The sequence below is a fragment of the Rhinoderma darwinii genome, chromosome 6 (genome assembly GCF_050947455.1).
Source record: "Rhinoderma darwinii isolate aRhiDar2 chromosome 6, aRhiDar2.hap1, whole genome shotgun sequence".
Lineage (NCBI taxonomy): Eukaryota > Metazoa > Chordata > Amphibia > Anura > Rhinodermatidae > Rhinoderma > Rhinoderma darwinii.
In genome coordinates this window covers 16,519,466-16,591,554 of record NC_134692.1, presented here as the reverse complement: position 1 = coordinate 16,591,554, position 72,089 = coordinate 16,519,466, and positions in this window count along the sequence as shown.

Genomic DNA, 72,089 nt, shown 5'->3' with positions numbered 1-72,089 from the left:
TTTCAAGACTCTTTAAAGGTAGGAACACACTAGGCGGATACACTGTGTAAAACTTCACAGTGTAACCGCCCTAGATGCCGCAGGGAATTTCAACCGAAAACCGCAGCAAATGGTGCTGTTTTTTGGGCAGAAAACCTGCAGGTGTTAAAAAAAAAAAAAGTTTAGACCTACCCTGGCCATGTCCCTCTCTGCTGAGTAGAGCCTGACCTCCTGGGATGACGCTGTAGTCCATGTGACCGCTGCAGTCACATGGGATGAAACGTCATCCTAGGAGGCCGTGCTGCGCTCAGAAGAGAGGATTGTGTCGCTAGGACTACGGCCGGCGGTAAGTATAAACTTTATTAAAAGGAAACCTGTCACCAGTATTTCACCTATTAAACCATCAATATCTGGTGGTAGTGGGTGAAAAATGATTTTGATGTGACCTATAATTATCTTCTAAGTAGTCTCTGTACCATTAGTATTCAGTTTTTTAGTGTTCCCGTGCCGTATGCTAATGAGCATAAAAGAGTCATATCTTCATTCCTCAAGCCTTTCCGAGTTAACCCCGCGTCCATACTTTTGATTGACAGCTCCTCGCTTCCCCCAGCACACACGCAGTAACTAGATTTGAGGCCCAACCAAAGCAGGGAGGGGTATTGGAACATACATAATGGGCGCATGCGCACTATCACAGATGAGATTTGGGCATTCTGGGTGGGTCAGTTTCCGGCAGTGGGCGGGTATAAAAAGAGGAACGAATGAGACTGCTAGATTATTACCATAAAAGGCATAAAAAGTTTGCAAACCGTTATTTAGAGTTGGAGGAGGAGTTTAGGAGCGGGGATATCGGCAATGAACTTTTCATAGCAGGGATGAGTAGAGTTCAATAGGTGGTGACAGGTTCCCTTTAACTTCAAATAAAAAAATACCTTTTTTTTATTTGCGATTTTTGAGCCGGAATCAATGAGGAATTCATTGGAAAACCCGCAAGAGAAGAGCAGCCATTCTGCAGCATAAATTGACACGCTGCAACTTAAAAAAATTAACCGCATGTCAATTTCTGAAAGTTATTTTTGGCTGATTTTTTCTGCTGTGTGTGGATGAGATTTGTTCAACTCTCACCCACACTGCTGCTATACTGTATTACGCTGCAGACTTTCCGCAATGAAACCAGTTGCGGAAAATCCACAGTGCTTACGCCTAGTAGGTTCCTAGCCGAAAGGGTCAGACATTAACGTACAGGATACGTGATAGTTGCCAAATAAACAACCTTATATGAGCAAAGATACCAAGAAGAAAAGAGAAAACGTCGGAGCATAGAGTCAAAAACCGGTTCTCATTTTTCAAGTACGTACAAGACTGTATACTGTATATTATTGGGCAGAACTAGAGACTGGAGTTACCATTAAAGAGCATACAGTATGTCACTGTTTATAGAGTTATAACCAATGCTATTTTATAATATATTCTCCCGGGGACTTTTAAATAAGTTACGTCTTAAGTTCTTAGTGTCGCGCATTTTTTTCTTAAAGGACAATTTTATTAAGAGAGAAGAAATCTATCTGTGAGCTCTATGGGGTGGGGCTTGTAGACTTGTTTATTGAAGGCCAATCATATTCACTGTTTCTCACCATAGTCCAATCAGCTGTCAGATCATAGAGGAAAGTGGTAAAATGATATCTCAAAAGGGCAGACTGGGGTAGAAATTCTGATGGATATTCATGGGGGGGCACTTTTATTAGGAAACCTAATTTTATATATATATATATATATATATATATATATATATATATATATATATATACACACACACACACACACACACACACATACATATATTTAAATACACATGTATATATATATATATACACACACACACACACACACATATATTTAAATACACATATATATATACACACACACACACACACACACACACACACACACACACACACACACACACACACACACACACACATATATATATATATAGTACAAAAACGTCATATTCTCAATAAGACACTAGCCCACATGCCTAATCTGAATTATAAAATATAACTGGCAAAGCTGCGGTAATGACACTACAGGAGATCCAATTAAGTGTTAATCATTGCAATCTCCCCAATGTAGAAGAATGACAGAAAAGAGGGTGACAAGAGACGATCCACGAGGCGAGAGCAAAATAAAAAATGTTCTGTTTAGTTCTGCTTGAAAACACATACAAGTCAGTTCTTGTAAGTGATTCCTTTACAACTGTGCGGGGGCACTAATATGTATAAACACAACTGAACCAATCTAATCTTTCTCTATTAATTAGTGGTATCACTGAGTGTCTAAATAGTAAATAGATGATAGATCAATAAATATATTAGATGATAATCTAATAAATAGATAGATATGAGATCAATAGATACGAGATAGATAGATACGAGATCGATAGATAGATAGATAGATAGATAGATAGATAGATAGATAGATAGATAGATAGATAGATAGATAGATAGATAGATAGATAGATAGATGAAATATGAATAACTGCATTATCTGGGGAACTCTTCTCTTACTCCACAACCCCCTCCCCTCCCATCATTAATTTTTTTTGTTCTTGCATTATATTGGAGCTACTGTATGACATGGGAGGTCTGCCTGCTCCCATATCCTCTCTGTTGATAAGGATCCAAATTCCATGAAATGAACTGCTAGTTGAACATATTAAAGTTGATTAGAAGAAGCTGTAGATAGAGATTTAGGCTAGGACATTATGATGTTGCTCATGAGCAAGGCTGGTATTAGCACCAGGCAAACCTGGGCAGACTGCCTCCATTTATTTGATCTTGCACTCCTCCCATTCCGCCCTGGGTGATTTTAATTAGTTTAATGCTGGTTCCTACCATCCCCAAGAATACGTAGGTTTAGTCCCAGTTCTGGGTGTATGTGCAGCATAGGTTCCCACATCATATAGGTCGCCTTGTCGTGGCAGGTGGGCTCACACAATTTGATAAAAATGTGCGTTAAGAACCTCCCTATTGTAAATAGATTTAGCAGTGATGGATATTTATTTATATTTAGTGGCTTAGGTGGCATTAGTGTTCGCAGTGTGCTAGATAGATTTGAGATAGATAGATAGATAGATAGATAGATAGATAGATAGATAGATAGATAGATAGATAGATAGATAGATAGATAGATAGATAGATAGATAGATAGATGATAGAGATATTTTTGTCTTCAATATCTGAGAGGCCATATGTATTTTTAACATGAAGCATCCTCTGCATTACGTCCACTGATTCCACCACTCTGCACACAGCTGTAATCCATTGTAATTTCCAAAATAGTTGACCGCTGGGGATCCTGGTGTCTTGAAAAAAAAACTAGACACCACTGGAAATAGGACAATGGGAAGAGAACTTTAGTAATTTCAATTATTAATGGAAAATACTAATTTCTACAATTTTGTCAGGTTTCCCCTTAAGAATATTCTTACCAGGCACAGAATTCCAGCACTACAGAAGATATGCAAAGCCGTCATTTTGTTGCAAAAATGTGACTGCAATGAGTAAAAGCAAAGTCTAGTCCCAAGACAGCGCTGCTTCGTATTAATGGACATGCTGCAGTAAAATGACTCTTCTGACCGACAGTTAGTCAATACCCACATGTCAACACTTTATTAGCTTTCATATATCGAAGGTTAATTACTTTCTTTAAAATAGGAACTGATGTTTAAGTAGCGAGCAGACCTGTCATCCTTAATTGACAAGATCTGGATGAGAGCATGTTAAAACACAGAGCAGGTTTAATTAAAAATTCATAGCTCTTCCCTGAGCTGCAATGACACAAGGAATCTGCACTATTATACCGCTAGATCACCTGTTCAATCTGGCACCTAAAGCTGCTTATACTGACCAATCAGATAAAAGATGGGAATATATAGGCAATATATACAGCACACAAGAACATTTTGACAGCACATGCCGAATACTAATGTCACCTAAGTCACTAAATATAAATAAACATGCATTACTGCTAAATCTACTTACAATAGGGAGGTTCTTAGCGCACATGTTGATCAAATTGTGTGAGCCCACCTGCCACGACAAGGCGTCCTCCATAGGTGGGGACCTACGCTGCACATACACCCAGAACGGGGACTAAACCTACATATATCTGGGGATGGTATGAACCAGCATTAAACTAATTAAAATCACCCAGGGGAGGAGTGCAAGATCAAAAATGGAGGCAGTCCGTAACCCCACATACAGTATATGAATCACATATATGGCAATATATACAGTAAACACAATGATTTGTGTATTATGACGTTCTGCAGCAGCTGACATGTGTAGTATGATATTATAATATAAATTAGTGTGTTGCTTAATAAATTCTATTAATGTTTAGACAAATTTAATTTCATTAAACTACGACCGGCAAAGGTCTAACTAACTATAGCAGCTAGAGCGGAGAATTGCTAACAAGCAGCGGCTCACTTACTGGCCCAGCCTGTCCATTTATTACATTGTAGTACAATAGATCTATCACCTGTGGTTAACTTGTACATTTTCCAGTGATATTGAGATGACTCTGCTCAGTCTATACAGCAAAGCTGACAGATGAACTACCAAAAACACTAATCACACTGGTCACAAGTCAGCCTATTGTGTCTGCTCTAGTGGCCAGTGTGAAAACAAAAATATTTCAATTGTATAAAAAAACAAAACATTTCCATAATCATATTTAGAAAAATAATTAAAAAAAAGGTACCAACAATTTAAAAATATGATTAAAAGATATGATGAAAAAAAAGTTTAGAATAAAAATCTGGATTTCAAAATATTTCATTTTTTCATAGAAAACTGTTCCTAAAAATTTTAACAGACAACAATTACATTACCGTACGAAATGAATATATAAAATAATTAATTGTCAAAAATAAAAATGTAACATATGATTAGTAATATTTGAAGCCTGTCACTGGGATGTTTAGAATTGTCAGTGTGTCGCTTAATTAATGCTGTCAATTTTGACAAACCTCATTAATTTTTATTGTACGAAGGTCTCAGCAGCTATATCACTGCCTCTTTTCAGAATTTCTCGCTCTATAATTTTAAGAAATGTAAGGAATAAAATTATAAGGAAATTAGCTCTACTCAATGTGACAGTACACTAAAGCATATTTCTGTTTACAATGTCTCCCCTATTGCTACCTCTCAGAACACTTATGGCAATTGATTAGAAAAAATGGCTACTTTTGAAACAAAAACAGCACCACTTTTGTCCGTGGTTGCGTCTGGTATTGCAGCCCAGTCCCATTCTAGTAAATACAAGGCAAAGCACAGACTAGAGTGCTGCTGTTTCTAGAAGAAGAAAAAAAGCAGTCCATATTTTCTAATCCCAGATAACCCCTTTAATTTATAATCTTTTATATATCCTGAAGCTACATGGTTTCTTGTGCTTTCATCCTATTTTTTCTATTGTTTCCATGAGAGGGGCCTGAACGGAGCCTGTGTAACATGAAGCGACAGTATATTACACTTATATTGCCTGTGACCACTTTAGCACATGTAGCTTCATGTATTTAAATAGTAATCACCAAGTGGGGAAGACAACTGATTGCTAGGCATCCTGAAATATCACAGCCTGTAAATTATATTGGGGGCTGAAAGAAAAAAAAAAAGTTTGTACAGGTATGTTATACTGATATGCGTGTCCAATTTTTGCAGTGGAGCTTGTCTATGATCAGAACTCCCATTGCTAGTTTTTAGCTAAATATATAGTTCTGGACATTTAATTCTAATTCTCACAGACAACCCCTTTTTGACATTGAAGCATGCCCATTGATCCCCTTTGGAAAACTTTGGCGATCAGCTGTTTTTTAAAAAGTTATAGCTAGTCATACATTTCCCCTACAGCACCATCTGCAGGGGAAATGTAGTATTATATTTCAGCCATTCAAATAACTGAGGACCATAAATTACAAAACTGGGCTAGCTGCCAAAGCCACTCTTGCTTAGCAGTTCTCAGCTTTGGCTCATAAAAGGGGGTCCCATGACAACCGTTGTTTAGGTCAAATGGACATCATAGAGGGGTATAATGTTCATAAGACGACTAGTATTGGAGCTGTAATAGTCTGAATCAGTCTTCCGTGACACTTTTTTTTACTTAAGTCAATGGGGATATGTCTGTGTCACTCACACAGGCACCAGAACTTTTTGTATGATGAAATTCAGTGGACTATTCCACACAGGCTCTTCACAGGGGAGAGGATGACAGGAACTCTCATGGCACACAGTTATAATGGAGAAGATCAAAGCTCAGACTTCCTGTCTCTATACTTATAATCTCTCATTTTATAGCGGAGAAAATTGGGGGAAGGACAAACACATGGTCCTCTCCAGAAGGCACGTATAGTATTGGTTCTAGCTGCTCATGTGGTGCTGTGCTGCGGCATCATTGGATTGGTAGCAAAGCACAGAAGAGGAGAAAGCGGAGGGAAAGTTAAGATTTAAGATGGTGTCTAATTAGAAGCAGAGAGGAGGCTGCACTGCAGGGAAGTGAATATAATATCGTAGGGTGCCCTAAATGAGAAATAAACTGTGCTATTCACATGAGGCGGATTTTTACGCTGCTGAATTAAAAAAAATGCCTCATAAAAAGAAACTTCGTAAAAAGAAGTATCATGTCTCTTCTTGGGGTGTTTTTGGTGCGGATTTTCCATTAACACTATGAAAATCACCTAAAAAAAAAACACGCCAAATAAAGGCTCAAAATAAGCTACAAATGTTAAAAAAAACTTCATTTTCAGCTTCAAAAACGCCTTGAAACCAAAGATTGATTTCCCTTGAAAACAGCCTCGTGATTTTCAGCCTCTTCTTTTTGTATGTGTGAACATACCCTCATAGTGAGCCACAGGCAGCACTGTTATCTATGAGAGGATTTTCTCTGCCTAAAACCCTCAATAGTAGAGATGAGCAAACCAATTTGGAAAAAATCTAATTTAGTCTGAATTTCCAAAAAGTTTCGGATTTGCCAAAATCTGAAACTTTTGGGGTTTGCAGGGCACACAAATTTTCAAAATGGCGGCAGCTGCTGAGCGATCCCTGGCCTTCCATAGCAATGCATCCCTGCTGGTAGGTGAAATGATGTAGCTGTCCCATGTAATTCCTGCAGCGATCACATGGGACAGCTACGTCATCTCAACTGCCGGCAGGAACACGTCGCTACGGAAAAAACGCAGCTTGCCCCGCAAAAAAACAAGATCTCAGACAGCTACGTCTATTTAGTAACAATAAAAAAGTTACAGCTGTTGTGGCTATAAACATGGGAAGGAAAAATGAAACAAATTTCTTCTGGCTATCTGAACAAGTAACGCACCCACAATTTCCTGTAGTAAAAGGATTAAATTCCAAACTTTGTCACATACATCTGCCTCCCTCCGTCTCAGGGTATGTTCACATGTTTGTTTTTGTTTTTTTCTAAGAATAACTGGAAAATATATGAATGTAATTTTTTTTTTTTTTTTTTAAAACACCCAATAAAAAACCCAGCAAAAAACAAGCCAAAAACCTCACTGGCGCCATCATTGTTGTATCGTATACTGGATGGAGCCAGCCCTGATAATATACATAGTAGGTGTACAGAGCTAAAGTAGACAAAGGTGGTGGTGGGGCATCAGTAATGGAAAGTTATATTTCTGCTGGAGGTCTCCTTTAAGTGTCAGGAATAATTACTTATGCTTTAGCATCTTGAACAGCCTACTGGTATTATTGTGTTCAATGTATGCACTCGGAGTTACCCACTGAGTGCGAAAGGTTATTTTACTGATGGCTCATATGCTCATTTGTACGTTTCAACTTGCATTATGCAAATGTCTCCTCGATAGTCGGGCTCCGTAACAATGCGTGAACCCGTGAACAGTCGTGGTACAGACATTATAATTATCTAGATATGCAAGCCTGAGCTTATACAGTAATTGAGGATTCATGTAACTCGTCTTGAACCAATGTCAGCACAAGGTTTATTTATTCTGTCATTATACATCAATTTTGTTTTAGGATGGAAAAATAAATCGAATTCATTTGACTTTAAAAAAAAATGCCCTTCTTTAATTTGACCTTCAGCATCCAATATCAGTAGGTAATCATTCACAGGATGTATCGTTTTATGGGGAGAACGCGTTATTGGAAGCTGTTTTATCCAATGCAATTTGTTCAATGCTTCTGGTCATTAGGAGCAAATGAAATTCTTGCACGACGGTTTGTAAACTAAATTGTGCTGCAAAAGTTTATGAAGAGATTAATTCATTTTGTTACAAGCGGAACACTTGAATTGTCAAAGCGCATTAAAAGGGAGATGGCCACGGTGAGCGATTTACCAAGCTACCGTTAATTACTAGCGTATGCAGATTTCTCCACAATTTCTGCATGTGTATGCTTGAACATGGAAGTACGTTATGTGTATTCATTACAGATGTTAAACAATGGCAGAAAAGGTAAAAATATTCTATATATATAGTAGTAAATCTGCCACATGCTTCATTAAAGGGGTTATCCGGGGACCAAAAATTGCTTTGTATTCATATTTTTCTTTACAAAGAAGTCACTAATGTACTTTAATTAAAAATTCTGTACTAAATGGTGCAGTTCAAACCCGGTGAACTGTTCCCGGAAGTGCTGGAACTTTTCTAATATTGATGACGTACTATTGATGGCGTGTTATCAATGGCATGACTGCAAGGGGCTGTCACATTGCCTATTGCTGGAGTCCCCGAGCAGAGTATCAGCTAGCGCTTTGCTCGGGTACTCCAGCACTTCTCTCGAAATTTGGTCAGTGACTTCCTATAGCTGGAGTTCCCGAGCAGAACATCAACTGATGCTCTGCCGGGGACTCCAGAATTGCTGCCAACATAGCTGTCACTGTCCATATATGGACAGTGATGTCGGCAGCAGTACCGGAGTCCCCAAGCAAAGCATCAGCTCTGGTATACTTTTGATATAATTTTCACTTCCTAATACCACCTCTTGGTTGGCTTAGTTTATGCCACTTGTTTGCACCACATTTTTGGCACAATTTTGGCGTACGTTGTCACTTATTTTTCGACCCCGCTAAGCCCCGTCCCCTTGTCGTGCGTGTAAAAATATGCATACCAGAATTTTGGCTCATTTCTAGGCAGAATTCTGGCGCATTTTGAATAGTAAATCCACCCCATTGTCTTTTCTGTTCATACTTTCAACAAAATTTGTGAGGGCGCCTTTAGTTTTTGTATTTACTGTAAATAATGACAAGTGCAGTTTTTATATTTAAATGAAAATTATTTGCTTTTTGATGCGCTAAATGGTGCTACACAGAAGACAACTTCATTGTCTCTGCTTCTAATGTAGAAAATGTACCTTACCCCTAGAAGGCGCTCTAGAATACTGCACTACACTTGTCTGAATGGAAGTCTTTTGTGCTCCATGTTGCATGTAGATATGTTTCCTTGTAACAGCGCACCTTGTGGCCAGGCATAGTATTACAAATCAGATGTTTCAACAGTTTAATGCAAAATACTAACATGACTTAAAAAGTTATTATGACACTATTCAACGTGACAGAATTCCCAAGCGTTTAGGAGACTTTTCGATAAATGTTACATCTATACATTACATTGTCAGATAATTGCTTCAAAAATATCTCTAAAGTAAATATAAGGAATTTTTCATTTTTACAATCAGCAACATTGTCAAGCACATTGTCAGACTCTCACATATAACTGTAAACACATTTCTAAAATATGAGTAATTCTATTCAATTCCAATGTATGCAATGCTGGAGCTATTAATTATTTTTTTTTCTTTTCATAAAATCAATAAAAATAGGAATAATTGTTGGCTGTACAAATGTATTCACTGACCCTTTGTGGAATATGTTCTGCTTGCAGTTCTGTCATTTCAAGTTTTCTAATGTGAAAGAAGGACCTTGACATCTATGCAAAGTGTACGGTCCAAGATTGTTGTTAATGGCACCAATGCACAATACAGTGAGCGGAGATCCACGTTTTTATTCACATCTCATTGAAGGTTTAATATAACGTTATGGCGCACCGTACACTTATTCTATTCACAAGACCTTTATGCCATAATTTGTGCATTTTGTCTATTGTGAGATTTTTGCTTTTAAAGTGCACCCATAGAAACAGTGCTGAAAACATTTCATACAAACACTTGTAGTGAAACACATTTTAACCATTTCATTAATGAAACAATCTCCTAGGTTGCGGAACATCATCAGAGAAATTACTGTACGCTCCGCTGACCATTCTTAAAACACATTGCTATATCTATTCTCAAAATTATGCTTAGCTGGGATGTGTAAAGCAGCGGCAGATGAGTGTGTTGATTTTGTGGGTACAGGTAAAAATGTCAATCTCTGGTTATAGGAGGACAGGGTGGATAATAATGTGTCATCAAATGGTGGGAGATCACAAGCGTACTGTCACCAGCAATTCACCTATTAAACCAGCAATACCTGGTGGAAGTGGGTAAAAATCATTTATATGTAACCTATAATTATCTTCTAGTAGTCTCTGTACCTTTAGTATTCCGTTTTTTTAGTTTTACCACACAGTATGCTAATGAGCATAAAAGAGTCATATCTTCGTTCGAAAAGAGTTATATCTTCATTCTTCAAGCCTTCCAGAGTTAACCCCGCCTCCTTACTTTTGATTGACAGCTCCTCGCCTCCCCCAGCACACACAAAATTCCGCACTTGCGCATCGATATCCTTTTCTGGAGTGTACGCACAATTGGACACCATAGTGGCGCACACGCCGTATCTAGATTTGAGGGAAGGGTGTCGAACCATACATGACGGGAGCATGCACGTTATCTCAGACGAGATTTCGGCATTCAGGGCGGGCCAGTTTTCGACGGTGGGCGGGCATAAGACAGATTTTTACCATAGAAGGGGCGGAATGTTGATTACGGGTCGGTGGAGGAGTTTAGGAGCAGCGATAACGGCAATGAACTTTAGACAGCAGCGGCCAGCGAGGGGTGAAATGCTGGTGACAGGTTCCCTTTAATATAGAGGCAACCCATGCTATGGAGCCCCTGGAGAGAGGGGGACCATACTAGGTTGGCTGCATTCCTAATGGGCAGCGAGAACCTGTACAAGGATTCCATCTCCACGGGCCTTATTACAAAAGTACCAAACGGGTGTGACAGTGGAGTGGAGAATTACCCAAGGATCATGGAAAAAAAATTTCTATGAAGTCCCCTCACCTCTATGTACTCCCCTTGTAAATATACAATTCCCAATAGCCAATCAGATCATGCCAATGATAAAAACAGCAGAGGAGGAGTGTGCAGATTTTGTGGGAGGCGGTGACCTGTCCACTGATGTGATTATATTAGTTGGTACTGGGCTGAATGTGACTGTGCTATCATGTGAGGAGGGCACTGGAGTTTAAGAAACCTTCCAGAAAGTGAACAGCTTTTCAATATAAACCCTTCAACAGTATTATCGATCAACGATTGTTTGCTATAAACTTCTTGTTTGCATACTAGAGATCTGTGTTGAGAGACTCCAGAGACCCAGAACAATCACTGACATGTTTAGAGGGTTTGCGATAGGTCCCCTACCACAGCGTGTGCAGGCAGCTGCATGAAAAGAGGTCCCACTAGTGGTGGTAAAAAGTAAAAATTACATCGGCAGCTGAAAAATTGCCTTGACCTCCTTCCCGACATGTGCCTTTAGAAAATAGGAGGGTTTGTGTGGGCATTTTATGGGTTTGCTGGGTGGTTTACATCTCTCCACATGATTCCCTCCCATTAAGTGGGTAGCCCTAGGTTCTGCAAAATCATTACAAGAGTTTAAGCAATTATTTGGGAGTGAATGCTCAGGAGCTATTTCCAGCACTGTGACTGCTAATAACAATATGCAGCAAGTACAAGAGGACAACAGGGAAGGCGTAGCTAGAATCTCCAGCACCCGGGGGAAATATTCAGTTTGGCGCCCTCCCCCGAACCTCTTTCCCGACATCTCCTTCCCCCTCGCCATGTTTGTTTTCCCTAACAATCAATGAGGTGTCATTTTTGCCCTATTTTTTTTATGTAACTCCAGCATAAAACCATTTCTACATTTTACAAGCAATATAGTTCTTTATAAAACACCAGAACTAAGCTCATTACATATATACAGCACCAGAACAAAGCTCATTACATATATACAGCACCAGCACCAAGCTCAGTACATATATACAATACCAGAACCAAGCTCATTACATATATGCAACACCAGAACACAGCTCATTACAGAACCAAGCCCAGTACATATATACAGTGCCAGAACAAAGCTCAGTAGATTTATACAGCACCAGAACAAAGCTCAGTACATGTATACAGCTCCAGAATCAAGATCAGTACATATATATACAGCACCAGAACCATGCTCAGTACATACAGTGGAGGAAATAAGTATTTGATCCCTTGCTGATTTTGTAAGTTTGCCCACTGTCAAAGTCATGAACAGTCTAGAATTTTTAGGCTAGGTTAATTTTACCAGTGAGAGATAGATTATATAAAAAAAAATAAAGAAAATCACATAGTCAAAATTATATATATTTATTTGCATTGTGCTCAGAGAAATAAGTATTTGATCCCCTACCAACCATTAAGAGTTCAGCCTCCTCCAGACCAGTTACACGCTCCAAATCAACTCGGTGCCTGCATTAAAGACAGCTGTCTTACATGGTCACCTGTATAAAAGACTCCTGTCCACAGACTCAATTAATCAGTCTGACTCTAACCTCTACAACATGGGCAAGACCAAAGAGCTTTCTAAGGATGTCAGGGACAAGATCATAGACCTGCACAAGGCTGGAATGGGCTACAAAAGCATAAGTAAGACGCTGGGTGAGAAGGAGACAACTCTTGGTGCAATAGTAAGAAAATGGAAGACATACAAAATGACTGTCAATCGACATCGATCTGGGGCTCCATGCAAAATCTCACCTCGTGGGGTATTCTTGATCCTGAGGAAGGTGAGAGCTCAGCCGAAAACTACACGGGGGGAACTTGTTAATGATCTCAAGGCAGCTGGGACCACAGTCCCCAAGAAAACCATTGGTAACACATTACGCCGTAATGGATTAAAATCCTGCAGTGCCCACAAGGTCCCCCTGCTCAAGAAGGCATATGTACAGGCCCGTCTGAAGTTTGCAAATGAACATCTGGATGATTCTGAGAGTGATTGGGAGAAGGTGCTGTGGTCAGATGAGACTAAAATTGGGCTCATTGGCATTAACTCAACTCGCCGTGTTTGGAGGAAGAGAAATGCTGCCTATGACCCAAAGAACACCGTCCCCACTGTCAAGCATGGAGGTGGAAACATTATGTTTTGGGGGTGTTTCTCTGCTAAGGGCACAGGACTACTTCACCGCATCAATGGGAGAATAGATGGAGCCATGTACCGTCAAATCCTGAGTGACAACCTCCTTCCCTCCACCAGGACATTAAAAATGGCTCGTGGCTGGGTCTTCCAGCACGACAATGACCCGAAACATACAGCCAAGGCAACAAAGGAGTGGCTCAAAAAGAAGCACATTAAGGTCATGGAGTGGCCTAGCCAGTCTCCAGACCTTAATCCCATCGAAAACTTATGGAGGGAGCTGAAGATTCGAGTTGCCAAGCGAGAGCCTCGAAATCTTAATGATTTATAGATGATCTGCAAAGAGGAGTGGGCCAAAATTCCATCTAACATGTGTGCAAACCTCATCATTAACTACAAAAAACGTCTGACTGCTGTGCTTGCCAACATGGGTTTTGCCACCAAGTATTAAGTCTTGTTTGCCAAAGGGATCAAATACTTATTTCTCTGTGCACAATGCAAATAAATATATATAATTTTGACAATGTGATTTTCTTTTTTTTTTTTTAAATAATCTATCTCTCACTGGTAAAATTAACCTAGCCTAAAAATTCTAGACTGTTCATGTCTTTGACAGTGGCCAAACGTACAAAATCAGCAAGGGATCAAATACTTATTTCCTTCACTGTATATACAGTGCCAGAACCAAGCTCAGTACATAAATACAACACCAGCAAAAATACAGCTCAATTTAGTGCAACTCCTGCAGTATGGGTTTGCACTAAATTGTATACAGCTCCCAGCATGGCCCAAACAATGATAAGGATATGCTGGGAGTTGCTGTTTCACAAAAAAAAATCATACCACCCATCATCTCAATGCAGATCATACAGTTACTAAAGTGCTGATTAGAGGCAGAATAAACATTTACATTAAGTGACTCACCAGTGACAATCTCAGATTCTAGTTGTTCTTTCTCTCTTTTTTTCTCCATCCGGTCCAGACTCCTATGATGACTTCTCCCGGTCACAGTCCATTTCTGCAGTTTGCAACTCAGATGTCTTCAGCTTCTCACTGTTCAAACATTTCTGCACCTATAAACAAAGATACAGTTATCATGGAGGCAGACACTGCGCACCTAAATATAATAGCACCATACACTGCACCTCTAATCATAATAGCACCATACACTGTGTCGCACACACACACACACACACACACACACACACACCGTGCCCCCTGTAGATAGTGCCCCCCATAGAGCTCCTTGTGGGTAGTGGCCTACATATATCCCCCTGTAGATAGTGACCCCCGAAGATCCCCCGTAAAGCCCCTGTAGATAGTGCCCCACATACAGTCCCCTGTAGATAGTGTCCCACATATAGCCACCCCTGTAGATAGTGCCCACATATAGCCACCCCTGTAGATAGTGCTCCACATATAGCCCACCCCTGTATACAGTGTCCAACATATAGCCCACCACTGTAGATAGTGCCCTGCATATATCTCCCCCTATAATTAGTGCTGCACATATAGCCCACCCCTGTATATAGTGCCTCATATATAGTTCCCCGTATAGTGCTCCACTAAAGCCCACCCCTGTATATAGCCCCCCCTTGTGGATAGTCTATAGCCCCCCCTTGTAGAAGGAGTCAACCTCTGTATATAGCCCCCCATAGATAGAGCCGACCTCTGTAGATAGAGCCCCCCTGTATATAGCCCGCACTGTAGCTAGAGCCTCCCCTGTAGATAATATTACTCACATTTTTATTAGGATACAAAAAAACAAAACTTTACATACTCACCTTAATCCCGTTCCCGCGCCATCCGGTGGCAATGCAGACCTGCTCTCTTCTAAGCAGGGCTGCTGGGGTTAAACGTAGCAAGCTACGCAATGATGTCCTCGCGCCGCTTGCATCATTGAAAGCGCTGATTGACAGGGCAAGTCATTTTGCCCTGCCAATCAGCACCTTTCATAGACGAAGGCGCGATGCCGTCATCGCGCCGCTTGCGCCATTGAAAGGCGCTGATTGGCAGGACACTGTGACTTGCCCTGTCAATCAGCGCCTTTCAATGACGCAAGCGGCGCAAAGAAGTAATCGCGCTGCTTGGGTAGTTGAAAGGCGGTGAATGGTCAGGCATGGAACGTACCCGGCCATGTATCGCCTATAGTGCAGAAGGGGGTGGTGGATTCAGAGCGGCTGCCGTCATGGATGGTGCGGTCCTGGCGCCCCCCCTACCTTCCCTCTTAAACACCAAAAAGATATCCCCATATGCTATAATAAAACAAGATCAAACGTATCTTAGAAAAAATACAAAATGACTTTATTAAGGACAGACAACACAGTTGATCAAGACGATTTTAAAAAAATATAACCACCCATAAAAACAATGTACAACAGTACACAGAAGACAGTGTTGAATATAAGGCAGGGCAAACAATGGTAGTATAACAATATCAACGACTATAAAGTATGTATACTGATAATAATCACCATAACAAGGGCCTATAAAATAGTCACAAAAATTGTAAAGTCACAGTCATGGAGAGGAAGCTCATTGAGACCTCAAGATACGCATACCAAAAGACCCACCATGCGCCATTCCACTGCCACAACACTGTCAGAACACCCCAACGCGCGTTTCGCACCTGGCTTCGTCAGGGGGTGCTGAAAGAGTGTGATCAGAGGATTTAAATAAGGGGTACACAGCTGAACGGTGTACCACACTTACTTGTCCATAGGATGTTCAGCTGGCGCCTGCACGAGGAGAGGCAGCACCTCAATCACGCAGTGCACGGCGTCCGGAAGTGAGCAGTGCGCAACTGCACAGAGCCCAAGTCCATGTTGCGCCGTGAACTACATGATGAACGGCCCCCCGCCCCGCGCATGCGCACAACAACCACAGACCACCGCATCCATCTTGGAATAGGGCAAGGCAACCGCAATTGCCCATATCCAAGAGATGGAGAGCGGTATGAATACATGAGCGCTATTCACAGTTAGAATATATTTATATATGTTTACTACATTACAAAATAGCAAAGGCATTCAAGATGAGAGTATATTTAGACATCCTGAAATGTACGGAAATAACATAAATCACACATTGGTTCCGATAGATCAAATACAGGCAACAGTATATCATGCAATAATATAGATGAACAAAGTGTACAGAGGGGGACCCAATGCATGCCTAGGAGCCCACTGTGCACACCAGTTAAAGATATTAATGTGAAATATCACCATATATACATATATGACCAAACATCATACCTGATTAGTTAGATGGATAAAAATATATGAATGAAAGAAAAAAGTGTAGAAATAAAAATATAAATATATAAATTGTGACATAAGTGGTTTAAATGCATACATGACAAACAAGTAGATGTATGAAAAAATGCACATTTACAGTACATGTATATAAAGACAAAATAATCCTATATATTACAAATTGTAAACGTGCATGAACACTAATGTGAATATATGGCCATATGCATACACATATGACCAAAAATAAAATAAAAATAGATGTATGTGTATGAATGGACCATATAGGTCACAAAGAAATATATATATGTGAGTGTGAAAGAAAATATATAATATATGATAATAAGAGTGCAATTAGAGCACAAAAGTGAAACATCAAGAAAGATAATTCAAATAATAAAGAAAAAGTGAAAAAGACATATGAATAGAAAAAAGCATATGATAATCAAAAACGTGTTAGAGCAAAACATCCATCAATGTGGTAATGCATCCATGAAATTCCAGGATAAAAAAAACAATCCACTCCAAGAATGCCTATATCAGACCATGAACAGAAATGTCGCTACTGATACCTAATGCGATCATCGCATAACCACAGAATCAAAAAGAAGAAAGGTTAAAGAACCAAACATTATATTGCAAATGTAACCTAATAAAGTAAACAACGAAACCACATTAGTATCAAAACATATAAGATGACTTCCATAATGTGCCTTCGATGCACCCATACACCTCAATATAGCCATGCACCTCATGCGCCTCCAATATAACCGATACAGTCCACTCTGAAAAGACAAGCAAGCAAAAGTTAAATAATAAATCCTCCCTACACACAAAATGATAAAACATAACAGAGGTTGGCACCTATTAGAAATTTATAAGAATGGAGCGAAACTAATCATTTCATTAAGCCCCTTAGGAAAAACGGTTTGTAGTTTCACTATCCATTTGCATTCACGTTGGGCAAGGATTCTCTGAATATTACCCCCTCTATTTCCTAGGGAGATCTTATCAATTCCCCTGAAGGTGAGAAGTCTCCAATTACCTTGATGATGGTCACGAAAATGACGAGGTATCGGTTTAAGTTTGCTTAACTTTTCAGGATCGTCAGTTTTCATAGCGCCCTTTATGTCCCTTACATGTTCAAGGATCCTCACACGGAGTTCTCTAGAAGTGAGACCCACATATATCAGTCGACATGGACAAATGGCATAATAAACCACAGCAGTTGAACGACAAGTGATGTTGTGACAGATTTTATATTGTCTTGACCCAGAAGAGTCACTGAAATCTAGAGATCTAGTCATAAGGGAACATGCCCCACAGTCACCACATGGGTATGAACCCCACTTTGGTCCTTTGGAATTGAATATAAAGCCTGAGGTAGGAGCTACATAATGACTCTTAACTAATATATCCCTTAGATTACGTGATCTACGTGAAGTCATAAGGGGATAATCTGATAGCACTACACTCAGATCCATATCAGTATGGAGAATTGGCCAGAACCTCTCAAAAATCGATTTCATTTCTCTCCATTGGGCATGATATCCAGTGATGAACCTTACCTCTTCATTACTGTTCTTGTGAATTACCATCGTACATTCGTGATTCCACTGATGTCTTGAATAGGTTAGAGGGGGTTTACATGGGTCATGATGACTTCTTTGTGACATGCGACGTGGAGTCACTTTATACCTCTATTGAACATAAACATGGTATTGAAGCCGCTAGGTTTTATCTAAATGGGACCAACTTGGAATCCGATCTTATCGATCTTTTGATTGTACTATTGGATTTTGTTTTACATCACAATCTGTTCCTTTTCAAGGATCGATATTTTCTGCAAAAGAGGGGAGTGGCAATGGGGGCCACTTGTGCGCCCTCATATGCCAACCTCTTTCTTGGCCGGTGGGAGCAGAATCTTCAGTTGCCTGATGCGGATGATGGAGGCGTCCTGATATGGATGCGCTTCATCGACGACATACTATTTCTCTGGCATGGTGAAAAAGAGAAGCTTGACAAGTTTCTTGAGGATCTGAATGTCAACCAGCTCAACATCCGTTTGACTTCTAAAATAAGTCGCACTGATGTTGAGTTTCTTGACATTAGACTCACTAGTGACATAGATGGATCAATTGTCACTGATATTTTCAGGAAAAGTACATCAGTCAATTCCTTCCTTTATGCCAAATCATCTCATCCTCCACAGACACTGAGAGCAGTTCCAACGGGACAATTTTTAAGAGCACGTCGGATATGTTCCACAGAATCAGCCTTTGAGAATCAGGCCGCTGACCTCTCAAATAGGTTTCGTGCTAGAGGTTACAAATCTATGGATATTGAGCAAGGATACATGAGAGCCAAAAATACGCAACGAAGTGACCTACTTATACCTAAATTTAAGAAAAAGAACAGTAATGAAGAGGTAAGGTTCATCACTGGATATCATGCCCAATGGAGAGAAATGAAATCGATTTTTGAGAGGTTCTGGCCAATTCTCCATACTGATATGGATCTGAGTGTAGTGCTATCAGATTATCCCCTTATGACTTCACGTAGATCACGTAATCTAAGGGATATATTAGTTAAGAGTCATTATGTAGCTCCTACCTCAGGCTTTATATTCAATTCCAAAGGACCAAAGTGGGGTTCATACCCATGTGGTGACTGTGGGGCATGTTCCCTTATGACTAGATCTCTAGATTTCAGTGACTCTTCTGGGTCAAGACAATATAAAATCTGTCACAACATCACTTGTCGTTCAACTGCTGTGGTTTATTATGCCATTTGTCCATGTCGACTGATATATGTGGGTCTCACTTCTAGAGAACTCCGTGTGAGGATCCTTGAACATGTAAGGGACATAAAGGGCGCTATGAAAACTGACGATCCTGAAAAGTTAAGCAAACTTAAACCGATACCTCGTCATTTTCGTGACCATCATCAAGGTAATTGGAGACTTCTCACCTTCAGGGGAATTGATAAGATCTCCCTAGGAAATAGAGGGGGTAATATTCAGAGAATCCTTGCCCAACGTGAATGCAAATGGATAGTGAAACTACAAACCGTTTTTCCTAAGGGGCTTAATGAAATGATTAGTTTCGCTCCATTCTTATAAATTTCTAATAGGTGCCAACCTCTGTTATGTTTTATCATTTTGTGTGTAGGGAGGATTTATTATTTAACTTTTGCTTGCTTGTCTTTTCAGAGTGGACTGTATCGGTTATATTGGAGGCGCATGAGGTGCATGGCTATATTGAGGTGTATGGGTGCATCGAAGGCACATTATGGAAGTCATCTTATATGTTTTGATACTAATGTGGTTTCGTTGTTTACTTTATTAGGTTACATTTGCAATATAATGTTTGGTTCTTTAACCTTTCTTCTTTTTGATTCTGTGGTTATGCGATGATCGCATTAGGTATCAGTAGCGACATTTCTGTTCATGGTCTGATATAGGCATTCTTGGAGTGGATTGTTTTTTTTATCCTGGAATTTCATGGATGCATTACCACATTGATGGATGTTTTGCTCTAACACGTTTTTGATTATCATATGCTTTTTTCTATTCATATGTCTTTTTCACTTTTTCTTTATTATTTGAATTATCTTTCTTGATGTTTCACTTTTGTGCTCTAATTGCACTCTTATTATCATATATTATATATTTTCTTTCACACTCACATATATATATTTCTTTGTGACCTATATGGTCCATTCATACACATACATCTATTTTTATTTTATTTTTGGTCATATGTGTATGCATATGGCCATATATTCACATTAGTGTTCATGCACGTTTACAATTTGTAATATATAGGATTATTTTGTCTTTATATACATGTACTGTAAATGTGCATTTTTTCATACATCTACTTGTTTGTCATGTATGCATTTAAACCACTTATGTCACAATTTATATATTTATATTTTTATTTCTACACTTTTTTCTTTCATTCATATATTTTTATCCATCTAACTAATCAGGTATGATGTTTGGTCATATATGTATATATGGTGATATTTCACATTAATATCTTTAACTGGTGTGCACAGTGGGCTCCTAGGCATGCATTGGGTCCCCCTCTGTACACTTTGTTCATCTATATTATTGCATGATATACTGTTGCCTGTATTTGATCTATCGGAACCAATGTGTGATTTATGTTATTTCCGTACATTTCAGGATGTCTAAATATACTCTCATCTTGAATGCCTTTGCTATTTTGTAATGTAGTAAACATATATAAATATATTCTAACTGTGAATAGCGCTCATGTATTCATACCGCTCTCCATCTCTTGGATATGGGCAATTGCGGTTGCCTTGCCCTATTCCAAGATGGATGCGGTGGTCTGTGGTTGTTGTGCGCATGCGCGGGGCGGGGGGCCGTTCATCATGTAGTTCACGGCGCAACATGGACTTGGGCTCTGTGCAGTTGCGCACTGCTCACTTCCGGACGCCGTGCACTGCGTGATTGAGGTGCTGCCTCTCCTCGTGCAGGCGCCAGCTGAACATCCTATGGACAAGTAAGTGTGGTACACCGTTCAGCTGTGTACCCCTTATTTAAATCCTCTGATCACACTCTTTCAGCACCCCCTGACGAAGCCAGGTGCGAAACGCGCGTTGGGGTGTTCTGACAGTGTTGTGGCAGTGGAATGGCGCATGGTGGGTCTTTTGGTATGCGTATCTTGAGGTCTCAATGAGCTTCCTCTCCATGACTGTGACTTTACAATTTTTGTGACTATTTTATAGGCCCTTGTTATGGTGATTATTATCAGTATACATACTTTATAGTCGTTGATATTGTTATACTACCATTGTTTGCCCTGCCTTATATTCAACACTGTCTTCTGTGTACTGTTGTACATTGTTTTTATGGGTGGTTATATTTTTTTAAAATCGTCTTGATCAACTGTGTTGTCTGTCCTTAATAAAGTCATTTTGTATTTTTTCTAAGATACGTTTGATCTTGTTTTATTATAGCATATGGGGATATCTTTTTGGTGTTTACTATGCATGGGGTCCCATATATGCAACTTTATTCATTGATATATGACCTTGAATTTATAGGTATTCTTTTTTTGGCTTAATTATTGTCTTTTTGGTGAATACAGGTCCTGGTATGGATTATCGTGGTCGTGACCAAAATTGGGTCACCCAGTTGTCAGATGTTTTTAAAAGTGATATACATTCAGAGGTTGGCACCTATGCACCGTTGAATAGAGATATTCAGTTACGTTTAAAATTCTTATTGGAAAAGCGGACTAGAACATGGTGGAACAAGGCTTCTCTGGAGCATTACCTTAGTAAGGATATCATCCCTAGGGGATTGAGAGTTAAAATTACACCTTCATTTCCAGTTGATGACGACCTATTCAGACAGAGGTGGGAAGATGCATGTAAAGTCTGCTCCAGAACGATGTTAGAGTTATTGATAGGATGTGATAAACAGACCCTTGAAGTACTTGAGAGTGAAATTGAACCACTACAGCAAGATCTGAAGGCAAAGATGACGGCAGATGAGATGGTCACCTTTGAAAGGGAATTAGATAGTGAATTTCTTAAATGGGAAAAAGAGATCCAACAATTTAAAATGAAGAAATTTCAGCGTGATCTCTCCGATTACCAAAATGATCGTGTCTTTAGGTGGAACTGGCAACAATCTATGAGGTCAAGATCAAGATCTAGATCACGATCGGGTTATACATCCTCATCCTCTAATGAAGGACCATCAACTGGTCGTTTTTTAGGCAAACGCCCAAGATGGGAGCAAGACACTGGACATCTAATGGGCAAAAACAAAAGAAACAAGCCTTTAGATGGAGGGATGAACCTCAGGAACAGACAGGCAAAGATCAACTAAAGGTAATTAATTTGTCCAATGAGATATTAACGCAGGCACAGTTGGAAGTGTTGGGAATGGGTTTGACCTTCTCTCCAGTATCTAACTTTGATTTCTTTGAGGCTGTCAAGGATGTACACCTTTTTGCTAGGAAACTGCTTTTCAAAAAGCACTTTTCTAGATATGATGTGCAACTTTTCACAGGAAAGGATGAACAACAGGCCCTCAGGGCTCTTGATGAGCTTTTAAAAGAACAAGAACTAACTGTTGAACCTAAATTCCCGGTGGGAGTCAGGGGGCGCTCTACCACATTTCCTCCTTTGTCCATGTGTCCCGCAGTCGACACCTTTGTGAGACTGGTTACCAATGAATTGAGTAAATTGTCTTCACATCGTACACATGATAATTTGAATAGGGCACAACGGGAGGCCCTTGAACAACTTAAAAGAATGAAATCAGTGGTTATTAAGCCAGCTGACAAAGGTGGAAATGTGGTATTGTGGCCTGTTGACAAATACGAGAGAGAAGCCTTTAGACAGCTCAATGATGTGTCATGTTATCAAAGATTGGATGGATGTCCTCTAGGTAGTTTTAAAACCCAATTAGATCAAATTCTATTGAAGGCTTTTGAATCCAATATTATACCTAAAACCACACTTGATGGTCTCATTGTTGATAAACCCATTTTAGCAACCCTGTATCTGCTCCCTAAGGTCCACAAAAATCTAGTGGACCCTCCAGGAAGACCGATAGTTTCGGGCAATGGAGGTTTATGTGAAACTGTGTGTCGCTTCATTGACCATTATCTTAAACCCCTTGTTTGTGAATTACCATCGTACATTCGTGATTCCACTGATGTCTTGAATAGGTTAGAGGGGGTTTACATGGGTCATGATGACTTCTTTGTGACATGCGACGTGGAGTCACTTTATACCTCTATTGAACATAAACATGGTATTGAAGCCGCTAGGTTTTATCTAAATGGGACCAACTTGGAATCCGATCTTATCGATCTTTTGATTGTACTATTGGATTTTGTTTTACATCACAATCTGTTCCTTTTCAAGGATCGATATTTTCTGCAAAAGAGGGGAGTGGCAATGGGGGCCACTTGTGCGCCCTCATATGCCAACCTCTTTCTTGGCCGGTGGGAGCAGAATCTTCAGTTGCCTGATGCGGATGATGGAGGCGTCCTGATATGGATGCGCTTCATCGACGACATACTATTTCTCTGGCATGGTGAAAAAGAGAAGCTTGACAAGTTTCTTGAGGATCTGAATGTCAACCAGCTCAACATCCGTTTGACTTCTAAAATAAGTCGCACTGATGTTGAGTTTCTTGACATTAGACTCACTAGTGACATAGATGGATCAATTGTCACTGATATTTTCAGGAAAAGTACATCAGTCAATTCCTTCCTTTATGCCAAATCATCTCATCCTCCACAGACACTGAGAGCAGTTCCAACGGGACAATTTTTAAGAGCACGTCGGATATGTTCCACAGAATCAGCCTTTGAGAATCAGGCCGCTGACCTCTCAAATAGGTTTCGTGCTAGAGGTTACAAATCTATGGATATTGAGCAAGGATACATGAGAGCCAAAAATACGCAACGAAGTGACCTACTTATACCTAAATTTAAGAAAAAGAACAGTAATGAAGAGGTAAGGTTCATCACTGGATATCATGCCCAATGGAGAGAAATGAAATCGATTTTTGAGAGGTTCTGGCCAATTCTCCATACTGATATGGATCTGAGTGTAGTGCTATCAGATTATCCCCTTATGACTTCACGTAGATCACGTAATCTAAGGGATATATTAGTTAAGAGTCATTATGTAGCTCCTACCTCAGGCTTTATATTCAATTCCAAAGGACCAAAGTGGGGTTCATACCCATGTGGTGACTGTGGGGCATGTTCCCTTATGACTAGATCTCTAGATTTCAGTGACTCTTCTGGGTCAAGACAATATAAAATCTGTCACAACATCACTTGTCGTTCAACTGCTGTGGTTTATTATGCCATTTGTCCATGTCGACTGATATATGTGGGTCTCACTTCTAGAGAACTCCGTGTGAGGATCCTTGAACATGTAAGGGACATAAAGGGCGCTATGAAAACTGACGATCCTGAAAAGTTAAGCAAACTTAAACCGATACCTCGTCATTTTCGTGACCATCATCAAGGTAATTGGAGACTTCTCACCTTCAGGGGAATTGATAAGATCTCCCTAGGAAATAGAGGGGGTAATATTCAGAGAATCCTTGCCCAACGTGAATGCAAATGGATAGTGAAACTACAAACCGTTTTTCCTAAGGGGCTTAATGAAATGATTAGTTTCGCTCCATTCTTATAAATTTCTAATAGGTGCCAACCTCTGTTATGTTTTATCATTTTGTGTGTAGGGAGGATTTATTATTTAACTTTTGCTTGCTTGTCTTTTCAGAGTGGACTGTATCGGTTATATTGGAGGCGCATGAGGTGCATGGCTATATTGAGGTGTATGGGTGCATCGAAGGCACATTATGGAAGTCATCTTATATGTTTTGATACTAATGTGGTTTCGTTGTTTACTTTATTAGGTTACATTTGCAATATAATGTTTGGTTCTTTAACCTTTCTTCTTTTTGATTCTGTGGTTATGCGATGATCGCATTAGGTATCAGTAGCGACATTTCTGTTCATGGTCTGATATAGGCATTCTTGGAGTGGATTGTTTTTTTTTATCCTGGAATTTCATGGATGCATTACCACATTGATGGATGTTTTGCTCTAACACGTTTTTGATTATCATATGCTTTTTTCTATTCATATGTCTTTTTCACTTTTTCTTTATTATTTGAATTATCTTTCTTGATGTTTCACTTTTGTGCTCTAATTGCACTCTTATTATCATATATTATATATTTTCTTTCACACTCACATATATATATTTCTTTGTGACCTATATGGTCCATTCATACACATACATCTATTTTTATTTTATTTTTGGTCATATGTGTATGCATATGGCCATATATTCACATTAGTGTTCATGCACGTTTACAATTTGTAATATATAGGATTATTTTGTCTTTATATACATGTACTGTAAATGTGCATTTTTTCATACATCTACTTGTTTGTCATGTATGCATTTAAACCACTTATGTCACAATTTATATATTTATATTTTTATTTCTACACTTTTTTCTTTCATTCATATATTTTTATCCATCTAACTAATCAGGTATGATGTTTGGTCATATATGTATATATGGTGATATTTCACATTAATATCTTTAACTGGTGTGCACAGTGGGCTCCTAGGCATGCATTGGGTCCCCCTCTGTACACTTTGTTCATCTATATTATTGCATGATATACTGTTGCCTGTATTTGATCTATCGGAACCAATGTGTGATTTATGTTATTTCCGTACATTTCAGGATGTCTAAATATACTCTCATCTTGAATGCCTTTGCTATTTTGTAATGTAGTAAACATATATAAATATATTCTAACTGTGAATAGCGCTCATGTATTCATACCGCTCTCCATCTCTTGGATATGGGCAATTGCGGTTGCCTTGCCCTATTCCAAGATGGATGCGGTGGTCTGTGGTTGTTGTGCGCATGCGCGGGGCGGGGGGCCGTTCATCATGTAGTTCACGGCGCAACATGGACTTGGGCTCTGTGCAGTTGCGCACTGCTCACTTCCGGACGCCGTGCACTGCGTGATTGAGGTGCTGCCTCTCCTCGTGCAGGCGCCAGCTGAACATCCTATGGACAAGTAAGTGTGGTACACCGTTCAGCTGTGTACCCCTTATTTAAATCCTCTGATCACACTCTTTCAGCACCCCCTGACGAAGCCAGGTGCGAAACGCGCGTTGGGGTGTTCTGACAGTGTTGTGGCAGTGGAATGGCGCATGGTGGGTCTTTTGGTATGCGTATCTTGAGGTCTCAATGAGCTTCCTCTCCATGACTGTGACTTTACAATTTTTGTGACTATTTTATAGGCCCTTGTTATGGTGATTATTATCAGTATACATACTTTATAGTCGTTGATATTGTTATACTACCATTGTTTGCCCTGCCTTATATTCAACACTGTCTTCTGTGTACTGTTGTACATTGTTTTTATGGGTGGTTATATTTTTTTAAAATCGTCTTGATCAACTGTGTTGTCTGTCCTTAATAAAGTCATTTTGTATTTTTTCTAAGATACGTTTGATCTTGTTTTATTATAGCATATGGGGATATCTTTTTGGTGTTTACTATGCATGGGGTCCCATATATGCAACCTTATTCATTGATATATGACCTTGAATTTATAGGTATTCTTTTTTTGGCTTAATTATTGTCTTTTTGGTGAATACAGGTCCTGGTATGGATTATCGTGGTCGTGACCAAAATTGGGTCACCCAGTTGTCAGATGTTTTTAAAAGTGATATACATTCAGAGGTTGGCACCTATGCACCGTTGAATAGAGATATTCAGTTACGTTTAAAATTCTTATTGGAAAAGCGGACTAGAACATGGTGGAACAAGGCTTCTCTGGAGCATTACCTTAGTAAGGATATCATCCCTAGGGGATTGAGAGTTAAAATTACACCTTCATTTCCAGTTGATGACGACCTATTCAGACAGAGGTGGGAAGATGCATGTAAAGTCTGCTCCAGAACGATGTTAGAGTTATTGATAGGATGTGATAAACAGACCCTTGAAGTACTTGAGAGTGAAATTGAACCACTACAGCAAGATCTGAAGGCAAAGATGACGGCAGATGAGATGGTCACCTTTGAAAGGGAATTAGATAGTGAATTTCTTAAATGGGAAAAAGAGATCCAACAATTTAAAATGAAGAAATTTCAGCGTGATCTCTCCGATTACCAAAATGATCGTGTCTTTAGGTGGAACTGGCAACAATCTATGAGGTCAAGATCAAGATCTAGATCACGATCGGGTTATACATCCTCATCCTCTAATGAAGGACCATCAACTGGTCGTTTTTTAGGCAAACGCCCAAGATGGGAGCAAGACACTGGACATCTAATGGGCAAAAACAAAAGAAACAAGCCTTTAGATGGAGGGATGAACCTCAGGAACAGACAGGCAAAGATCAACTAAAGGTAATTAATTTGTCCAATGAGATATTAACGCAGGCACAGTTGGAAGTGTTGGGAATGGGTTTGACCTTCTCTCCAGTATCTAACTTTGATTTCTTTGAGGCTGTCAAGGATGTACACCTTTTTGCTAGGAAACTGCTTTTCAAAAAGCACTTTTCTAGATATGATGTGCAACTTTTCACAGGAAAGGATGAACAACAGGCCCTCAGGGCTCTTGATGAGCTTTTAAAAGAACAAGAACTAACTGTTGAACCTAAATTCCCGGTGGGAGTCAGGGGGCGCTCTACCACATTTCCTCCTTTGTCCATGTGTCCCGCAGTCGACACCTTTGTGAGACTGGTTACCAATGAATTGAGTAAATTGTCTTCACATCGTACACATGATAATTTGAATAGGGCACAACGGGAGGCCCTTGAACAACTTAAAAGAATGAAATCAGTGGTTATTAAGCCAGCTGACAAAGGTGGAAATGTGGTATTGTGGCCTGTTGACAAATACGAGAGAGAAGCCTTTAGACAGCTCAATGATGTGTCATGTTATCAAAGATTGGATGGATGTCCTCTAGGTAGTTTTAAAACCCAATTAGATCAAATTCTATTGAAGGCTTTTGAATCCAATATTATACCTAAAACCACACTTGATGGTCTCATTGTTGATAAACCCATTTTAGCAACCCTGTATCTGCTCCCTAAGGTCCACAAAAATCTAGTGGACCCTCCAGGAAGACCGATAGTTTCGGGCAATGGAGGTTTATGTGAAACTGTGTGTCGCTTCATTGACCATTATCTTAAACCCCTTGTTTGTGAATTACCATCGTACATTCGTGATTCCACTGATGTCTTGAATAGGTTAGAGGGGGTTTACATGGGTCATGATGACTTCTTTGTGACATGCGACGTGGAGTCACTTTATACCTCTATTGAACATAAACATGGTATTGAAGCCGCTAGGTTTTATCTAAATGGGACCAACTTGGAATCCGATCTTATCGATCTTTTGATTGTACTATTGGATTTTGTTTTACATCACAATCTGTTCCTTTTCAAGGATCGATATTTTCTGCAAAAGAGGGGAGTGGCAATGGGGGCCACTTGTGCGCCCTCATATGCCAACCTCTTTCTTGGCCGGTGGGAGCAGAATCTTCAGTTGCCTGATGCGGATGATGGAGGCGTCCTGATATGGATGCGCTTCATCGACGACATACTATTTCTCTGGCATGGTGAAAAAGAGAAGCTTGACAAGTTTCTTGAGGATCTGAATGTCAACCAGCTCAACATCCATTTGACTTCTAAAATAAGTCGCACTGATGTTGAGTTTCTTGACATTAGACTCACTAGTGACATAGATGGATCAATTGTCACTGATATTTTCAGGAAAAGTACATCAGTCAATTCCTTCCTTTATGCCAAATCATCTCATCCTCCACAGACACTGAGAGCAGTTCCAACGGGACAATTTTTAAGAGCACGTCGGATATGTTCCACAGAATCAGCCTTTGAGAATCAGGCCGCTGACCTCTCAAATAGGTTTCGTGCTAGAGGTTACAAATCTATGGATATTGAGCAAGGATACATGAGAGCCAAAAATACGCAACGAAGTGACCTACTTATACCTAAATTTAAGAAAAAGAACAGTAATGAAGAGGTAAGGTTCATCACTGGATATCATGCCCAATGGAGAGAAATGAAATCGATTTTTGAGAGGTTCTGGCCAATTCTCCATACTGATATGGATCTGAGTGTAGTGCTATCAGATTATCCCCTTATGACTTCACGTAGATCACGTAATCTAAGGGATATATTAGTTAAGAGTCATTATGTAGCTCCTACCTCAGGCTTTATATTCAATTCCAAAGGACCAAAGTGGGGTTCATACCCATGTGGTGACTGTGGGGCATGTTCCCTTATGACTAGATCTCTAGATTTCAGTGACTCTTCTGGGTCAAGACAATATAAAATCTGTCACAACATCACTTGTCGTTCAACTGCTGTGGTTTATTATGCCATTTGTCCATGTCGACTGATATATGTGGGTCTCACTTCTAGAGAACTCCGTGTGAGGATCCTTGAACATGTAAGGGACATAAAGGGCGCTATGAAAACTGACGATCCTGAAAAGTTAAGCAAACTTAAACCGATACCTCGTCATTTTCGTGACCATCATCAAGGTAATTGGAGACTTCTCACCTTCAGGGGAATTGATAAGATCTCCCTAGGAAATAGAGGGGGTAATATTCAGAGAATCCTTGCCCAACGTGAATGCAAATGGATAGTGAAACTACAAACCGTTTTTCCTAAGGGGCTTAATGAAATGATTAGTTTCGCTCCATTCTTATAAATTTCTAATAGGTGCCAACCTCTGTTATGTTTTATCATTTTGTGTGTAGGGAGGATTTATTATTTAACTTTTGCTTGCTTGTCTTTTCAGAGTGGACTGTATCGGTTATATTGGAGGCGCATGAGGTGCATGGCTATATTGAGGTGTATGGGTGCATCGAAGGCACATTATGGAAGTCATCTTATATGTTTTGATACTAATGTGGTTTCGTTGTTTACTTTATTAGGTTACATTTGCAATATAATGTTTGGTTCTTTAACCTTTCTTCTTTTTGATTCTGTGGTTATGCGATGATCGCATTAGGTATCAGTAGCGACATTTCTGTTCATGGTCTGATATAGGCATTCTTGGAGTGGATTGTTTTTTTTATCCTGGAATTTCATGGATGCATTACCACATTGATGGATGTTTTGCTCTAACACGTTTTTGATTATCATATGCTTTTTTCTATTCATATGTCTTTTTCACTTTTTCTTTATTATTTGAATTATCTTTCTTGATGTTTCACTTTTGTGCTCTAATTGCACTCTTATTATCATATATTATATATTTTCTTTCACACTCACATATATATATTTCTTTGTGACCTATATGGTCCATTCATACACATACATCTATTTTTATTTTATTTTTGGTCATATGTGTATGCATATGGCCATATATTCACATTAGTGTTCATGCACGTTTACAATTTGTAATATATAGGATTATTTTGTCTTTATATACATGTACTGTAAATGTGCATTTTTTCATACATCTACTTGTTTGTCATGTATGCATTTAAACCACTTATGTCACAATTTATATATTTATATTTTTATTTCTACACTTTTTTCTTTCATTCATATATTTTTATCCATCTAACTAATCAGGTATGATGTTTGGTCATATATGTATATATGGTGATATTTCACATTAATATCTTTAACTGGTGTGCACAGTGGGCTCCTAGGCATGCATTGGGTCCCCCTCTGTACACTTTGTTCATCTATATTATTGCATGATATACTGTTGCCTGTATTTGATCTATCGGAACCAATGTGTGATTTATGTTATTTCCGTACATTTCAGGATGTCTAAATATACTCTCATCTTGAATGCCTTTGCTATTTTGTAATGTAGTAAACATATATAAATATATTCTAACTGTGAATAGCGCTCATGTATTCATACCGCTCTCCATCTCTTGGATATGGGCAATTGCGGTTGCCTTGCCCTATTCCAAGATGGATGCGGTGGTCTGTGGTTGTTGTGCGCATGCGCGGGGCGGGGGGCCGTTCATCATGTAGTTCACGGCGCAACATGGACTTGGGCTCTGTGCAGTTGCGCACTGCTCACTTCCGGACGCCGTGCACTGCGTGATTGAGGTGCTGCCTCTCCTCGTGCAGGCGCCAGCTGAACATCCTATGGACAAGTAAGTGTGGTACACCGTTCAGCTGTGTACCCCTTATTTAAATCCTCTGATCACACTCTTTCAGCACCCCCTGACGAAGCCAGGTGCGAAACGCGCGTTGGGGTGTTCTGACAGTGTTGTGGCAGTGGAATGGCGCATGGTGGGTCTTTTGGTATGCGTATCTTGAGGTCTCAATGAGCTTCCTCTCCATGACTGTGACTTTACAATTTTTGTGACTATTTTATAGGCCCTTGTTATGGTGATTATTATCAGTATACATACTTTATAGTCGTTGATATTGTTATACTACCATTGTTTGCCCTGCCTTATATTCAACACTGTCTTCTGTGTACTGTTGTACATTGTTTTTATGGGTGGTTATATTTTTTTAAAATCGTCTTGATCAACTGTGTTGTCTGTCCTTAATAAAGTCATTTTGTATTTTTTCTAAGATACGTTTGATCTTGTTTTATTATAGCATATGGGGATATCTTTTTGGTGTTTACTATGCATGGGGTCCCATATATGCAACTTTATTCATTGATATATGACCTTGAATTTATAGGTATTCTTTTTTTGGCTTAATTATTGTCTTTTTGGTGAATACAGGTCCTGGTATGGATTATCGTGGTCGTGACCAAAATTGGGTCACCCAGTTGTCAGATGTTTTTAAAAGTGATATACATTCAGAGGTTGGCACCTATGCACCGTTGAATAGAGATATTCAGTTACGTTTAAAATTCTTATTGGAAAAGCGGACTAGAACATGGTGGAACAAGGCTTCTCTGGAGCATTACCTTAGTAAGGATATCATCCCTAGGGGATTGAGAGTTAAAATTACACCTTCATTTCCAGTTGATGACGACCTATTCAGACAGAGGTGGGAAGATGCATGTAAAGTCTGCTCCAGAACGATGTTAGAGTTATTGATAGGATGTGATAAACAGACCCTTGAAGTACTTGAGAGTGAAATTGAACCACTACAGCAAGATCTGAAGGCAAAGATGACGGCAGATGAGATGGTCACCTTTGAAAGGGAATTAGATAGTGAATTTCTTAAATGGGAAAAAGAGATCCAACAATTTAAAATGAAGAAATTTCAGCGTGATCTCTCCGATTACCAAAATGATCGTGTCTTTAGGTGGAACTGGCAACAATCTATGAGGTCAAGATCAAGATCTAGATCACGATCGGGTTATACATCCTCATCCTCTAATGAAGGACCATCAACTGGTCGTTTTTTAGGCAAACGCCCAAGATGGGAGCAAGACACTGGACATCTAATGGGCAAAAACAAAAGAAACAAGCCTTTAGATGGAGGGATGAACCTCAGGAACAGACAGGCAAAGATCAACTAAAGGTAATTAATTTGTCCAATGAGATATTAACGCAGGCACAGTTGGAAGTGTTGGGAATGGGTTTGACCTTCTCTCCAGTATCTAACTTTGATTTCTTTGAGGCTGTCAAGGATGTACACCTTTTTGCTAGGAAACTGCTTTTCAAAAAGCACTTTTCTAGATATGATGTGCAACTTTTCACAGGAAAGGATGAACAACAGGCCCTCAGGGCTCTTGATGAGCTTTTAAAAGAACAAGAACTAACTGTTGAACCTAAATTCCCGGTGGGAGTCAGGGGGCGCTCTACCACATTTCCTCCTTTGTCCATGTGTCCCGCAGTCGACACCTTTGTGAGACTGGTTACCAATGAATTGAGTAAATTGTCTTCACATCGTACACATGATAATTTGAATAGGGCACAACGGGAGGCCCTTGAACAACTTAAAAGAATGAAATCAGTGGTTATTAAGCCAGCTGACAAAGGTGGAAATGTGGTATTGTGGCCTGTTGACAAATACGAGAGAGAAGCCTTTAGACAGCTCAATGATGTGTCATGTTATCAAAGATTGGATGGATGTCCTCTAGGTAGTTTTAAAACCCAATTAGATCAAATTCTATTGAAGGCTTTTGAATCCAATATTATACCTAAAACCACACTTGATGGTCTCATTGTTGATAAACCCATTTTAGCAACCCTGTATCTGCTCCCTAAGGTCCACAAAAATCTAGTGGACCCTCCAGGAAGACCGATAGTTTCGGGCAATGGAGGTTTATGTGAAACTGTGTGTCGCTTCATTGACCATTATCTTAAACCCCTTGTTTGTGAATTACCATCGTACATTCGTGATTCCACTGATGTCTTGAATAGGTTAGAGGGGGTTTACATGGGTCATGATGACTTCTTTGTGACATGCGACGTGGAGTCACTTTATACCTCTATTGAACATAAACATGGTATTGAAGCCGCTAGGTTTTATCTAAATGGGACCAACTTGGAATCCGATCTTATCGATCTTTTGATTGTACTATTGGATTTTGTTTTACATCACAATCTGTTCCTTTTCAAGGATCGATATTTTCTGCAAAAGAGGGGAGTGGCAATGGGGGCCACTTGTGCGCCCTCATATGCCAACCTCTTTCTTGGCCGGTGGGAGCAGAATCTTCAGTTGCCTGATGCGGATGATGGAGGCGTCCTGATATGGATGCGCTTCATCGACGACATACTATTTCTCTGGCATGGTGAAAAAGAGAAGCTTGACAAGTTTCTTGAGGATCTGAATGTCAACCAGCTCAACATCCGTTTGACTTCTAAAATAAGTCGCACTGATGTTGAGTTTCTTGACATTAGACTCACTAGTGACATAGATGGATCAATTGTCACTGATATTTTCAGGAAAAGTACATCAGTCAATTCCTTCCTTTATGCCAAATCATCTCATCCTCCACAGACACTGAGAGCAGTTCCAACGGGACAATTTTTAAGAGCACGTCGGATATGTTCCACAGAATCAGCCTTTGAGAATCAGGCCGCTGACCTCTCAAATAGGTTTCGTGCTAGAGGTTACAAATCTATGGATATTGAGCAAGGATACATGAGAGCCAAAAATACGCAACGAAGTGACCTACTTATACCTAAATTTAAGAAAAAGAACAGTAATGAAGAGGTAAGGTTCATCACTGGATATCATGCCCAATGGAGAGAAATGAAATCGATTTTTGAGAGGTTCTGGCCAATTCTCCATACTGATATGGATCTGAGTGTAGTGCTATCAGATTATCCCCTTATGACTTCACGTAGATCACGTAATCTAAGGGATATATTAGTTAAGAGTCATTATGTAGCTCCTACCTCAGGCTTTATATTCAATTCCAAAGGACCAAAGTGGGGTTCATACCCATGTGGTGACTGTGGGGCATGTTCCCTTATGACTAGATCTCTAGATTTCAGTGACTCTTCTGGGTCAAGACAATATAAAATCTGTCACAACATCACTTGTCGTTCAACTGCTGTGGTTTATTATGCCATTTGTCCATGTCGACTGATATATGTGGGTCTCACTTCTAGAGAACTCCGTGTGAGGATCCTTGAACATGTAAGGGACATAAAGGGCGCTATGAAAACTGACGATCCTGAAAAGTTAAGCAAACTTAAACCGATACCTCGTCATTTTCGTGACCATCATCAAGGTAATTGGAGACTTCTCACCTTCAGGGGAATTGATAAGATCTCCCTAGGAAATAGAGGGGGTAATATTCAGAGAATCCTTGCCCAACGTGAATGCAAATGGATAGTGAAACTACAAACCGTTTTTCCTAAGGGGCTTAATGAAATGATTAGTTTCGCTCCATTCTTATAAATTTCTAATAGGTGCCAACCTCTGTTATGTTTTATCATTTTGTGTGTAGGGAGGATTTATTATTTAACTTTTGCTTGCTTGTCTTTTCAGAGTGGACTGTATCGGTTATATTGGAGGCGCATGAGGTGCATGGCTATATTGAGGTGTATGGGTGCATCGAAGGCACATTATGGAAGTCATCTTATATGTTTTGATACTAATGTGGTTTCGTTGTTTACTTTATTAGGTTACATTTGCAATATAATGTTTGGTTCTTTAACCTTTCTTCTTTTTGATTCTGTGGTTATGCGATGATCGCATTAGGTATCAGTAGCGACATTTCTGTTCATGGTCTGATATAGGCATTCTTGGAGTGGATTGTTTTTTTTATCCTGGAATTTCATGGATGCATTACCACATTGATGGATGTTTTGCTCTAACACGTTTTTGATTATCATATGCTTTTTTCTATTCATATGTCTTTTTCACTTTTTCTTTATTATTTGAATTATCTTTCTTGATGTTTCACTTTTGTGCTCTAATTGCACTCTTATTATCATATATTATATATTTTCTTTCACACTCACATATATATATTTCTTTGTGACCTATATGGTCCATTCATACACATACATCTATTTTTATTTTATTTTTGGTCATATGTGTATGCATATGGCCATATATTCACATTAGTGTTCATGCACGTTTACAATTTGTAATATATAGGATTATTTTGTCTTTATATACATGTACTGTAAATGTGCATTTTTTCATACATCTACTTGTTTGTCATGTATGCATTTAAACCACTTATGTCACAATTTATATATTTATATTTTTATTTCTACACTTTTTTCTTTCATTCATATATTTTTATCCATCTAACTAATCAGGTATGATGTTTGGTCATATATGTATATATGGTGATATTTCACATTAATATCTTTAACTGGTGTGCACAGTGGGCTCCTAGGCATGCATTGGGTCCCCCTCTGTACACTTTGTTCATCTATATTATTGCATGATATACTGTTGCCTGTATTTGATCTATCGGAACCAATGTGTGATTTATGTTATTTCCGTACATTTCAGGATGTCTAAATATACTCTCATCTTGAATGCCTTTGCTATTTTGTAATGTAGTAAACATATATAAATATATTCTAACTGTGAATAGCGCTCATGTATTCATACCGCTCTCCATCTCTTGGATATGGGCAATTGCGGTTGCCTTGCCCTATTCCAAGATGGATGCGGTGGTCTGTGGTTGTTGTGCGCATGCGCGGGGCGGGGGGCCGTTCATCATGTAGTTCACGGCGCAACATGGACTTGGGCTCTGTGCAGTTGCGCACTGCTCACTTCCGGACGCCGTGCACTGCGTGATTGAGGTGCTGCCTCTCCTCGTGCAGGCGCCAGCTGAACATCCTATGGACAAGTAAGTGTGGTACACCGTTCAGCTGTGTACCCCTTATTTAAATCCTCTGATCACACTCTTTCAGCACCCCCTGACGAAGCCAGGTGCGAAACGCGCGTTGGGGTGTTCTGACAGTGTTGTGGCAGTGGAATGGCGCATGGTGGGTCTTTTGGTATGCGTATCTTGAGGTCTCAATGAGCTTCCTCTCCATGACTGTGACTTTACAATTTTTGTGACTATTTTATAGGCCCTTGTTATGGTGATTATTATCAGTATACATACTTTATAGTCGTTGATATTGTTATACTACCATTGTTTGCCCTGCCTTATATTCAACACTGTCTTCTGTGTACTGTTGTACATTGTTTTTATGGGTGGTTATATTTTTTTAAAATCGTCTTGATCAACTGTGTTGTCTGTCCTTAATAAAGTCATTTTGTATTTTTTCTAAGATACGTTTGATCTTGTTTTATTATAGCATATGGGGATATCTTTTTGGTGTTTACTATGCATGGGGTCCCATATATGCAACTTTATTCATTGATATATGACCTTGAATTTATAGGTATTCTTTTTTTGGCTTAATTATTACCTTCCCTCTTAGTTGCGCCCGGGGCACATGCCCCGCCTGCCCCCCTAGCTACGCCCTACACATGTGTGATCGCTGGCGCCCCCAGCGATGAGAATTAAGGACCGAAATTCCCCTGAAGTAGCCAGCGCTCCATTCATTTCCATGGGACAACTGTCCCCTGCAGCTCCATAAAAATAAATGAAGGAATTCTCATTCAGGGGAATTTTGGTCCCCTGTTCTCATCGCTGGGGGTCTGACCACTGTATGATGTATCCCCTATACAGTGGATGGGGGATACATGTGGTTGTGGGACAACCCCTTTAACTAGCGATTCTAAAATCATATAATGTCATTTATTTTATGATTTTAGAAATACTAGTGTTCCCAGGCACTAAATTGCTTTTACTTTATACTCACCACTGTGTTTACTTTGCTTCGCTTGGTGCCGTAGTGCTAGACGCCCTGTTTACGTTGCTCCACTCAGAATGCTGTTACGTCCAGCATCATAGTGACGTGGTCCCGCTGTGCGCAGGCAGCTCACGGGACTCGCGGGGGGCGTGGCTGACTGGCGACAGGAAGCACAGCGGAACATTTTTCAGACGCCCCTGGACAGTGGTAAGAAACCTGGACTGTCCCTCCTGATCTGGCGGTTAGGACCTATGTCAGTAACGGCAGCTGTCTCAGAGAAGCCCCCGTTCCTACATTCTATTTGCGCCCGGGGCTCATGCCCCGCCTGCCACCCTCTAGCTACGCCCCTGAACAGGGAGAAACTGAACACCACGCAAAAAACCCAGTGTCACGTAACTGAAGGAGCTGATTGTACCCACGATTTGTAACTGACTTGGCTTGGGCTAAACCCGGGAGAAGATTCTAGTAAAATAATCGGTGTTTAGATCCTTGTACAGGGTTTAAAAGATAGAGTTTGCTGCAGAAATTTCCCAGGTCGCTCCCCAAGGAATAGACTGTGTTAGCAAAAGCTGACTAGGCAGGACAAAAGATGACAGGACACGGGACCAAGACAGCAGGCAAGGAATGTAGTCAAACAATCGAAGGCCAGAGCAGGCGGTGAACAGTCAAACGAAGAGTCAAGAAAAAGTCTGGGCTGGCAGCGTACAATCGTAATCACTAGATGGGCAGAGATAAAAGGCAGGCAGCAGGAAAAACACGGTTGTCAATAATGGAATAATGGACAGAAATACACTAAGGGGCAAACTGGCAATGCTTAGTAACCTAATTGATCAGGCCCAGAGCAAAGAGGGAGGGTATCTAATATACAGTGGAAAGCTGTTGGTTTTTTTTTGTCGCGTGCTGGCCCTTTAAGGTAAGAAAGGTCAACACGCGCGGGTACTAGAGAGTTACGCAGTACCTGGAGGAGAGTAGTGACATGAGCAATTGCTGGCAAGGATGGACCAGAGGAGCGTTGCTTGGTTGGTCAGGGCAGACGTGATGCCAGGGACAGGGAAGTATCCAGCGTGAGTGGGGAGAAGCAGCCGGGGTCATTACACTTAGTCAGTACAGAACACTATATAGTATTGTTAAGTGGGCAATATCCTATTATGCAAGCACCATTAGGTTTCCACAATATGATGGCATTAGAGCAAGGGGGAGGAGCGTGGCACTAAGAGAAAGGGGGGTGTGGTACTAACAGAAGGGGGGAAGTGTGGCACTAAGAGAAAGGGGGGTGGGTGTGGCACTAAGAGAAAGAGGGGAGTGTGGCACTAAGAGAAAGGGGGGAGTGTGGCACTAAGAAAAAGGGGGTAGTGTGGCAATAAGAGAAAGGGGGGGATGTGGTACTAAGAGAAAGGGGGGAGTGTGGCCCTAAGACAAAGGGGGGAATGTGGCACTAAGACAAAGGGGGGAGTGTGGCACTAAGACAAATGGGGGGAGTGTGGAACTAAGACAAAGGGGGGAGTGTGGCACTAAGACAAAGGGGGGAGTGTGGCATCAAGACAAAGGGGGGAGTGTGGCACCAAGACAAAGGGGGGAGTGTGGCACCAAGACAAAGGGGCGAGTGTGGAACCAAGACAAAGGGGGGAGTGTGGAACTAAGACAAAGGGGGGAGTGTGGCACTAAGAGAAAGGGGGGAGTGTGGCACTAAGAAAAAGGGGGTAGTGTGGCACTAAGAGAAAGGGGGGGGATGTGGTACTAAGAGAAAGGGGGGAGTGTGGCCCTAAGACAAAGGGGGGAATGTGGCACTAAGACAAAGGGGGGAGTGTGGCACTAAGACAAAGGGGGGGAGTGTGGAACTAAGACAAAGGGGGGAGTGTGGCACTAAGACAAAGGGGGGAGTGTGGCATCAAGACAAAGGGGGGAGTGTGGCACCAAGACAAAGGGGGGAGTGTGGCACCAAGACAAAGGGGGGAGTGTGGCACCAAGACAAAGGGGCGAGTGTGGAACCAAGACAAAGGGGGGAGTGTGGAACTAAGACAAAGGGGGGAGTGTGGCACTAAGAGAAATGGGGGAGAGTTTGGCACGAAGAGCAAGGGGGGTTTGGCACGAAGAGCAAGTGGGGTTGGGCACGAAGAGCAAGGGGGGTTTGGCACGAAGAGCAAGGGGGGTTTGGCACAATGAGCAAGGTGGGTGTGGCACAAAGATCAAGGGGAGTTTGGCACGAAGAGCAAGGGAGGTTTGGCACAAAGTGCAAGGGGGGGTTTGGCACGAAGAGCATGGGGGGTTTGGCATGAAGAGCAAAAGGGGGTTTGGCACTAAGAGCAAGGGGGAGCTGTGTGGCTATCTACAAGGTGGAGCTGTGTGGTGCTATCTACAAGGAGGAGTTGTGTGGCGCTATCTACAAGGGGGAGCTGTGTGGTGATCTCTACAAGGGGGAGCTGTGTGGCGCTCTCTACAAGGGGGAGCTGTGTGGTGCTATATATATAAGGGGCAGCTGTGTGGCGCTTTCTACAAGAGGGAGCTGTGTGGCGCTATCTACAAGGGGGAGCTGTGTGGTGCAATCTACAAGGGGGGCTGTGTGGCACGATCTACAAGGGGGGGCCGTGTGGCGCTATTTACAAAGGGGGAGCAGTGTGGCGCTATTTACAGGGGGCACGGTTACTGGAGGGGCACTTTTATTGTGTCGAGCATGGAGAGATCATTATTACTGTCTGGGGCACTGTGGATTACGAGTTTGTTTAGAGGATGGGGTATACGTGTGGAGGGTGTTAGAAAAGCGAGACCAATATGTCTGTGTGTCAACTTCTGCAGAGGCGAGTCGTGGCTGGAATAAGTCATCATAGTGGTCTGGGCCGGATATAGGAAAAAAAAAAGGGAAAGTGAACAACTCTAATTTGAGAAAACATCACCTATGTTAGAGGGGGAAAGCTCCTAGAACACTGCACAGTACACAGGCAATGATTTTGTAATGTGTCCGTAAAAATTTTGGCATGTCAGTGATTTTTAGCTCAGTTGTCCACAAATTTCTGAAGTGGAGGTTGGAAACCTTGTAGCACACTGACCCATTCTTTTCTATGGGGCCATTCACACTTCTGTATTGTTAGCGGAACCGTCTGGCCGATCTACCAAAAAATAAAACAGGTCCTATTCCTATCTGTTTTTTTGCGGATTAACCTCGGCCATTCTATTCATTTGGTCCGTTAAACCAACGTACCGCACACGGATGCCATCCGTGATTTGCATCCGTATATTTGGCAACGGATATGTGCATAAGGCCTTAATGCTCAGAGATTTTTGTTACTGTTAATCTGAGACAACATTTTAAGCAAAGCACCATTTAAGAGTGCTTGTCTCCATATCTCCCCATAGAGTTGTATGGATTGGCAGCACAAGTTTGGATACCGCTCCATTGAGCAGCGTAGCTATAGGGGTCGCAGCGGTCGCAGTTGCGACCGGGCATCTAAGCCTGGGGGTCCCACTGGGCCCCCGTTGCCATACAGGATGCCGATTATATCCATTTTCTGTTTCGTGAAGCTCGCACTTCCTGGTTACGGTCACATGGTACACATAGTGTACCATGTGACTGTGATATCACATGAGGGGCGTTCCAGCCAGCGTTGAAGAGCTGGTGCGGAGGACTCCAGGTGAGCTGCAGAGTCTGTATTGTAATGTATTGTGCTGTATTGTGCGGTCTGTGTTTGCAGTGGAGAGTGGGGATCCCGTTCAATTACAGCACCCCTTCCTCTCTCCACCGCAAATTGCACAATACAACACAATCACTCACCGAGGTCCCGATTCCATTCAATGCTGGAACAAGGAGCTGACGGCTCCTTGCTTCAGCATTCACTGTGCCCTGAGCGGCTGGACGCAGGTAGGAGCGATGTAGCGACATCATCGCACCGGTCTGCACCGAGTCACTCATAGCACAGACCGGAGGAGGCAAAGGATCCGCCACCCGGCGTGGGAACGGAAATAGGTAAGTAATTATATTATTTTTCTATTATGCACATATGGAGGCATTATTCTGTATGGAGGGCTGATATGGCGGGGGGGGGGGGACATTACACTGAATGGGGGCTGATATGGTGGGACATTATACTGTATGGGGGGCTGATATGGGGGTCATTATACTGCATGGGGGGCTGATATGGGGAATTATACTGTATGGGGGCTGATATGGGGGGGCATCATACTGTATGGGGAGCGGATATGGGGGCATTATACTGTATGGGGAGTTGTTTCAGAGGGGCATTATACTGTATGGGGAGCTGATATGGAGGGGCATTATACTGTATGGGGAGTTCATATGGAGGGCATTATACTGTATGGAAAACTCATGGGGGCATTATACTTTATTGGGAGCTGATATAGGGGGCATTATACTGTATGGGGAGCTGATATGGGGACAATTATACTGTATGGGGGGCTGATATGGGGGCATTATACTGCATGGGGGGCTGATATGGGGGAATTATACTGTATGAGGGCTGATATGGGGGGAATTATACTGTATTGTGAGCAGATATGGGGGCATTATACTGTATGGGGGCTGATGTGGGGGGCATCATACTGTATGGGGAGCTGATATGGGGGCATTATTACTGTATGGGGAGCGGATATGGAGGGGCATTATACTGTATGGGGCGCTCATATAGAGGGCATTATACTGTATGGGAATCTCATGGGGGCATTATACTGTATGGGGAGCTGATATAGGGGCATTATACTGTATGGGAAGCAGATATGGGGCCATTATACTGTATAGGGAGCGGATATTGGGGCATTATACTGTATGTGGGCTGATATGGGGGGTACAATACTGTATTAGGGCAGCTATGTGGGGTATTATACTGTGGAGGCTGATATGGGGAGCATTATATGGTATGGGGCAGTTATGGGGGGCATTATACTGTATTGGGCAGTTATGGGGGCATTATACTGTGTGGGGGCAGCTATGGGAGCATTATACTGTGTGGGAGCATTATACTATGGGAGCTGTTGGGCAAGGCGGCTGGGAATAGGCGTGCGCAAGGGTCTGGTGATGGTGGTGTTGGAGAGGGGTAGGGGGGCCCAAGCAGAATTCTTGCCCCCGATGCCCTTGAGCCTTTAGCTACGCCCCTGGCTCCATACAATACAACTCTTTCTCAGTGCTGCCTTTGGGAGACAATGGTCCCTGGTTACAGACATTGGTGGGGGTTCCAGCAGTCGTGTGGTTAGATGATTATTTTATTGATGGAAAAAAAACCTATGATGACTCGATGCATCTATAAAATTACTGTCCAAATTATAGAATAAAGTTATATAAAAACCAGGGAGAATGGCAAGAGTTGGAGTCTAGGTGTCAAATCCCCATCATTGATTTCAGAATATACTGAAACAATAAAACTACACATTTTAGGCCTACATGTGCTACAAAATTAAAATAACTCACATTTTATGAGAGTGGCAGTAGAAGGCTTGTGCAGAACTTACAAGAATTTAAAGCAATAACCTCCTGCGTATCACATTCAGTTTTTTTTCTTTTTCTAGTGATACAGATAAATTCTTTATTAGCAAATTCGAGCAAATAATTGTTTGTCTTTCCTCAATCCACAAGAAGAGTTGAAACCTTTGCCTCGTGAAGCAGTTTTGAGTCAATGTACCTTATCTGTTTCATTAAATCTTTCCAATAGGGATTCCTAATTAATTATATTCATTTCTTACGAAAAGAGGCTGGCATAATAGAATATAATTCTGCATGTGTAACATTTCTGCCTTTAAACACTTGGGAGGGGAAGAATAATTTTATACAGGACATTGTAATTAACAAAAAGGCAGTCAAATTAGAAAAAAATTAAAGTTGGAAGCTACTCCATTAGTAACTAAGCATTCCCAGTAATATGATCGGTGTAAACTTTACTGTAGAATTTATATTGTACATACTAGAATATTTATTCATACAGGGTATCTACATCAGTGGTGGTCAATGGAACTCTGGGAGGTATATACACAATCCATTGAGTTTCCACGCTTAAAACATTTTTTTTCTTAATACTATAGTTCTAAAGTTACAGTTTTTCCGATATTGATCCAAATGTAAAACGGACATAGAATTACATGATAAAATTCTGCCTGTCTGTTGCCGCCACTAGGGGGAGCTTAAGAGCTTTTTGCATACGGTTTTATTATTGAGTACAATGTATAAACATTATGCAGTAGGCTCCTAAGCTCCCCCTAGTGGTGAATGCAGGCCTGAATTTTATCTTTTGATTTAGAAAGAAATTGGCACAGAATGATGGATCGGATAACAACATGGTGTGAAATGGCAGACATTCACTTTCAGGCCACATTAACCGTTGGTATCCGTTGTACGACAAAACGGGCACTGCATCACAGTTTCCATTAAAAACTCAGATGTGAACAGAGCCTGTATTGTTCCTCAATTAAGGCAGTTTGTAAATATAGTGACATTGTCAGGATTTTCACGCTATTAAATGTAATTGCTGCAGAGAAGGTTTCTACAGTTATATAAATATATATATATAGTCTGTTCCTGCTATTAATATAACAAGAAGTTCTGTATATCTTGTCATAAGTCCATGGCACTATTTAAATAACACTCATTAAAAGCAAATAATTACCAGGTTTACTCTCAGGGCAATAAAACATTGCACAGGCCATTAGGAGATAACAGCATTTTTAGATAAAACTAAACCTTTTAACAAAAAGTGCTATAAAAATTATATCCTTTTATCATCCACAGTACATGTCGGTCTCTTGTAGGAGTCACTATGTAAATACATTGCATTACTTAACATATATGGATCCTGAGTTACAGTATACTCCAGAGCTACATTCACAATTCTGCTGGTTTCAGAGCTGAAATCTACCTGCCAGTGGTGTACATAGTAGAGAGGGGAAGCCATAGCACAGATTAAAATTGGCCACAAATTCACTGAATCCGAATTTTTTAGAGAATTCAGACCAAATTTGTTTTGTGAACAATTGTATCGCTCATCTCTACGTTCACTTTTTTTTGTTAGTTTTGTGGTGTAGTTTTCCTTTAAACCTCTTGTTAAGTATAAAATATATTGCATTTGTACAACGCCTGTTGCTTCATGTGAATTGTAATTTAGATTGTCTCAGTAATGAGTCAAAAGGTTTGATTTTATACTTTGTAACCTAAGGGCAAAAATTGTTATGTTGCATTCTGTATAATAGTTTCTGAAGAAGAAAGGAAATAATGTTGTCTCCAATTGCCAAAGGAAATTCTTACAAGGAATTTTTTTTTTGCTTCTATAATAGAATTCTTTGCCTCGGTAGTTTAAGTGCGAGAGAATTATCAGAAAGAGGATAGATAGATAGATAGATAGATAGATAGATAGATAGATAGATAGATAGATAGATAGATAGAGATATGAGATAGATAGATAGATAGATAGATAGATAGATAGATAGATAGATAGATAGATAGATAGATAGATAGATAGATAGATAGATAGATAGATAGATAGATAGATAGATAGATAGATAGATAGAGAGATAGAGAGATATGAGATAGATAGATAGATAGATAGATAGATAGATAGATAGATAGATAGATAGATAGATAGATAGATAGATAGATAGATAGATAGATAGATAGATAGATATGAGATAGATAGATAGATAGATAGATAGATAGATAGATAGATAGATAGATAGATAGATAGATAGATATGAGATAGATAGATAATGATATAGATAAATATGAGATAGATAGATAGATAATGATATAGATAAATATGTGATAGATAGATCGATATAAGATAGATAAATATGAGATAGATAGACAGACAGACAGACAGACAGACCGATCGATCGATCGATCGATCGATCGATCGGTAGATAGATAGATAGATAGATAGATAGATAGATAGATAGATAGATAGATATGAGATAGATAGATAGATAGATAGATAGATAGATAGATAGATAGATAGATAGATAGATAGATAGTATACACATGGGAAAAACTGAGTCATGCACTATTTGATGTAATTATGAAAAATATCAAATCTTTATTAATACAAAATATACTAGATACAATCACATACTGAGGAGTATCCCATAAATACAGAGCTATATAAAGGCTAGACTATCAGTGTCAAAGTTACATGCAAACCAGTGATATATTCCCTGTCCGCAAATAGTAAGCAAAAAAATGGGTATAAACTAAAGTTAGCAATTTATAATTTAGATCCACATAAGGAGAATGGCAGTCAGTGGTTTCAGTATCAAGGCAGCACAATTACGCTGCTATAGTTTAATGTTTGATAAGATAGAAGTATATAGATAATAAGTGGCATGAAGAGGGAAATGTCACCATTTCTTCAAAGAACCAGATACAATTCATCCTATTGGTATAGCTTACCCATATGTGCTGAGATGTAATGTGAGCCCAGGTATAGCGCCCCAGATATTACACATCGGGCACATGTAGCACCTTATGGACTTTCAAGTTTTCAGAACAAGAGCATTAAAAGATTAACGTTCCACCTTGAAAATGTTCGCAGATGTAGTTGTAAATGGAATAATCTGAATGTAATGTCATTTTAAGTGAAACCTATTTGCTATGGTAGTTGAGTTGCGTCCACCTGACACTGAGCGATTCTCTTAGATAATGTACCATGAACACACAAAGTATCCCATCATAAAGGCCATATCCCACCATGTGGGGTGCTCTCAATGGCACTGACCTCCTTTAATGTTGGTGAAGTAGAATGCACAGGGTAATACGCTGGCGTGATGACTGTGAGATCCTTCTAGACAAGACCGGGAAGACAGATGCCCTGATCGTCTCCTGCTGTCTTTACGTTTTTCAAGACAACACTTCATAATCACTCTTTAGAAACCAACATATGTTCCTTACTTTCCTCAGTGACTTGCAAAAATACAATTGAACAATACAGTGTTTGTTTGGAGTTGGGGGTAACATCTACAGTGTGGAGTCCGGTACATAAGCCCCTATAGTTAAAGGGTCAACCCTAACTCCCATGTTGAACTTTTTTTTAGGAAATTCATTTATCTATTACAAAATAAATATATTGCACCCCTTAAAGAAATTCCTCTACCAATATTTTACATGGCTCCGTGTTTTTTTCTTGCGTCTGGAGCCCCTGCATCTCAAGAAATGTAATAGTGTCGCTTCACCTACTTTCTTTTCAACAGTAAGTGGTGCTGTGATAATATGACAGCGCTGCTTCCGTCTACGTGCGCGCTTCCGATGCTGCTACTGTATGAAAAACTTGTAATGGCAGCTTCGGCTTACCAACAACGCCTACCACCAGCGATCAGACATGGCAAGAATGGTTGTCACAATCCGTCGTGGTAACACCCCCACCTCCCAAGTATTTGCCTGTAATTCTTAATGAATCAAGTGTTCCCCCAATTCCCTACTGTATTCCAAAATAGTACCCCCAGTTTATCTTGCAGTTCATTCCCAGTGCATCCTTTCTGTCTCTCTGTGATGACTCTCCCTCATGTCTGTCCCCAGTTACTTTCCAGGCTTTTTCTGTGCATTGTCCAGGCACCAAAAAGTTGATTTATTTCAGTAATTCAATTCAAAAAGTGTGTCTCTTATATATTCTATAGATTCATTACACACAGTGATCTATTTCCAGCATTGTTTTCTTTTAATGTTGATGATTATGGTAACAGTTAATGAAATCCCAAAATGTAGTGTCTCACAAACTTAGAATATTATATAAGCCCAATTTCAAAAATTATTTTTAATACCGAAATGTTGTCCTACTGAAAAGTATGTCCAGTATCTGCCCTCAATACTTGGTTGGGGCTCCTTTTGCATGAATTACTGCATCAATGCGGCGTGGCATAGAGGTGATCAGCCTGTGGCACTGCTGAGGTGTTATCAATGCGGCGTGGCATGGAGGTGATCAGCCTGTGGCACTGCTGAGGTGTTATCAATGCGGCGTGGCATGGAGGCGATCAGCCTGTGGCACTGCTGAGGTGGTATCAATGCGGCGTGGCATGGAGGTGATCAGCCTGTGCCTTTGCTGAGGTGTTATCAATGCGGCGTGGCATGGAGGTGATCAGCCAGTGGCACTGCTGAGATTTTATCAATGTGGCGTGGCATGGAGGCGATCAGCTTGTGGCACTGCTGAAGTGTTATGGAAGCCCAGGTTGTATGATATCGGCATTCAGCTCGTCTGCATTGTTGGGTCTGGTGTCTCATCTTCCTCATGACAATACCCCATAGATTCTCTATGGGGTTTAGGTCAGGTAAGTTTCCTGGCCAATCAGGTGCAGTGATACTGTGGTTATTACACCAGGTATTGGTAATTTTGGCAGTGTGGGCAGGTGCCAAGTCCTGCTGGAAAATGAAATCAGCATCTCCATACAGCTTGTCAGCAGAGGGAGGCATGAAATGTCCTGCTAGACGGCTACGTTGACTCTGGACTTGATATATCACAGTGGACCAACACCAGCAGATGACACGGCCCCCAAACCATCACTGACTGTGGAAACTGCAGCAACATCTCCCTCCTCCACCTCACCAATATCTTAGATTATCTGTTTTGCACTGAAAGGATTAAGAGGGTCCATTGTGCCACATGTGAATACTACAGTATTATAAATGGCACATGGGGCCCTGTTACAGATTATGCCTTGGGGCCCGGGTGATTCAAATAAAACTTTTGGACCCACAAGAATCAATATTGATGGCTTGGTATTATTATGGTGTGATAGCTACTTCTCTAGTCACTGCGGCCATGCCCTGTTGTCATAGTTTTCACAGAAAGGGAGGGGATGCAGCCGGAGGAAGACGTTTGATTTGCTCAGAGCACACAAGACAGTTCTAATATCACACCAGGAATATCCTACCCATGGAAGGGAACATATGTATTTATAAAAAAACAGCAAAAGGATAGCAAAAGACCCAAATTATGCAGAGTACACCTGATACAAATCTACATCTGCCAATGGAGGAATTATGAGATTTTTGTCAACATAACAGACTGGTGCACATAGGAACGGGGGGGATCCTAGTGCCTAAACCCCCCCCCCATAAAAAATCCAGTTAAATGCTAAAATTCCTCTTGCCACCACGAAGGGCAGCTCAAGGCATATGGATTTATTATGGAGTACAGAAAGAGCTGTAAAACTCCCTATGCCATGAGCTCCCCCAAGTGGTAGCTGCAGGAAGACAGAATTGTATCATGTTACTGTACGTAGAGGTTTGGATATGTCAAAAGGATTTGGAATCTATTGGATTGGATTACATTATAGGAACACTTTCCTGCCCGAGACCACCACTATCCCCTGTACAATGCTAAATAGTATATTCATATTATATAATAATTGCAATTAATGTTTAAGTGTTAACTACTACAAAAAAAAAAATCATACCTCCAGGAATATTAGATATTAACCCATAACCACCATGAATAACGTATATCAATACCCTTCTTAACCTTAGACCACCAGAGATATTAAGTATTACCCCCTAAACTATTCTAGACCACTAGGAGTATGACAGGAATACCTTAACTATCCCCAAAACTACTCCAAGTAAAAGTGTATAATATCCTTCATGTCGAAAGGTGGCAAAGTCAATATAATCGTGGGCATTTTGCGGTCTTCCTGTAGTCACCAAGGCACTTGGAAACCATACTCTAAAAATCTGCATTGGGCATTCTTCTGCTTCTACCCAGTACGAACTATAGAGACAAGCAAATTTTATACAAACGCTGTGCAGTAGTTTGATATTAATCATCAAATTAAATCTGTTACAATAGAGATAAAAGAAAAAACTAAAATAACGTGAATCAAAATGTAAGAAAAATCTGATTTAAATAAAGAATTCCATCATTAGAAGGTAAGAAGAAAAATGTCATTGCATTAATTAAAATGAATGCTGTTGTCATAAACAAAAAGTGGCGTAGAATGGGATAATACCCATCAACGACATGTTCAATGACAGAAATGAAGATTGAAAACCCACCCGGCAGATGGTATTTAAGTAAGTGAAGCATTTAAGAAAGGTTCATCTTCCAGGTGCGCGAGAGGAGAAAAACCTTTCATTTCATATGAGAATTTCATATCTGACATATGTTCTGAATTAATCTAGGCAATAAATGTCTACTAATTCCTTGGTGAGTCATGGATGTGGCTGAATTTATTCACATTAGAAGGGGATGTTGCACAGTATATAGACGTTTATATTACATTAAAAGTATTTGTGTTGTTTTAACCCCTGACGTTTGATCCGAAAAGATGATATATCAATAGATATCAATATAAAGACAGTAATAATAATGATCAATAGATATCAATATAAAGACAGTAATAATAATGATCAATAGATATCAATATATAGATAGTAATAATAATGATCAATAGATATCAATATAAAGACCGTAATAATGATGATCGATAGATATCAATATAAAGACAGTAATAATGATGATAGATAGATAGATGATAGATAGATAGATAGATAGATAGATAGATAGATAGATAGATAGATAGATAGATAGATGATAGATAGATAGATAGATAGATAGATAGATAGATAGATAGATAGATAGATAGATAGATAGATAGATAGACAGACACAACTAGATAGATAGATAGATAGATAGATAGATAGATAGATAGATAGATAGATAGATAGATAGATAGATAGAAGAACAAATATATCCAGCAGCACCAGTCTATGGTGGGTGCAAATCCTCAGGAACAGACCACGCTCCAAACTTGATAATATTCAAAAAATAGGCAGCACTCCGCAGTAAATGTGAAAAAAGGGTACTTTTATTGCCCCCTGTGCAACGTTTCAGCTCTGTCCTCTAGAGCCTTTCTCAAGCTTGAGAAAGGCTCTAGAGGACAGAGCTGAAACGTTGCACAGGGGGCAATAAAAGTACCCTTTTTTCACATTTACTGCGGAGTGCTGCCTATTTTTTGAATATTAGATAGATAGATAGATAGATAGATAGATAGATAGACATTTTTATATAAAAAAAATAATAATATTTTGTAGGTGTACATAGCCTTTAAATGTAGGGGGTTTTATGAGGCAAACTCTTCATGCTTTATTCGGTTTGTTATACGTTTTAACCTCTGACCTGAACTCGGCTGCTTCTTCTGCCTCGCGTGCCCTGATCCATGATCTTGTATGACCCTTATTTGTTCGTGTATGAGCCGGTGTGCCCCATCACCATTGCTTGTAAGCCCCACTGGTATCAAATTAAGACCCAGACGTATCAATTCAATAATTATCTACAAGTTGATATCCGCTCTCATACAACGAGACGTTCTCTGTTGTTATGGAAATGTAAGGACGTCCGGGTCTTTGTTTACAAGATTCCAGGTTCCAGTTAATTGATTGAGAATGCTGTGCGCTTACATGGCCCATAATGTTTCATTAGGTGATAATTTATCATGTACCACTGTCTGCTATTGTAATGTCATGCACTTTGGGCTTGATGAAAAATGCATTTGGCTTGACATGCATGATTATTTCCTATGTCAGGGAGACCAATCATTTCTAAAGCTAAACACATTTATTTTTGAGAGGATAATTGAAAGTACAGGAAAGGATGGGAACATTTACATCATAAGAGTATGCCGGCAAATAGTCACAGGTAATAATCATCCGAGGTGACCTGGATGTACCGTCACCTCGCAGAAGTCAGCCATGACAAGTCTAGTAATGTTCACCGGGTGTCATGTGGTGGAAAATTTCTATACATTTTCTTGCATATCACTTTCTGCTCTGGAAAAACATTTATATTGAGTATCTTCTCTGGTGTCATTTATTTTTCAATTCTGGTTAAGACACATTGTGTGGACTTGTTTGACACCCCATTCATTGGTTCTATCTATCTATCTATCTATCTATCTATCTATCTATCTATCTATCTATCTATCTATCTATCTATCTATCTATCTATCTATCTATCTATCTATCTATCTATCTATCTATCTATCTATCTAATATCTATCTATCTATCTATCTCATATCTATCTATCTATCTATCTATCTATCTATCTATCTATCTATCTATCTATCTATCTATCTATCTATCTATCTATCTATCTATCTATCTATCTATCTATCTATCTATCTATCTATCTACCTATCTATCTATCTATCTATCTATCTATCTATCTATCTATCTATCTATCTATCTATCTATCTATCTATCTATCTATCTATCTCATATCTATCTATCTCATTATCTATCTATCTATCTATCTATCTATCTATCTATCTATCTATCTATCTATCTATCTATCTATCTATCTATCTATCTATCTATCTATCTATCTATCTATCTATCTATCTATCTCATATCTATCTATCTCATTATCTATCTATCTCATTATCTATCTATCTATCTATCTATCATCTATCTATCTATCTATCTATCTATCTATCTATCTATCTATCTATCTATCTATCTATCTATCTATCTATCTATCTATCTATCTATCTATCTATCTATCTATCTATCTACCTATCTATCTTTCTACAATATCTCTCTCATATCTATCTACAATATCTATTTATCTATTGATCCTATCCAGCACTCTCTCATATCTATCTCTCTCTCTCATAGATCTTATATCTTGTCTATTTATCTATCTTATATCTATCTGTCTATTTATTTTATCTATCAAATATCTATCTGTATTCTTTAAATCTATCATTAGATCAACCATTGATGTACTTTTATGTAAAATGTAATTAGGACATCTAAGTTTACTTTTTTTCCAAACTAACTCAACATTTGATAATCTTTCACAGTCCTATATTTAATTTGATATGTTTTATGCATTTTTGTTGTCCCATTTAATAGATAGGATAGCAAATATTTATACTATATCAATGTTGATCTTCCTTTAACATCAACTGTAGATATGGTCGCATCAAGGATGGTAAAGGCAAAGACTTAAGGCCCTATTACACCGGGTGATTTGGGCCGGTGCAGCGAGCGCCGATCAATGAGGCAGCTCGCTGATCGGCGCTTGTCTGCTTCTGTCCCAAGGTGCTATGTTTGGGGACGAGCGTTCGTTACTCCGATCGCTCATCCCCATTTATTTATCATCATGTCGGCAGCGCGTCTCCTGGTTAACACAGGGAGTTGTGCTGCCGACAATGATAATATTTTACGATACGATCATCAGATGAATGAGCTTTTAGCTCGTATGCACGATAATTGCCCAGTGTAAAACCCTCTTTCAGCAAGGTCCCCTCCCCAGTAACAGTGTATTATAGTGGATGACTTACTCAAATAATATAACAAATATTCCCCAACAGACTCCAAATATGTAAAAATAACATACTGTAATAGCATTCACATGGTAAAAAAAGATATTGAGTACTGGAGAGGGTGCAAAAGCGTCCGACTAGATTATTCAAGGAGATGGAAGGTCTCTCTTACAATGAGAGGCTGGAAATATTGTTCAGCTTAGAAAAAAAGATGCCTTATAAGTGACATCATTTACAAGTATAAATATATGTGTGGTCAAAACAAAGAACTAGCACACGATTTATCCCTTCAAAGAACTGTGCATAGGACCAGAAAACATTCTATATGTCTAGGAGGAAAGGTGGTTTAGACATCAATATAGGAAAGGGTTCTTTACAGTTAGAGTAGTTGGGGTAGGGCATCCCAAAGCCTAAGAGGCAGCAATAGCAGATACTATGACAGCATTCAGAAAGGCTAGATGCTGCTCTAGTAAGAAATGGAGTTGAAGGTAAAACATAATTTAGCATTGAATAGCGTATAATTGATCGGGGAAAGGTTGAACTTGATGGACAGGTTTCCTTTTTCAACCTTAGTACTTATGTAACTAAATAGTATCATGATTTCCTGCCACATTGTCAACCTTGTAGTGTACCCCATGTGACCATGCAGCCAATCTCTGGTGATATCATTATAGAAGTCGCTGGTTGCAGTGGAGAGGTCAGTATAGATCGCACGTCACTAAGGCAGCTATGGTGGGGGACCACTGCAATTGCCCATTTTGCCCGCAGTATAACCAGCCATGACTATAGCGCATCCATTTTTCTACCGATTCTATTGCGGTTGAAACTATGGTGGTAACGTTCAGAAGCTATAACATGTCCCTGAGCCTTCATAATGAAAACGTGGGTTTAATCTGTGCTCTAAAGGTCTTGACTTTATGGAGTTCCTCTAAAGATTTTGCCCATATTGACGCTTGACTGTACACGTAGCGCTTTCTTCTGGCAGTTTTTTCTATCTATCTACTTATAATCAGTGATATAACTGAAGGACTTGATGTTTCTGTTGCAGGTTGATATTATTTTCTCACAATAAGATTATAAATTGCATCATTATAAGGTATATAGAGTTGTCCACATAATAACTATTTACTCTTTGTCTATGTAATGAATGCTTACATTTCCATTATAAATCTCTGTTACTGTGGGGTGTATAAATATTACGAGCAGCGTCATTTTTACATATTTAAGTCTTGTCCTGCGTCTCGGCAAACATTAGACTGAACCGTCAGTCTCATTAGTGTGAAGACGCTGTCATTAACAGCCCCATAACCATTCATCCAGAGACGCTTCATCTTCTCGTATGACAGTTGGTATTTTACTCAAGAATAAAATCCCATGGTGATCGTGTCATGTCCACATCGCAGAGTAACGCTCAAAAGATCTAACAATGAGGCTACCAAATATGCATGTGGTAATTTGTCATCTCGAGGAAAAGCAGGAGTCTAAACAGCTTTAATGTATGCCTTCCATCTATGTTATCCACATATTATAAAGAGCTGTCTATGGCGCACAACAACTTAGGGGGTCATCTCTACACAAAGATAAGGTACAGTTAATGAGGACTATGGACAATGGAAGGGGCATGGAAAATTAAAAGCAGCCCCATTCTGAGTTTTACTATAGAGCCTAATGGTTACCCCTGCTGTGTTGATTATCCCTGTACAGTACTGTGACATCATGTGTGCATTATACCGGTGTGTGACATCATGTGTACATTATACCTGTGTGTGACATCATGTGTACATTATACCTGTGTGTGACATCATGTGTGCATTATACCGGTGTGTGACATCATGTGTGCATTATACCGGTGTGTGACATCATGTGTGCATTATACCGGTGTGTGACATCATGAGTGCATTATACCGGTGTGTGACATCATGTGTGCATTATACCTGTGTGTGACATCATTATGTTTTTTTTCCCTTGTGCTGCGATGTCACAGTATACAGTGATCTTTTTTTTTCTGTGCCTTATTCCTGTACTATAAAACAAAAACTTGAGGACAGCATCGATACGGTAACGGTGTAAAAGTGTTATATGAACACATCCCAAATATAAAAAGCTACGTTTCGACTCCACCGGAGTCTGTATCAAGCATAAAATACATGTGGCAAAATGTGGGTTATAAATACAGATCCCTAAAATTGACAGGGTTCCTTCCTTCTCCCTGTTATTTCACACCGAATAGCCACCTCTGTAAATTGGAAACTGAGGGCATGCATGGAAGAAATGTACCAGACAGACAAATGTTGGTAGAGATCCTCCCTCAGTGAAGTAGGAAGTACAACTAAACTTTATTGAACAAAGAGTTTACAAGAAATCTACTCTGTAGGAAGGTGGGACGTGCTTAAGCCCCATTGGCTCTATTCAGCTGTAAGTTCATCTGAACACTCCTCTTGCATTCCAGGGGCGGTGTCTTCCATAGGCGTGTTCCTTATGCAGACTCCACCGTGTTACATACATTCAAGTTCTTTGTGTAATATACTGATATATATAAATATGTATGTAAGGATAATATTTTTGCAAACACTATACATGCTAATGATCCCTGACAAAATGAATTCATCCAATCCAGAGGAGGTGTTACAAACACTCCTACAATCATCACACTGTATGGCAATGGGGGCCCCGTGCAACTGCGACCGCTGCAACCCCTATAGCTACGCCACTGGATACAGGTAGCAGGGCACGGGAAGACTGGGAGCAGGATACAACTAACGGACCATTTGCAATACGAACATGGGAAGACAACAACAATGCTCAGGCAAGGAGTGGAAGGGTGGAGCCCTTTTTATAGTCCAGGTTGATCTGGGGATAGGTTAGGGAACTTTCACATGTGCGTGCGCTGGCCCCTCAAGGCCGGGACGGAGCACGCGCACCCTTACATTCAGATACGGTCCAGCTGAATTATTTATAAGACAATAAATATACAGATTCCACTCAATAATATTAGCAACTACTTATTAGAAGGGGTCCCTGGATTGTGTCACGTTGTAAAGTGTTAGTTCAGAACTGCCTCTCAACAAATAAACAGATCAAGTTGACGCATTACTGGAATATTTTTCATTGTTAATAATTACAGAATATATATTTTTCTCTATGAATCAGTTTGTTATCTTGTATAAATCTAACACTCATATCAGTAATTGCCATTACATCTTTGCAAAAGCTAATTGTCACATTTATGGTTTCCTTGGGGACAAGAATATAAATGCACAAACTATAACTTGTCAAGGGCAAAATGAAGGATCATCTCGACTTATTGTAACTAAAAAGCAAAAAAAAAAGCTTTATGACACATCTTCAAAATGGAAACATTACGATGTATTAAATACCCTGTCAACTAAAAGGCAATTGGGGAATATAGTTTTAATTTATTGCATAGGCATGAAATCGGATTCATAGAAAAATAAACTGCACTTCATCATGAAAAAAAATATATAGGCAAGATGAAATCATTTACTAATGATCCAGTGCGGCCATTAAAACCTATTCACTACCACGAAGAATGGTGTCTTTCCAATGTTAACCCTATAGCGTTTCCATGAATGCAATCACTTCCTATGGGGAGAGGTGATGTAAATGGAAAACAAATAAATGAACCACATGTAGTATGCCATAAATACACACTACACGTACAGACAAATCGTATATATTGAGCAAATTTAGCTAGAATATGATCTCCGATTATGGAGGTTCATAATTCCCCAGCTGCACGGTTGTGCTCTGTTTGAAGCAATGAATAAAGAATGAATTATGTCATCACATTGACTTGTAATTCTTACTGCTTCAATATGATTATGGTAATATGTGATAAACATCAGAACGCCCACGGCTACATTTGTTCAGAAAAGCTAATTTATATGTCCTGTAGGCTATCTAGTGATTTGCCAGGGCCGTAAGTTGTTAAATGGGAACTCTTTAATCTTATACTTTGACAATATGACCAGTTCCATTGTGTCAGTACAATCACTCTACTTCTGCATTGCCTATATTGTTTCCTATTGCAGTAAATGCGAATAATTGAAGGTGTTTTGTTCTATTTTTATGTTGTAACATTAGTAAGGTCTAAGTTCAAGGGTATACATAAAGGAGAGCTGTGCAAAAGCAAAAAATACAAAAGTGGCCATACCACATTTTTAGCCCTCAACCAAGGGAAAGGGGCACAACACATGGTCAGCAAATCAGGGCTTGCAACCACCATCAATCTTCATCTTGATTGTGTAACAGTTTTACTTAGACATTGTATAGCTCTTATTAGGTTACTTTATGTGTGGAACTGTTATTTGGTCACTGTATGTTGGTGTTACTTAAAGAGGCTCTGTCACCAGATTCTGCAACCCCTATCTGCTATTGCAGCAGATAGGCGCTGCAATGTAGATTACAGTAACGTTTTTATTTTTAAAAAACGAGCATTTTTGGCCAAGTTATGACCATTTTTGTAGTTATGCAAATGAGGCTTGCAAAAGTCCAAGTGGGTGTGTTTAAAAGTAAAAGTCCAAGTGGGCGTGTATTATGTGCGTACATCGGGGCGTTTCTAATACTTTTACTAGCTGGGCGCTCTGAAGAGAAGTATCATCCACTTCTCTTCAGAACGACCAGCTTTTGGCAGTGCTGATCTGTGACGTCACTCACCGGTCCTGCATCGTGTCGGCCACATCGGCACCAGAGGCTTCAGTTGATTCTGCAGCAGCATCGGCGTTAGCAGGTAAGTCGATGTAGCTACTTACCTGCAAACGCTGTAGCCTCTGGTGCCGATGTGGCCGACACGATGCAGGACCTGTGAGTGACGTCACAGATCAGCACTGCCAGAAGCTGGGCGTTCTGAAGAGAAGTGAATGATACTTCTCTTCAGAGCGCCCAGCTAGTAAAAGTATTAAAAACGCCCCGATGTACGCACATAATACACGCCCACTTGGACTTTTACTTTAAACACACCCACTTGGACTTTTGCAAGCCTCATTTACATAACTACAAAAATGGTCATAACTTGGCCAAAAATGCTTGTTTTTTAAAAATAAAAACGTTACTGTAATCTACATTGCAGCGCCGATCTGCTGCAATAGCAGATAGGGGTTGCAAAATCTGGTGACAGAGCCTCTTTAAGTACTGTTGTACTGAAGGCTTGCCAGTGTCTCCTTCCCTGGAAACACCAGCACACGCGGCTGTACTCGGCTACCCCTGCCTCTAGGGTGCGCGCGCACATCCCCGGATTCAAAGGGCCAGAGTGCCCACCAGCACATTGTTCCCCAACCTTCCAGTCCTTGCCTGAGTGTTGTTGTAGTCTTCCCATGTTCGTTAAGCAAATGGTCCCTTAGTTGTATCCTGTTCCCAGTGTTCCCGTATCCTGCTTCCTGTATCCTGTAACTGTGTTTGTTCCTGAGCTAAAGCCTAGTGTCGGAGTCGTGTTGGATTTCTTCCACGCCTGGTGTCAACTGCCACGCCAAGCATCATCAGTGCGAATAATCATCTGTGCCAAGACATTTTGGTGTAATCTATAGCCCCCCCCCCCCCAATATAACGGAGGAGATGGAAGGTCAGGTATATAAACAGATGGAGCGGGCTGCACAGGCGGGTACTGTAGTGATAATGGGAAACTTTAATTACCCAGATATTAATTGGTGTCATGATTCGGCTTCAACTGCAAAGGGGAGACATTTCCTCAACCTGTTGCAGGAAAATCTTATGGGCCAGTTTGTGGAAGACCCGACTAGAGGTGAAGCTCTGTTGGATCTGGTCATTTATAATAATGCAGATCTTGTTGGGAATGTCAATGTTCGTGAAAACCTTGGTAACAGTGATCACAATATAGTTATATTTTAGATATACTGTAAAAAACAAACACAGGCTGGGAGGGCAAAAACACTTAATTTCAAGAGGGCCAATTTCCCCATGATGAGGGCTGCAATTCAGGATATGGACTGGGAAGAACTAATGTCAAATAATGGGACAAATGATAAATGGGAGATTTTCAAATCTACTTTGGGTAATTATAGTGCAAAATGTATTCCTATAGGTAACAAGTATAAACGACTAAAATTAAACCACACATGGCTTACACCTTCTGTGAAATGGGCAATACACGACAAAAAAAGGGCATTTAAAAAATACAAATCTGAGGGTACAGCTGTAGCCTTTGCATATTATAAAGAGCTTAATAAAATCTGTAAAAAGTGATAAAATCAGTAAAAATACTAAATGAAAGGCAGGTGGCCAAGGAGAGTAAAACAAATCCTAAAAATTATTCAAGTATATAAATGCAAAAAAGCCAAGGTCTGAAATAGTGGTAATGGGGAGTTGGTCACATGGATCAAGCGAAGGCAGAGTTACTAAATGGGATCTTTAGCTCTGTATATACAACAGAAGAAAGAGCAGCTGATGTAGCTGGTGCCAGTGCTGTTAATATATCAGTTGATATACTGAATTGGATGAATGTAGATATGGTCCAAGCTAAGTTAAATTAAATAAATGTGCACAAGGCCCCGGGACCAGATGGGATACACCCTAGAGTTCTTAAAGCGCTTCGTTCAGTTATTTCTGTCCCCCTCTTCATAATATTAAGAAATTCTCTAGTGACTGGTATAGTGCCAAGGGACTGGCGCAGGGCAAATGTGGTGCCTATTTTCAAAAAGGGCTCTAGGTCTTCCCCGGGTAATTATAGACCAGTAAGCTTAACATCTATTGTGGGAAAATTGTTTGGGGGGCTATTGAGGGACTATATACAGGATTATGTGACAAAAATAGTATTATAAGTGACAGCCAGCACGGTTTTACTAAGGACAGAAGTTGTCAAACCAACCTGAAGAGATGAGTAGAAGCCTAGACAAAGGTGCCGCTGTGGATATTGTGTTTTTGGACTTTGCAAAGGCATTTGACACTGTCCCTCATGGACGACTATACGAAAGTATAGTTTGTAACTGGATTGAGAATTGGCTCAAGGACCGTATCCAGAGAGTTGTGGTCAATGATTCCTACTCTGAATGGACACCGGTTATAAGTGGTGTACCCCAGGGTTCAGTGCTGGGACCACTATTATTCAACTTATTTATTAATAAAATAGAGGATGGGATTAATAGCACTATTTCTATTTTTGCAGATGACACCAAGCTATGTAGTAATGTTCAGTCTATAGAAGATGTTAGTAAATTGCAAGCTGATTTGGATGCAATAAGTGTTTGGGCGTCCACTTGGCAAATTAGGTTTAATGTAGATAAATATAAAGTTATGCACCTGGGTACAAACAACCTGCATGCATCATATGTCCTAGGGGGAGCTACACTGGGGGAGTCACTTGTTGAGAAGGATCTGGGTGTACTTGTAAATCATAAACTAAATAACAGCATGCAGTGTCAGCTGCTTCAAAGGCCAGCAGGATATTGTCGTGTATCAAAAGAGGCATGGACTCACGGGACAGGGATGTAATAATGCCACTTTACAAAGCATTAGTGAGGCCTCATCTATAATATGCAGTTCAGTTCTGAGCTCCAGTTCATAGAAAGGATGCCCTGGAGTTGGAAAAAAATACAAAGAAAAGCAACAAAGCGAATAAGGGGCATGGAGAATCTAAGTTATGAGGAAAGATTAAAAGAATTAAACCCATTTAGCCTTGAGAAAAGACGACTAAGGGGGGGGTACATGATTAATTTATATAAATATGTGAATGGCGCATACAAAAAATATGGTGAAATCCTGTTCCATGTAAAACGCCCTAAAAAAACAAGTGGGCGCTCCGTCTGGAGAAAAAAAAAGTTCAATCTGCAGAGGCGACAAGCCTTCTTTACTGTGAGAACTGTGAATTTATGGAATAGTCACCGCAGGAGCCGTCACAGCAGGGACAGTAGATGGTGCAAAAAAGGCTTAGATAATTTCCTAGAGTAAAAAAATATTAGCACCTATATCAATGTGTAGAAATTTTTCCCTTCACTTTTCCCCTCCCTTGGTTGAACCTGATGGACATGTGTCTTTTTTCAACCGTACAAACTATGTAACTATTTAACTATGTAACCTCTGCTACATTTCATGTCCGTCTGGACATTCACATAGGAACTTGTGCTTAGACTTTCCATTGGCTGTTTGGTCAGTTGCCATTCCACTACGGCGGAGCAGCCTAGTGTGTCCACATACCCCGGATTAGTGACAAGCACTGTATGGTGGTATTTATTTAGAAAGTATGTGGCGCTGCTATTTAAACACTGTATAGTATATTATTTTTGCAGTGTGTGGTGGTGGCAGCACTGTATAGAAGTGTTATTTGGGCACTATAATATAAGACTTGTTTATTGTACACTGTATGACTGTACACCATATGAGACTCTACCTGCTGTGTTAGGAGTATAAATAACTATCCAGTAGTACTGTGTAGCATCCAAGTTGTGTTTGCTATTGAGAAAATAATATATATTTTTATTAGTTCAGCTATATTGTTGTATTTAATTGCATAGAATTTAATGGGGTTTGTTTTATACAAAAAAAAAAAAAAAAAAGTAAAAATAAGTTCTGGAGTTTCATTAACCTGTACTGGAAATTTACTTAAATTCTTTCCATATATTTATTATAGCGATTGGAGTTTTGCTATTTTGATACAGATCCAAATCTCCTGCAGAGACATAGAAATGAATGTTAAAATCCTACTTGCCTGTAGTCATCACTAGGCGACGCTTAGAAATATTCTGCATAGTGTGCTCCCTCTAGTGGTGACTGCAGGCTGGCACAATTCTTTATTTATTTTTTATTTTGTAATTTTTTTTAGAGAATTTGGAGCACAGCATCAGGAAAATGCTATGAAGATATATTACAAATATTTAACAAATTAATCCAGAATTTTGAACCATTTTATATTTTAAAAACCAAATGGTGTTCAAAGGTTGAGCTTCACTCTAACTTTGGCACATCATTGATACAGATACTAATATGCCTTGTGGATAATCTGGCCATGCCTGTGATGGATACATTTTTACTTACAAGGATGATAAAGTCATGATATAATTCAGTAGTCATCTTACTCATGAATAATTCATAGATTCTTTAACAATGCAAAATATAGAAAGGGTATACAAATATATAAACGATCTACGGAGAGTATGTGCTTTAATTATTCAGTAAAAATAAAATGATATGGTGAAAAAATTGTGTCCTGACAAAGCAGCCAGTGACATTTTACACGCATAAGCAATTTTAAATCCAAGTCCAGCAGTGCGGGTTCCAGGAAAATAAAAATTTACTCCAATTAAAAATTAAATGCAAAACCTGCGTAGTTCACCTCTGAACGCACGCACAACAGGTTCCTAGTATTTATATTCAGAGAACTCTTTCACAGTCAGACATACACTCAACCTGTTAAAATAGGACGGGGGCACTATCAGTGGCATAGCGGCTGCTACGGGCCCGCTATGCACGGAGGCGCCGATAGCAGCCGCAATGGCTGCTACAGTGGTAGCGACGGCACATTAAATAGTGTCTGCATCCTTTGGATGCAGATGCTATTAAACACTATGACAGAGCAGGGAGGTATCTCCCTGCTCTGCCATAGGCTACTGTAACTGTAAAGGATCTGCCAGACACAGCTTCTGTGTCGACGCCCGTGGGTAATCAGTCTGCACCTGCTCCTAAGTCTGAGAGAGTGACACGATCTTCTACCAGTCAGGCTGGGAGGCTGAGGAGTGGGAGAGCCTATCACAGCCTGGCCAGACGGAGCTTGCTCCCGCCCTCTGTCTATTTATACCTGCATTTCCTGCTCCTCCTTTGCCTGTGATTCTTTTCTGTTTCCTGGCTCTGCTGCTCCTGCTATGATTATTGACCTTGCTTCATTTTTGACCCTGGCTTTACTGACTACGCTCCTGCTCTGCGATTTGTACCTTGTGCACTCCTGGTTTGACTCGGCTCGTTCACTACTCTTGTTGCTCACTGTGTTGCCGTGGGCAACTGCCCCATTTCCCTTAGCTTCTGTGTACCCTTGTCTGTTTGTCTGTCGTGCACTTATTGAGCATAGGGACCGTCGCCCAGTTGTACGCCGTCGCCTAGGACGGGCCGTTGCAAGTAGGCAGGGACTCGGTGGCGGGTAGATTAGGGCTCACCTGTCTCCCTACCCCGTCATTACAGTAACAGTGGCGTATCTCTAGGGGTCGCAACGGTCGCGTTAGCAAGCATTATACTGTGGAGGCTGCTATGGGGGCATTATACTGCATGGGAGCAGCTATGGAGAGCATTATACTGTGTGGGGGCAGCTATGGAGAGCATTATACTGTATGGGGCATCTGTGTGGGCATTCTACTGTATGGGGCATCTGTGTGAGCATTCTACTGTATGGGGCATCTGTGTGGGCATTCTACTGTATGGGGCATCTGTGTGGGCATTCTACTGTATGGGGCATCTGTGTGGGCATTCTACTGTATGGAGGCATTATACTGTATGGTGGCAGCAATGGGGACATTATATTGTGTGGGGGGCACCATGGGAGCATGATACTGTGTGGGCTGAGCCGGGTGTGTATGGGCGGTGATTGGGTGGGATTAGAGGCGTGGCTTAAACAAAAAAAATTGCTTCTGCGCGCCGCATTGATTGTCCCTCTTTGTGATTCTTGAAAGTATAGCACTGTATGGGGAGGCTGTAAGGCCCTGTCTACAGGGGGTGCTGTATAGCACTCTCTACAGGGGGGGCTGTATAGAAGGATCTACAGGGGGGCTGTATAGCACTGTCTACAGGAGTGAGCTATTACAGGGGGCACTGTCTACAGGGGGCACTTTGTGTGGCAACCACGGGAGGGGGGCCAAGTCAAAAGTTTGCTATGGGGCCCAGTGTTTCCTAGTTACGCCCCTGGGCACAATGGTCTCCTGTTCTGAGTCGGTAGAACTTTGATGGTGTCAATCTCTTCTGTGTTATCTCTGCTATAAAGCCCCTCAATCTCTATGTACTCCCTGTTCCGATGCCTAAGGCTTTGTGGTTACAAGGAGTAGTCAGCATTGCCATGCCCGGTAATGACTTTAATGAACCATAGTATTATAATATGTATCAGGCCCACAGGGGGCAACCAAACTTATCATCAAAGCAAACTAGAATTTTAAATGGTGAAAAGAATTTACCATCTCGTTGCCATTTGCGACTAGCCCCTCCATCAGCTGTAACTTTTCCCGCCTGCTAGGCACAACTACAAGACCCACCTCAAACCACCTCCCAGAGATGGTTAGAAGACGGGAAAGGCTCGCAGTGTCGGCTGCAAGGTGAAAACATACCTATGTTGAAGATCTTAGTCCTTGCATAAAATAGTAGCTTTATTCTTCCATGCGCCATATGCAAATGAGCTTGCAAGTGTCCACCAAAACGGGAAGTGTCCTGCATCCTGAGCTTTCCGGTGCACTGTGTATTAAGGTTCCTTCACATGTTTACTCACCTCTGCCCGATCCAGCACCACCCTCCTGCACGTGGCCCCAGTCGCTGGCAGCATCAGGTTTCTACAGCAACCAGTCAGAGCTGATGATGTCATATCTGGCGGTCTATTTAGAGGAAAGTTCTACTATGGACCCACTGCCTGTGTATGTTTAGGAACATTACCTACTTCTAGCCCATCTTCGCTCAGCATTTTGAGCCTTTATTTGACCTTCTCTTTGCCTCTTAAATTTTCACCATTGTCTTTCTATTTAGACTTTTTGGGGAACCCCAATCTGCAACTGGTTGCTGTAATCGAGAGAATGTTGCTCACTTTGAGTTGTGTGGTGAATAAGAGGCATTGCCAGTGACCTGATAATTGTAATCATATGTGATTGCCATTCAACCAAGCCAGCCGAGCCAATAAGAGCATTGGAAACAAGAGCAATTGAGTGCTTCTAAATGTATAACGCTTATCCATGGTCATTTCTGACTCGGGAAGGCGGGGGTGGAGGTGATTGGGCGATTCCCTTTAGAATGTAAAACGGTTTAGCAAATAATGGGGCCATTAGGAAGATTGAATACAAAACAGATCATTATCAATTTTGCAATCCACAAATTCATCAATTGTCACCAATGCTACGTTTTAGGTACGGGTTCCAGTCATATCGTCTGATAATTGTGAGTACACAAAGCTGCTTATAACAGAACCCTACTATACCCTGTGCATTAACAGATTGAGATAAGCAAGTTTTTCAGTGCAGGTAGATAAGCTAAAATATGCCTCTGTCTACAGTAACTCATGCATTCATTTACATGAACAACTTTTTGTATTGGTTCGGGAAAAGGGATGTTCCGTAGTTTACAGCATGAATATTATTTCCTATAGATTTAGAAATTATACCTTTCTGCTCTCTTGAAATAGTATATTTAAAATGTCCCCGTCCCCCCAAACTGTTTTATTAATCAGGAAATTTGGTCTTCATTGATATTCACTCCTGAGCTGTTCCAATCTGTCATTTCCTCTTGGGCATTCGGCCACTTTTCACGGTGCAGAGCTGAACAATAAGGGTTTTGGTTTCTGAATTGAATAATCTAAAGGTGAGTCACATGTTGCAATTATTGAATCAATTCTTTTGTTGATTGATGAACACGAAATGAATAATAAGTAACGCTTTTAAGGAACAAATTATAGTTTAGAGACCAGGATAAAAGTGAGAAAAAAAAAAGAACAAAAGAGCAAACAGAAAACAATACATGACTCTTAATAAGGAAAGCTTTTTATGCTCTGTACAATTCTGTTGACTAAATTAATAATTAGTAATGTTCTGTGAAAATGTTTCTTCGTATATATAAAAATAAGTGCACTCTGCAGTATGCCTCCACTTACAAAGAATTAGGGGGTAAGCACACCTTTTAATACTATTTTACAGTTTATATAAAGGCATAATCTGCATGAAATATTGAGTACCATTGTAATAGATGGTACTACCTATCTTGTACCAATCATGAGCTACAGTCTGTATTATACTCCAGAGCTGCATTCACAACTCTGCTGGTCACCATTGGAAAAAGTCGACAAGCTTGTTGTCAGACACACCCCTAACCAGGAAAAACCATTGTCAGATATTGAACCAGCAAGGAATATTGGGAGATTTCACATCTACAAAGTGACTTGGCTTCTTATGTAGAGCTCTTCTCTGTGTAAACTGTAAAATGGTGACCTTTATGTAAAGCCTTTCAAAAAGCACATTGATTCTAAGGTATATACCAACAAGTGGCTCTGTCAAGCAGCATCTGTCTGTGACTCAAACCCAAGGCATATGTCTTTACACCTCTTGCAGAAATTATAGTATTTAAAACAAGTATTCGCCTTTGGTAACTCATCTAAACAAATTTTCATCTTGCGACAACCACTACTTGTTAGAAGGGTTCTTTAACAATAAGATGATCATAAAGTGTCCTCCTTCTGGGACCTCCAGCGATCATCTGTAATCTATGAGGAAACCTGGCAGTAAGTGTTCAATTTCCCTGCAGCGCCACCACAGGGCAAATTAAGCATTACACAGTGCACAGTCATATCAATGTGTGGTCTGTATAATGCTGGACAGGACCGGTCCTTTAGAGAGATGCTCTTTCTAGCCACCCTCTACTCTGGCCCTAGAGATGAGGATTCTGAACAGGGGACACCTCCTATTAACTCTTAATTTTCTAATATAGTGCATGAAAATGGGTTTTCTACACAGGATAACCCCTTTAAAGTTGATGTCCAGTTGTGGTTTTTCAAGAAAATACTGTATGTACACTACCGTTCAAAAGTTTGGGGTCACCCAGACAATTTTGTGTTTTTCATGAAAACTCACACTTATATTTATCAAATGAGTTGCAAAATGAGTAGAAAATATAGTCAAGACATTGACAAGGTTAGAAATAATGATTTTTATTTGAAATAATAATTTTCTCCTTTAAACTTTGCCTTCATCAAAGAATGCTCCATTTGCAGCAATTACAGCATTGCAGACCTTTGGCATTCTAGCTGTTCATTTGCTGAGGTAATCGGGAGAAATTTCACCCCATGCATCCAGAAGGCCCTCCCACAAGTTGGATTGGCTTGATGGGCACTTCTTGCGTACATACGGTCAAGCTGCTCCCACAACAGCTCTATGGGGTTGAGATCTGGTGACTGCGCTGGCCACTCCTTTACAGATAGAATACCAGCTGCCTGCTTCTTCCCTAAATAGTTCTTGCATAATTTGGAGGTGTGCTTTGGGTCATTGTCCTGTTGTAGGATGAAATTGGCTCCAATCAAGCGCTGTCCACAGGGTATGGCATGGCGTTGCAAAATGGAGTGATAGGCTTCCTTATTCAAAATCCCTTTTACCTTGTACAAAATCTCCCACCTTACCAGCACCAAAGCAACCCCAGACCATCACATTACCTCCACCATGCTTGACAGATGGCGTCAGGCACTCTTCCAGCATCTTTTCAGTTCTTCTGCATCTCACAAATGTTCTTCTGTGTGATCCAAACACCTCAAACTTCGATTCGTCTGTCCATAACACTTTTTTCCAATCTTCCTCTGTCCAATGTCTGTGTGCTTTTGCCCATATTAATCTTTTCCTTTTATTAGCCAGTCTCAGATATGGCTTTTCTTTGCCACTCTGCCCTGAAGGCCAGCATCCCGGAGTCGCCTCTTCACTGTAGACATTGACACTGGCGTTTTGCGGGTACTATTTAATGAAGCTGCCAGTTGAGGACCTGTGAGGCGTCTATTCAGGGCCGCCATCAGGAATTTCAGGGCCCCCTACAGCTACATTTTCTGGGCCCCCCTACCGTGGCACCGCCTGTTAACGGTACTCCGTCCAGTACTATATCATGGTACCCAGGGCCGCCATCAGGGGGGGTATTATGGGTACTGATGTGAGAGGCCCGGCCAAACCTAATTGAAAGGGGGGCCCGGCAAACTGCCGCGACTTGCCTTTGGTAGAAAAAAAACAGGCCCCTGCAATGGGGCCCGTTTTTTTCACCAAAAGAATGTCATGAGCTGCGGGCCCCCCTTTCAATTAGGTTTGGCCGGGCCTCTCACATCAGTACCCCTAATACCCCCCTGATGGCGGCCCTGGGTAGCATGGGGGCCGTCAAACACCGCCGCCCGTGCGACCGATCACGCGCACCCGCAAACTCCCGCGCATGCGCACCGGCGACCGCCTGGAACCGCGCAGCGAATTTTGAGGCAGATTTTGACCTGCCCACACTATCTTGCCGCGTTTTTTGCCTGCGGCGATTGAGGACAGCAGACAGAAAACGCAGCGAAAAATGCATTTTCTGCCTCCCATTGATTTCGATGGGAGGTCAGAGGCAGAACCGCGGCAAGAAAGGACGTGCTGCTTTTTCTTTTTTCCGCCACTGGCTCCCATTGATTTCAGATTAAATCAATGGGAGGCGGTTTTGGAAGTTTTTTGGTGCTGATTCTGACGCAGTGTCCGAGTCAATATCAAGGCCCAAAAACTCTGAACTGGGCCTTATTGTTAGGGCTTATTCAGACGAACGTGTAATACGTCCGTGAAACGTGTGTGATTTTCACGCGCCTTGCACGGACCTATGTTACTCTATGGTGCCGTGCAGACTGTCAGTGATTTTCACGCAGCTCGAGTCCGCTGCGTAAAACTCACGACATGTCCGATATTTGTGCATTGTTCGCGCATCACGCACCCATTGAAGTCAATGGGTGCGTGAAAATCACGCCCAGCGCTTCCGCAGCCGTATAAACTATGAATGAAAACAGAAAAGCACCACGTGCTACAAACATACAAACAGAGTGTCATAATGATGGCGGCTGCGCGAAAATCACGCAGCCACGCATCATACGCTGCTGACACACGGAGCTGTTATGGACCTTTTGCAAGCGCAAAACGCCACGTTTTTGCGCGCGCAAAAAGCACACGCTTGTGTAAATCCGGCCTTAGGGTAGGAACACACTAGGCATGAACACTGTGGATTTTATGCAACACATTTTATTGTGTAAAATCCGCAGCGTATTACAGTCGCAGCAGAGTGGATGAGATATGAACAAATCTCATCCACACGCTGCAAAAAAAATGGACCTGCAGTGTGACTTTTTGGCTTTTTAAGTCGCATGTCAATGTATTCTGTGGAATCGCCGCTCCTCTGTTGCAGAAATGCTGCGGTTCTGCCGCAAAAATCACAAATGAGAAAAAAAAAAAAAGGCACTTTTTTAAATTTATAAAAAAGTTTAGACATACCCCGGCCGTAGTCCTGGTGACGCGATCCTCTATTCTTAGCGTAGCCCCGCCTCCTGTCATGACGTTTCTTCCCATGTGACTGCTGCAGCGGTCACATGGTCTACAGCGTCATCCCAGGAGGCGGGGCTACGTTCAGAAGAGAGAGATGCCTCACTTAAACTACGGCCGGGGTAAGTCTAAACTTTTTTTTCCCTGCAGGATTCCCGCAGCGGACACGCCTCACGAAACCTGCGCCACTATTTGGTGCGGTTTTGCTGGCGGAATTCCCTGCGGCTCCCGGGATAAGCTGTGTCGTTTTACTCAGCATATCCGCCTAGTGTGTCCCTTATGATGTCGCTCCTGGAGCTGCTGCCGCTCTCTAAATAGGCAGTTGGTCCAGTAGAATTTGGAATTATTTTTTTTTGTGAACCAGCTTAAAAAAATACAAAACTTTTGTGTTAGGGCCTGTTCACATCACTGTTCGCTTCCGCTCCGGGGTTCCTTCTGAGGTTTCTGTCGGGTGAACCCCGCAACGGAAAGTGAAAGTGATAGCACAGCTTCCGTTTCCATCACCATTAGCGCAGTCGACTGCGCTATTAATTCCGTCCGAAAACCAGCCGGAATGGTGACGAACGGAAACCATTAGCGATGTTTCCGTCACCATTGAGATCAATGGTGACTGAAACGGAAGCTGTGCTGTCACTTTCACTTTCCGTTGCGGGGTTCACCCGACAGAAACCTCAGACGGAACCCCGGAGCGGTGGTTCGTCACCATTCCGGCTGGTTTTCGGACGGAATTAATAGCGCAGTCGACTGCGCTAATGGTGATGGAAACGGAAGCTGTGCTATCACTTTCACTTTCCGTTGCGGGGTTCACCCGACAGAAACCTCAGAAGGAACCCCGGAGCGGAAGCAAACAGTGATGTGAACAGGCCCTAACACAAAAGTTTTGTATTTTTTTAAGCTGGTTCACAAAAAAAAATAATTCCAAATTCTACTGGACCAACTGCCTATTTAGAGAGCGGCAGCAGCTCCAGGAGCGACATCATAAGGGACACACTAGGCGGATATGCTGAGTAAAACTACACAGCTTATCCCGGGAGCCGCAGGGAATTCCGCCAGCAAAACTGCACCAAATAGCGGCGCAGGTTTCGTGAGGCGTGTCCGCTGCGGGAATCCTGCAGGGAAAAAAAAGTTTAGACTTGCCAGGGCCGTAGTCCTGGTGACGCATCTCTCTCTTCTGAACGTAGCCCCGCCTCCTGGGATGGCGCTGTAGACCATGTGACCGCTGCATCAGTCACATGGGATGAAACGTCATGACAGGAGGCCGGGCTGCGCTAAGAATAGAGGATCGCGTCACCAGGACTACGGCCGGGGCAAGTCTAAACTTTATCAATTTAAAAAAGTACCTTTTTTTTCTTCTCTTGTGTGATTTTTGCGGCAGAACCGCAGCATTTCCGCAACAGAGGAGCAGCGATTCCACAGAATAAATTGACATGCGACTTAAAAAGCCAAAGCCACACGGCAGGTCCATTTTTTTTGCAGCGTGTGAATGAGATTTGTTCTAATCTCATCCACTCGGCTGCGACTGTAATACGCTGCGGATTTTCCACAATAAAATGTGTTGCATAAAATCCGCAGCGTTCATGCCTAGTGTGTTCCTACCCTAAGGCCGGATTTACACAAGCGTGTGCTTTTTGCACGCGCAAAAAACGTGGCGTTTTGCGCATGCAAAAGGTCCATAACCGCTCCGTGTGGCAGCAGCGTATGATGCGCGGCTGCGTGATTTTCGCGCAGCCGCCATCATTATGACACTCTGTTTGTATGTTTGTAGCACGTGGTGCTTTTCTAATTTCATTCATAGTTTATACGGCTGCGGAAGTGCTGGGCGTGATTTTCACGCACCCATTGACTTCAATGGGTGCGTGATGCGCGAACAATGCACCAATATAGGACATGTCGTGAGTTTTACGCAGCGGACACACTCTGCGTGAAAATCACTGACAGTCCGCACGGCACCATAGAGTAACATAGGTCCGTGCGAGGCGCGTGAAAATCACGCGCGTTGCACGGACGTATTACACGTTCGTCTGAATAAGCCCTAACAATAAGGCCCAGTTCACAGAGTTTTTGGGCCTTGATATTGACTCGGACACTGCGTCAGAATCAGCACCAAAGAACTTCCAAAACCGCCTCCCATTGATTTAATCTGAAATCAATGGGAGCCAGTCGCGGAAAAAAGAAAAAGCAGCGCGTCCTTTCTTGCCGCGGTTCCGCCTCTGACCTCCCATCTAAATCAATGGGAGGCAGAAAATGCATTTTTCGCTGCGTTTTTTGTCTGCTGTCCTCAATCGCCGCGAGCAAAAAACGCAGCAAAAAAAACGCGGCAAGATAGTGTGGGCAGGGCAAAATCTGCCTCAAAATTCTTTAAGGAATTTTGAGGCAGATTTTTTTTTGCCTGCAAAATACTGTGTGAACAGGGCCATACATAAACAACACTTTGAGATAATTTACTCACTGTCAGAAGAGCTGCTCCCACTCCAGTCCTCTTCCGGCGATGTCTTCCAGGGGAGGTCTTCGGTCCAGACGTCCAGTCCTTCACCTCCAGCCAGGCTCCAGGTAAGTTTTGTCCATGTGGGTCCGCGGCTGCGCGCGCTTCGTTCGCGGGTGCGCGGGCGGCCGGTCGCGGGTGCGCGCGCGGTCGATCGCGGGTGCGCGCGCGGTCGATCGCGGGTGCGGGCGTTCGTGGATGCGCGCTCGCGAGTGCGCACGCGCGGGAGTTTCATTGTGCGCGCGATCGGGTGCGCGCGCGCGGGCGGACGGTTTGACGGCCCCCCATGACGAGGGGAGGGGGCCCGCAGCAGCAGCAGCAGCTCACGACATTCTTTTGGTGAAAAAAACGGGCCCCATTGCAGGGGCCCGTTTTTTCCTACCAAAAGAATGTCGAGGCAGTTGCCGGGCCCCCCTTTCAATTAGGTTTGGCCGGGCCCCTCACACCACTACCCCTAATACCCCCCTGATGGCGGCCCTGGGTCTATTTCTCAAACTAGGGACTCTAATGTACTTGTCTTGTTGCTCAGTTGTGCAGCGGGGCCTCCCACTTCTCTTTCTACTCTGGTTAGAGCCTGTGTGTGCTGTCCTCTGAAGGGAGTAGTACACACCGTTGTAGGAAATCTTCAGTTTCTTGGCAATTTCTCGCATGGAATAGCCTTCATTTCTAAGAGCAAGAATAGACTGTCGAGTTTCACATGAAAGCTCTCTTTTTCTAGCCATTTTGAGAGTTTAATCGAACCCACAAATGTAATGCTCCAGATTCTCAACTAGCTCAAAGGAAGGTCAGTTTTATAGCTCCT